Source organism: Silene latifolia, chromosome 6 (genome assembly GCF_048544455.1).
Source record: "Silene latifolia isolate original U9 population chromosome 6, ASM4854445v1, whole genome shotgun sequence".
Lineage (NCBI taxonomy): Eukaryota > Viridiplantae > Streptophyta > Magnoliopsida > Caryophyllales > Caryophyllaceae > Silene > Silene latifolia.
The window spans coordinates 120,207,247-120,279,335 of NC_133531.1; the positions used below are offsets into that span (position 1 = coordinate 120,207,247).

The following is a 72,089-nucleotide window of genomic DNA, read 5'->3' on the forward strand; positions in this document are numbered from 1 at the left end:
CTGACGAGTCGGACTTCTTTCACTCCTCTGAGGCAGGCCTCGTCGGTGCCGCGGCGACGCTGTCCTCCCGTGGGTGCGGGAGGAGCTTAGGTCTACCACTGGCACGTACGCTGGGCTCCTCCGGCGTCTTGACGGGGCCAGCTTCTTCCAGTGCTCCATTCAAGTCTCTTGGAGTCACGTTCTGGGCCCTGGTCTCCTGGACGGGTTCCGCCGCTCTTGTCGGTGTTAATGGTGTGAGCCGATGTACTACTAATGAGGTCCGGGAGTAGCTTCGGTTTCGCTACATCAACCACATGTCCCATGATGGTGACCTGGTTGGCGGGCGGCGCGATCTGGTATTATTGGCATCCCGTACTCTGGCTGAATTACCCGGCCGGTGGAGGGTCGCGCAACCCGAGTTGTGGACGGTATCATCTTGGCAGAACTCGGTTTCGTCAGTTACGAATACCTCTTGTTGTTTTGACATCTTCTTAGCTTTTTGGGTGGGTTTTTGTTGTTTTTTTTTTTGTTTGGGAATGAATGTGACTAGCTTCTAGTATCTTTCCCCACAGACGGCGCCAATTGTTCCGGGTGTAATTCCAGAGCAGTTATTTGTCACCACCCGTGCTTGTAGAATGACGTCTCTTGTTAACTCCTCCTTGCGGTCTCCTGAAACAATGAGCAAACTGAGGGCTCGGCTTTGGGCCGAGCGAACTCACTCCGACGCTCAAGTCAGTAAACTTAGAGAGGTAAGTGGTTGTTACTTGGCAAAGTGCGTATTGTAGAGAGATAAGGAAGATATTACCAGATGAATAGTGATTCTTAGGTTAAATTGTGGATCCTTTCCTCAATGATAGTTGAGGAGTATTTATAGACTTTCACCTTTTGTCACGTAGTGGCCAAGTGGCTAGCAGGTGGAAAGACTGATCTACCCCTCGGCCAAGGGACCCATGGCAGGCCGGCGGGCCCTGTTGACTCACCGCCGAGGGGTCTTGGATATGAGTTCGCGCACGTGTGCCCCGGCTGGCTGGTTGCCCCGGCCGGGACCCATCTGACAGGCCGACAGGCCTCGTCGGTTAGGCTGTCTAAGCCGTTGACTTGCTGTGGATTTCTTTGACCTTGCTCAATGTGTTGACTTGGTCAGCGGGTGCAGAATATGCCCCATCAGTGTCCATGATCCAAATCCACATCAACTTGGGCACGGTAGGGCCGATTCATCCCTTATCAATATGAATTCGGTGGATAAACATTTATCACCCACTTCCCCTACGTAACAAGTTTTGTACCCCGGTAGGGCCGAGTGCACTCCCTCGCGAAATAGGTTTTCATGGTTTCTACTCTTTGGTAAGGCTATGTCTCAATTGTTTATTTTGGCGAGAGGTCATGTCAATTTATTATCTATCACGTTTTAAGTGAACTAAAGCGGTGAACTACGATAATTGTAATTGACACGGTCGATAAACTCGATGAAAGAAGATGATGCATGTTTTAGTTATGGCGATTTAGCGATGCATGCGACATATAAATAAAATGCAAAGCATAAAAATAAATCCTAGTATGGCCTTCCTAAAATAGAAAATCTAATTAACTATTACATATTCGAAAACCAACTCCATTGGTCCCTTGAACTTCGGTTGTGGCACGCATCTCGAGGTAACACCGTCTTTATGTATCGCCATCTTGAAGAAATCCGTCTTTGGGAACTCCGAAATAAATAAAATTACATAACAAATTACATAATTTCCTATTATACATTTGTAACTAAAATAAAATAAATCTATTAAATTACAAAACGGTGATACGAGATCACAATAAATTACAACCGAATCGATATTCCCATACATTTCGGGTAATACCAATTAAAAACTAAGGCCATACTAAGTAAAATTACATAATTCATAAATTACATAAAATAAAATTATGACAATCATAAAGAAAAAGCAGCATTATAATATGTATGAACATGCCCAATTTTATGCTAAATCGCCTTTAAGTAGCCAATATCGTATATTACTCGGTTTTTACGGATTTGCGTGATTCAACATTTTATAATCACAAAAATTACATAAATTCATATTTATGCATAAGTTAATTACCCTAACCTCTTAGGACTCAAAATTTAGTCTTCACTAATTATTTGACCATAATTAACTCATATTTCTAAAATTTGTTCATTAATGGACCTAAAATTATAAAAATAAGCTATAAACTTCAAATAAATCACAAAATTTCAAATAAATTCAAAATTTGAAATTTAAACTCATGAACATTCTGGAAAAATACCATGACACTCATAATGTTCAAAAACTTAGGTTAAAAATTTCGAAATTTATCCGGAAAAACAATGTTGCGGTTTATCGGTTTTAACAAAAATAATCATAAAAACATGAGAAAAATTATATTCATCAACTTTTCAATTTTAGATCTGAAAAAGATAATAAAATTCAACATATGATGTTTTTCCTTAGTCATAGAGTATTTTTTATTAATATTTCACTAATTAAGTCACTATTTATGCTATTTTTCTTCAAAAAATCATAAATCATGCATAAAGACTTCAATATAGCCTATTATTTTACACAAATCTTGTAAAATTGCATGTGACAACATACTAAATTTCTATGACCAGATTCGAAATTTATCTCATATTAACCTATTTTTCATCTAAATCCGATTTTAATAATGAAAAATCCATTTTTCGAGCATAAGAAGTCCAAAAATTATGCAAATTTACAGGTCATCTCAAAATAATATATGTGACAACATATCCAAAAATCACTGAAAAATTCGAAGTTTAGCTAATTTTAGTCCGAAAATGACATTTTATTCATAAAATCATATTTTAATGCCATTATTATATAATATGAACAATAAAAATCCATAAATTAACCAAAATATCCTAAAAATATTTTAGGACCAGAAATTTTAACATGCATAATGATTTTCGTGATATATCATAATAACACAAATTAAACAAGTTTTATATGTTAATCGTATAACTCGGAAAAACTTTTAACCGATTTGCATGCAAACAACCTTGGCTCTTGATACCGATTGAAGGAAAAATAGATCTATATACTCAACATATTCATATATGTTTTTGGTTAATTTATTCATAAAATTAATTGGTGATCTTATGCATGCAAACTATAAACAATATAAAGAAGAAATCTTTATCTTACATTGGATTTTCGGTTTATTAGGGCACAAGAGAGATCTCCTTCTCTCTTGTTCTTGTGCTTTCCTCAATGGATAAACAAAGATCCAAGTATAGGATCTCTCCCAAAGTTTAATACCCAAAGCACACTCTTAATAAAATTAATATTATGAATACTAGTACAATATTAATTTAGCATAAAAATGACCCAAAATAAATTGGTTTTTGGTCTCCTAAAAACCGGTTTAAGAGAGGAGAAAATGAAGTTTTTATCTTTCTAAAAAAATTCTTAATTTTTGATGAATGAATAAATTTTCTAACGCACTAAAATATAATCTAGTGCAAGTGATAAGATATAAGGCAAAACCCTTGGTTTTGCCCCTATGAAAAACCGGGTAAGGGAAGAAGAGTGAGCCAATGCATGCAAGAGGTGTTCTTCACAATGAACACTAGGTTGCATGTAACACCCGCGAATTTCCCATTTTTAGCATTATAGTTTATTTAACCGTTGTTTTGTTTTACTTGTATTTTAAATTATTTAATTTAATTAATTTCATTTTTAAACATGATTTTTATAAAAAAAAAAAAGTACATTTTATAAGCTTGTTATATTATATATATATATATATATATATATATATATATATATATATATATATATATATATATATATATATATATATATAGAGAGAGAGAGAGAGAGAGGAAGGATCAAGTGAGTCCACTCCAAAGCATTGAGTCCCTAAGTCCTCTTAGGAGCCATTGAAAAGATAGGATGGAGGGTTGAGATTGAAGGGGAAAAGGGAGGGATTAGTGCTAAAATTAGGGGATCAATCCTAATTAATCACTTTCCCTCACTACTATCACTAATCAAGCCCTAATTTCACTATAAAACCCTTCTTTTTCCACTCACTTCTCTCTCATCTAACAATTATCCTCCACTTCATCTCTCTAAAAACCAAAAAAATTCAAATCCTCTCAAAAATTCAACAAAATTCAAAAACCAAATAATTCAAAAAATATTTCCCCCTCTTCCTCACCTACCCGACCCCACGACCACCTCCACCGCCACATAACCCCAGCCGCAACAACAACCCACCCCCCAAAAAAACACCCTTCTCTTCCTCACTCACCCACCACCGCCCAAACCCGACTACTGCCGACACCATCAACTCGCAGCCACACCACCACCCGACTACCACGGCCACCACTCAACCACCAGCCACACCCCACGTCTTCTCCAACACCGTCGCCAATAAGAACCACCAGATCCGCCTGCCGCCATCCGCTGCTCACCTGCCACCACCCGAAAACATCACCACCACCCGACAACCCTTCTCACCACCACAAACCACCCAAAAACACCACACGCGACCTACTCCCCAAAAAAAAACTCTCATCTCACGCACCTCCGGCCACCCTCACACACCTCCGACATCCACCACGCAGATCTGAGCCACACACTCCCACCGCCATCCTCACGCACCTCCGACACTACCCCACCAGAACCAACCCGACACCACGCACAACCACCACAACCATCACCTTCCCCTGCTTTTCCAACACACCACCACCGCCTCCTTCAACCACCACCCACAAAGAACAACACCAATGTACCGCACATTCCAGATCGGAATTTAGAAAATTCATGGTGGTGTTGTCAATCTGAATTTAGAAAGAAATACGGGTGTTGTCAATTTTTTTATGCCTATGCTGTTTGTAGATGTATGCTTTTGTGTTTGGTTTTTGTGTTTGGTTAGAACTCCTTAGAAGTAATACGGCTTTTGTGTTTGGCTTTTGTGTATGTTTTATTCTTTTCTATTTCTTTTTTTACACCACACGTCTTCTTGTTGTTGTTCTTACTTTTTTGTTAGAAGTAATACACCACACGTCTTCTTGTTGTTGTTCTTACTTTTTTTTTTTTTTTTTCTTTTTTTCATTTGTTATTGTGGGTGATTTCAGATCTATTTATTTTTTTGAGTTATTTTACAGTTACACTAGTTTTTCTTTAAATTTACACTTATTTCTTTACAATTACACTCATATTTTTTAACATTTACATGCATTTTTCAGATTTATACTTACAATTCTTTACATTTACACTCATATTTCTTCACATTTACACTCATATTTTTTCACATTTACATGCATTATTCAGATTTATACTCGTATTTCTTTACATTTACACTCATATTTTTTACATTTACACTCATATTTCTTTACATTTACACTTGTATATCTGTACATTTACACTTGTTAAAATTATATAGATTCGCACTCATATTTTGTGTGGATATGAGTTGGTGGTGAACGACGACGGTGGTGGTGTTTTTTGGTAGTCGGACTAAAGTTTTACTCGTAAAGGACAAAAGTTACACTTATAAAGGACCAAAGCCACAATTAAAAGACCAAAGTTACACTCTTAAACCTTCAAATTTACACTTAAAATACCAGCATTTAAACTCGTAAAACTTCACATTTACACTTGTAAAATGTTAAAATTATATAAATTCAAAATTTCCGTCACAAAAAAATCAAATTTACACTCTTAAAATGTTACATTTACACTCGTAAAACTTCACATTTACACTTGTAAAATGTTAAAATTATATAAATTCAAAATTTCCGTCACAAAAAATCAAATTTACACTCTTAAAATGTTACATTTACACTCGTAAAACTTCACATTTACACTTGTAAAATGTTAAAATTATACAAATTCAAAATTTCCGTCACAAAAAATCAAATTTACACTCTTAAAATGTTACATTTACACTCGTAAAACTCCACATTTACACTTGTAAAATGTTAAAATTATATAAATTCAAAATTTCCGTCACAAAAAAATCAAATTTACACTCTTAAAATGTTACATTTACACTCGTAAAACTTCACATTTACACTTGTAAAATGTTAAAATTATATAAATTCAAAATTTCCGTCACAAAAAATCAAATTTACACTCTTAAAATGTTACATTTACACTCGTAAAACTTCACATTTACACTTGTAAAATGTTAAAATTATATAAATTCAAAATTTCCGTCAAAAAAATCAAATTTACACTCTTAAAATGTTACATTTACACTCGTAAAACTCCACATTTACACTTGTAAAATGTTAAAATTATATAAATTCAAAATTTCCGTTACAAAAAAATCAAATTTACACTCTTAAAATGTTACATTTACACTCGTAAAACTCCACATTTACACTTGTAAAATGTTAAAATTATATAAATTCAAAATTTCCGTCACAAAAAAATCAAATTTACACTCTTAAAATGTTACATTTACACTCGTAAAACTCCACATTTACACTTGTAAAATGTTAAAATTATATAAATTCAAAATTTCCGTCACAAAAAAATCAAATTTACACTCTTAAAATGTTACATTTACACTCGTAAAACTCCACATTTACACTTGTAAAATGTTAAAATTATATAAATTCAAAATTTCCGTCACAAAAAAAATTAAATTTACACTCTTAAAATGTTACATTTACACTCGTAAAACTCCACATTTACACTTGTAAAATGTTAAAATTATATAAATTCAAAATTTCCGTCACAAAAAATCAAATTTACACTCTTAAAAATGTTACATTTACACTCGTAAAACATCACATTTACACTTGTAAAACTCATACACTCGTAAAACATCACATTTACACTTGTAAAACTCATACAACATTACATTTACACTTCTGAAATCTAAAACTCAAAATTGATTAATTAGGGGCTAGAGAGAGAAAGAAAAATTAATTAGTGTGTAGAAATTTGATTAGTGGTAATTTTTTTTGGTAATTTTTAATCTCAACCATCCATCTCAATCCAACCATCCACATTTTTTTCCTTTTCTTTTTAATGGCCTTTAATCAAATTCATCTCAACCTTCCATTTAGTCCATCCAATGGCCCTTAGAGGGACTTATGGACTCAATGGTCCATGTTGGACTCATTCGATCTTACCTCTATATATATATATATATATATATATATATATATATATATATATATATATATATATATATATATATATTTAATCGGATAGTATTAATAGAGATATTAATAATAATAGTTTTTTTTGTCTTAAGTTAATATAGTCGTAGGGACATTTTCCCGTCTAGCATAAGATCGTCACTTCTCACTTTTGAATCTAAGTTAAATCCGAACAAATCACGAGTCGACAACTCGTAATTACCTTTTTCAACTCATTTATATAACCCTTTTATTATTATTATTATTATTATTATTATTATTATTATTATTATTATTATTATTATTATTATTATTATTATTATTATTATTATTATTATTATTATTATTATTACACACTCATTCTTATCCCGTCACCCTACCTCCAACTTATTCTTCTTCTCCCCTATTTTTCGATCAAACAAGCAGCAGCAACAATACACCCTAAATCTCCATCAATCGTCCTCCTTCAAACCCCGATTTCTCTCACATTTCTCAACCAAATTCGATAAATTTTGCACCAAACTCTTCCTCTCTCCGTCCTCATTCCTTCTATGTAAGAAAGGACCGACTTTCTTCACATTTCAAGTCCGCCGCCCCTTTTTCATTTCGAAATCCCTCATTAATTTTGTGCATTTTGTGTGTAGATCTTAACTTGGACATCTCGGAGTAGCTTTGAGTCGGAAGTGTGAAGAGTAAAGAGGTAACGGTGATAGGTTACTCGACAAATGTCGACATTTCTGTCTTTTGTGTCGTTTTTATGCTCTTGTTTGTCAAAGTTTGAACCTTTATGTTTTTCTCATTTGTATGTAAATTTTCCGTCTCAAAATGAAGCTGAACTGGGGTGTTTGAGTTCTGTTTTTGGCACTGTTACATAGAAGTTATAGGAGTCGAATTGGACTGTCTTAAAGACAGAAATTGGGACGGTTTTGAGTCAGTTTTTGCGGGTACTTCGGGACGTTTTGGGACTGTCTTAAAGTCTGTTTTGGATACCATCTTTGGTCCGGTTTGTGTGATGTTATGGACAGCCGAAATAGGGGTTTTAAACGCTGAAATTGAGACGGATACATGTTGAGTTCTGGGTACTGGTTGTATGCATTTGTAGGACTGTTTTGAGTCGCTTTGTGCAGGTCACTCTTGTACTCATGGACTGTGAAGTGCCGTTTTGGGACAGTGTAAAATGTGATTGAAGGGAGGCTGTGACCAACCTGGAATGAGAACTTAATCCCAAAACCCCGATGCAGGCCTCAATTTGACCCGATTGTCTCTCCTTTAAATCTATATTTTGGCACCCAACAGAACTTACAGAACTCTTTAAATTTATATACTGGGCGTTGGTCAATTCAGGGGGGGTTTCTGGGTTGAAACAATTTGGTAATGAATTTGGTTTTGGATGGTTTAGTAATGGTTCAGGTAACTTTGAACAGTGAGTGTGGATTGGAATGTTTTCCCATGGTGAGGTCAATTTTGTTTCGGTATCGGACTGATCGCCATCTCTGCCTTTCGGGACTGTTCTGGGGTGTAAGAGTGACTGAGGTGGGATTGTTTACTGTGCATTTTTTTGGTGCTGTTTTAACGTATTTGAGCAGACTATTTTTGGGCTGTTAAGGGACTGTTTTAAACTGTGAAAAGGGCTGTGTGACGATCTTATACTCGGTTTTTGGTCTATGTTTGGTTGGTGGTTCGAGCCAACTTTCTTATTTCTGTCCCAAGTGCATATCCAAGTATGATATGGGTCCTTCGTATGGTTAATTTTCGCCTTGTATCATGCTTAAAATTTTGTCTTAAGACGGTCACAAATGAGCTTCTTTACCCGTGAAAAAAAAGGGTTTTGTCGGGCAGTTTTCGCTGGCTGTTTTGTCGGGTTTCTGTATGCTAAATTGAACCAATTTTCTTTCTTATGTCTCATGTATATGTACATGTTTGAATTGGGTCTTTTGTACGAATGAAATCCGTCTTGGTTTGGCCTAAGAAACCGCCCTAAGACGGCTGGACGGAAGGGAATGGCTGCGTTCTTTTTGTGCCTTGCTCTGCTTGCTGTTGTGCAGGGGCTGCCAGTGTTGGCTCTGGCCGTGGCCGTGGCTGGCTAAGACTGGGTGCGGCCAGGCCAGGCCGTGACCGGGTTGGGCTGGTTATGGCTAGGCCGTAGCCCCGGTTGGGTTAATTTTTATCCGTGAGATATTTTGTTCGGGTTTAATTAATTTGAATTTCCGTCACATGTTTTTATGTATCTTAAATTCATTAATTGCCGTTTATTTATATATTTCTCACATGAATCATAAAAGTGGAACTTATTGTTTATTCATGTCATAACTATATGAAATATCTTCATTTATCTATTATATGAGCTTTAATTCATTTATTCTCATTTATTTATCGTATTTCAAATACGAGTAATTTATTCCACATGATTAATTGAAATGAGTCGTATTCTTTTAGAAATGCCATAAGGCCATCTTATATGCTTGACATTCTTTTTGCCCTACTTGTGCTGTTCTGGCAAGTACGGGGTTCGCCTACTTGTGCTGTGCTGGCAAGTACGGTTTGGCCTGCTTGTGCTGTTCTGGCAAGCACGGTTTTTGGCCACTTGTGCTGTTCTGGCAAGTGAGTCTTATCTTAGTCTTTCCGCCACTTTCGTGCTGTTCTGGCGATTGGGGTACTCGATCTCCTTAGTAGTCGAGTCTTGGGTGCGTGCTGTGCTGGCGCACGTCGAATCGGGATGTACACCCGAGAATCTGCAGATTTAGACTAGGACCGTATTATTATCGTAGTCCTACCCGGGGAAATTATAGTCTAAGAGTGATAAATGTCTTGCATTATTTGGATGGTTACTTTGGTCATATCTCCTTGAAATACGTGCTCGTGGCTAAGTGGTCGTGTCTGTTTTCTTGTCTTTCTTCTCCATTTATTTTATTGTTGATTATGCCTTACTTGTTCCATCATTTCTTTTATCCTTGTTGGTTTAAACACGTATGATCCCATGTTTAGTTATAAGTCGATTCACTCATAAATTATCTAATATGATTATTTGTTCATGTTCTTTGTTATGTTCGTTTTGACATTTTGTGGCTGGGAGAACCTTGAGTTACTCCCCACTGACTGTGGCTTTCATGTTTATATGAATGACAGGTTTGTGAAGATGCATTTGTGGGGTTTAGACGTGTGAGCTAGCGAGCACCTTGGACTAGTAGTTGGTTTATTAGGATTGCTTAGACTCACCTTTTATTGTATTGTCATTCGAGGGATATATTTTCCCCTCATCTTTGACTATCACGTTTGTAAAAGCTTAACTTTATTTCCGCATTCTTTAATTATGTTTTAGGTTTTAATGAACCCGCGCTTTAAACTTCAAAAATTTCCTAATTTCCGCTTGAATTTATAACTTATATTTTCCGCGTTATAACGGGGGTTCACAGTTGGTATCAGAGCCTATGTTGCTCCCGACGCACACACGTGTACCCCAAACTTAAATTTGAACTTGACCTTGTATAATGAATGAGAGATGGGTAGAATTAAGGACCTAAGTTGGTAGTTTCTTTGTGTATGCTTCATGGTAGGTTCTAATATGTTTGTTGATTGTCAACTGTTTTTGTACCCTTGGATCAATGACCGTAAGCTTACCTACGTGAAGATAAAGATTTGGTGCCTATTGCCGGGAATTGAAGATTTGATCAACCTTTGAAGAATGCTTCTACTCCCTTGAAGATAATTCTCATTCCTTGTGTATCTTGCCTTATTCTTTATCTCTTGATGCTTATCCTTCTTCTAAACTCTCTTCTGTTTTACTTTGGAAGTTACTCTTGTACCCTCTTAACTTGTCCTTTGTTCCTTGCTTATCCTTCTTTTACGCCTTTTGATTGTACTCTTTCTTTTGAGGAATGTTGACCTTGGTTGGAAATTTCGCTTTGTGGAGTTTGTTTGTGGTTGACCCATAACCCTAGTTTTGAGAGGTTGTGATGTAAGAAAGACCTGGGTAGTGTGATCCTAGTCCCTTGATAAGTGAGCGTGGTTGTTTAGTGGAATTATTTGTGTTGACAAGTGTGAGTTGCGTTTGTCACTAAGGTTAGAGAACTTGGCTTTGTGGTTTATGTTTGGGATTAGAAAGACCTGGGGAAGTGTAGTGAGACGTGTCTTGGGATGCTAGTGCTTAGTACTTCACTTAAAATGGATGAAATTGAATGGTGGATTTGAGGATGTAGGATTGACTAAGTAAGTCGAGTTTGTGGTTGACTTTCGTAGTCGCTTTGGATGTGAGGATTTGATAATGTATATGTTACCACCTTGTATTGAAATGAGAACCTTGTAGAATAACTGAAGAACCTTTTCTTGGAGTTTAGAGCTTGGCATTGGGATTCTTGATGGAGGGTTTACTTTTTTTTAGAAACTCATAGTTGACACTAGTTGGATATAAGTATAGCTTTGTTGAAAACTTTGACTTTGATCTTGTGGAAGTTGTTTGCGGATGTTTGAGGATTTAGAGTGATGAGATTACACTTATAGTGGAGTACCTTGTTTCAGGGAATAGCTTAGGATGAAGTAACATAAGTGATTAAGGAATAGCTTAGGATGAAGTAACATAAGTGATTTGAGAAAATCCTTGGGAGTGTTGTGGTTATAAGTTTTGTTGTTAGGAAGTTGTCGGAACCGTTTAGGATGATGTTGTTGTTTGAGATTTGAGTACCTGGCGTTTCCTGGTTGTCTAATTTCCCTTCTTCTTTGACCATAAGTGTTACCGTTCATACCTCTTTTCCTCGCTTCATCTTGCTCCTCCCTTGAGTTAGATGCTAGTGACCTATAAAATCTCTATCTTTGACCTCCTTGTTGACCTTACTTCAATTCTTACCCCTACGATGTTCATCATAGCTCTTTTCGTTGATTAAGTTTGGACTCTCTTAGCTTACTTAGTATTTATGTTGTCTAAATTGCTTTTCATTTTATACAATGTCTAACCTTTCAAGCTACCATTTTTGATTCGTTGTTAAGAATCTATGTTACTCTTACAAACCTTACCTATTTTAAAATGAAAATTTGATTCAATTCCCGATTTGTTCTTTGAGTATAGACTTCTTTATCATGATTTTAAATGCTAAACCCGAAATTTCTTTAAATTTTATCCAATTTCTGTTAACTTTGATCTATTTGTGATTTCTTTGCCAAGGATTGATGCTATCTTTTCACAAACTTGACTCCTTTTTGAGTTTAAAAGTGAAACTTTTATTTTTATATTGGCTTTTGTGAAAGAAAATTTGAGTAAATTACCTTTCTCTTTTGATTTTAACGTTGATCGGATGTTAGAACTCGTTATTGGAGACGTTTAATAACTTGTTCTACGTTTGTCGGCGGATGATTTTTGTTTTAAATCTGTCTTTGACTTGGAAAGTTAGCGTTCTTGTGTGCACGACAAGAGCAATTTCGTTCCATGAATGAGACTTACACTTTTGAAAACTCTCCGTTAATGTTTTTTTTGAAAGTATTTTGATTTTTGATTTATACAAATGATTTAATTTTCGATCGGGTTCTGTCAAAAAAAAAAAAAATTATTTGAAACTTTTGAAAGGATTTTGATTCTTACGATAAGTAACCTTTAAAATGTTTTGGTTACCGATTCCAATTCCAGTTTTATTTTTATAACCTTTCATTTCTACTTTCAAGTTTCGAGGACGAAACTTTTTAAAAGATGGGGTGAATGTAACACCCGCGAATTTCCCATTTTTAGCATTATAGTTTATTTAACCGTTGTTTTGTTTTACTTGTATTTTAAATTATTTAATTTAATTAATTTCATTTTTAAACATGATTTTTATAAAAAAAAAAAGTACATTTTATAAGCTTGTTATATTAATATATATATATATATATATATATATATATATATATATATATATATTTAATCGGATAGTATTAATAGAGATATTAATAATAATAGTTTTTTTCGTCTTAAGTTAATATAGTCGTAGGGACATTTTCCCGTCTAGCATAAGATCGTCACTTCTCACTTTTGAATCTAAGTTAAATCCGAACAAATCACGAGTCGACAACTCGTAATTACCTTTTTCAACTCATTTATATAACTCTTTTTATTATTATTATTATTATTACACACTCATTCTTATCCCGTCACCCTACCTCCAATTTATTCTTCTTCTCCCCTCTTTTTCGATCAAACAAGCAGCAGCAACAATACACCCTAAATCTCCATCAATCGTCCTCCTTCAAACCCCGATTTCTCTCACATTTCTCAACCAAATTCGATAAATTTTGCACCAAACTCTTCCTCTCTCCGTCCTCATTCCTTCTATGTAAGAAAGGGACTGACTTTCTTCACATTTCAAGTCTGCCGCCCCTTTTTCATTTCGAAATCCCTCATTAATTTTGTGCATTTTGTGTGTAGATCTTAACTTGGACATCTCGGAGTAGCTTTGAGTCGGAAGTGTGAAGAGTAAAGAGGTAACGGTGATAGGTTACTCGACAAATGTCGACATTTCTGTCTTTTGTGTCGTTTTTATGCTCTTGTTTGTCAAAGTTTGAACCTTTATGTTTTTCTCATTTGTATGTAAATTTTCCGTCTCAAAATGAAGTCGAACCGGGGTGTTTGAGTTCATTTTTGCACTTTGTTACATAGAAGTTATAGGAGTCGAATTGGACTGTCTTAAAGACAGAAATTGGGACGGTTTTGAGTCAGTTTTTGCGGGTACTTCGGGACGTTTTGGGACTGTCTTAAAGTCTGTTTTGGATACCATCTTTGGTCCGGTTTGTGTGATGTTATGGACAGCCGAAATAGGGGTTTTAAACGCTGAAATTGAGACGGATACATGTTGAGTTCTGGGTACTGGTTGTATGCATTTGTAGGACTGTTTTGAGTCGCTTTGTGCAGGTCACTCTTGTACTCATGGACTGTGAAGTGCCGTTTTGGGACTGTGTAAAATGTGATTGAAGGGAGGCTGTGACCAACCTGGAATGAGAACTTAATCCCAAAACCCCGATGCAGGCCTCAATTTGACCCGATTGTCTCTCCTTTAAATCTATATTTTGGCACCCAACAGAACTTACAGAACTCTTTAAATTTATATACTGGGCATTGGTCAATTCAGGGGGGGTTTCTGGGTTGAAACAATTTGGTAATGAATTTGGTTTTGGATGGTTTAGTAATGGTTCAGGTAACTTTGAACAGTGAGTGTGGATTGGAATGTTTTCCCATGGTGAGGTCAATTTTGTTTCGGTATCGGACTGATCGCCATCTCTGCCTTTCGGGACTGTTCTGGGGTGTAAGAGTGACTGAGGTGGGACGGTTTACTGTGCATTTTTTTTGGTGCTGTTTTAACGTATTTGAGCAGACTATTTTTGGGCTGTTAAGGGACTGTTTTAAACTGTGAAAAGGGCTGTGTGACGATCTTATACTCGGTTTTTGGTCTATGTTTGGTTGGTGGTTCGAGCCAACTTTCTTATTTCTGTCCCAAGTGCATATCCAAGTATGATATGGGTCCTTCGTATGGTTAATTTTCGCCTTGTATCATGCTTAAAATTGTGTCTTAAGACGGTCACAAATGAGCTTCTTTACCCGTGAAAAAAAAGGGTTTTGTCGGGCAGTTTTCGCTGGCTGTTTTGTCGGGTTTCTGTATGCTAAATTGAACCAATTTTCTTTCTTATGTCTCATGTATATGTACATGTTTGAATTGGGTCTTTTGTACGAATGAAATCCGTCTTGGTTTGGCCTAAGAAACCGCCCTAAGACGGCTGGACGGAAGGGAATGGCTGCGTTCTTTTTGTGCCTTGCTCTGCTTGCTGTTGTGCAGGGGCTGCCAGTGTTGGCTCTGGCCGTGGCCGTGGCTGGCTAAGACTGGGTGCGGCCAGGCCAGGCCGTGACCGGGTTGGGCTGGTTATGGCTAGGCCGTAGCCCCGGTTGGGTTAATTTTTATCCGTGAGATATTTTGTTCGGGTTTAATTAATTTGAATTTCCGTCACATGTTTTTATGTATCTTAAATTCATTAATTGCCGTTTATTTATATATTTCTCACATGAATCATAAAAGTGGAACTTATTGTTTATTCATGTCATAACTATATGAAATATCTTCATTTATCTATTATATGAGCTTTAATTCATTTATTCTCATTTATTTATCGTATTTCAAATACGAGTAATTTATTCCACATGATTAATTGAAATGAGTCGTATTCTTTTAGAAATGCCATAAGGCCATCTTATATGCTTGACATTCTTTTTGCCCTACTTGTGCTGTTCTGGCAAGTACGGGGTTCGCCTACTTGTGCTGTGCTGGCAAGTACGGTTTGGTCTGCTTGTGCTGTTCTGGCAAGCACGGTTTTTGGCCACTTGTGCTGTTCTGGAAAGTGAGTCTTATCTTAGTCTTTCCGCCACTTTCGTCTTTGTTCCGCGATTGGGGTACTCGATCTCCTTAGTAGTCGAGTCTTGGGTGTGTCTTTGTTAGGCGCACGTCGAATCGGGATGTACACCCGAGAATCTGCAGATTTAGACTAGGACCGTATTATTATCGTAGTCCTACCCGGGGAAATTATAGTCTAAGAGTGATAAATGTCTTGCATTATTTGGATGGTTACTTTGGTCATATCTCCTTGAAATACGTGCTCGTGGCTAAGTGGTCGTGTCTGTTTTCTTGTCTTTCTTCTCCATTTATTTTATTGTTGATTATGCCTTACTTGTTCCATCATTTCTTTTATCCTTGTTGGTTTAAACACGTATGATCCCATGTTTAGTTATAAGTCGATTCACTCATAAATTATCTAATATGATTATTTGTTCATGTTCTTTGTTATGTTCGTTTTGACATTTTGTGGCTGGGAGAACCTTGAGTTACTCCCCACATTTGTGGCTTTCATGTTTACATGAATGACAGGTTTGTGAAGATGCATTTGTGGGGTTTAGACGTGTGAGCTAGCGAGCACCTTGGACTAGTAGTTGGTTTATTAGGATTGCTTAGACTCACCTTTTATTGTATTGTCATTCGAGGGATATATTTTCCCCTTATCTTTGACTATCACGTTTGTAAAAGCTTAACTTTATTTCCGCATTCTTTAATTATGTTTTAGGTTTTAATGAACCCGCGCTTTAAACTTCAAAAATTTCCTAATTTCCGCTTGAATTTATAACTTATATTTTCCGCGTTATAGCGGGGGTTCACATTGCATGGCTAGTCTATTAGGAAAAATGATTGTGTTCTCCACTAATATGATCAACACAATATTAGCTTAATCCTCCTCTTAATTTCGGCACTTTTGTAAAATGGAATCCATTTTATTTTTGTCAATTTGTCAATATGTCACATGTCATATGTCACATAAAATTGTTATGTATTTTTAACTTATTAAAAATCAACGTATTAATAAAAATACGTCATATACAAAAATTGACCTAGTAATTCATAATTACTTGTACCAAAATATTTTACCAATTATAAATCACAACAATTTGTATTTATAATAATTCATTCAATTTCAATTGTTTCTTTAAACAATAATTTCATCTGAGTAATGAAACAATTCGATTACTTAGACCGTATCTCATTTAATCAAATTTCAATGAGACACGTAAATATTACTTCCAAAATCGTCCGTCAATTTTAAATAATTTAATTGACTCGTAACATTATACGATCAATTAAATGATCAATTAAGAGTGTTGCCCTTTAGGTATGACCTAGGGGATCAACTGATCACCACCGTCGCACGACAGTAATGTCAAACTCTAGTCAGCCAATCATTACCGATATGTGTGGACCAGTTGACAGTAAAAATTTCTTCCCAATTGTATTCTTTATAATGAGACTTAAACATGTGATCATCATGATCAACAGTTGTGATCGCATTATTGTCAGAGGACACATATTCCAACAATTTCTTCTCTTGATGACAACGAATATTATGGTATAGTTGAAGATATCTTTGAAATTAGTTATAATGGACGTGACCGAGCTTATAAAACTGTCTTATTCAAGGTTGACTGGAAGGATAATTCCGTGGCTGGAATGAGAGTACATGAACAATACAAGCTTGTAGAAGTGAATCGTACTAGAACATACTCTAAGTATGATCTATTTATACTTGCACATCAGGCTCATCAAGTGTATTTTGCTACTTATCCAAGCACAAGAAATGATAGAAATCAAAATGCGTGGTGTGCAATCTTTAAGACAAAGGCACAGTCACAAGTTGATACAACTTTTTTCCAAGAAGAAAACGTTTCAAATGAAACGCTTTTGTCTCCACCCGATGAAATCAACTATGAGCATGAGAATAAAGATGGTGAAGACATGGAAGAGGAAGAATATTATGATGTGGAAGAGAGACTACCGGGGGAGGATGAGGCGGAGGAGGAGGAGAGAAGGGAAGAAGAGGAGGAGAGGAGGGGGAAGAGGAGGTGAGGAGGAGAAGGGAGGAGGAGAAAAGGAGGAAGGACGAGGGGTTTGGAGATGAAGATGATTATGATGATGATGATGATGACGATGATGAGGATGAGGATGAGGATGAGGATGAGGACGAGGAGTTTGGAGATGAAGATGATTAAATTGGTATAATTTTGTATTCCTCAAGAGTAAATTATTAAAATTTAGAAGTCTTTATAATTTTCATTTATCATTATTTGTGTTAATTTTTATTTGTATTACTGCAGATGGCTGGAGCAGGTCGAGGTAGGAAGCGTGGAGGCGGCTCGGGTTTTGGACAGAGTACGCGTGCGGAGGAGGAGGAGGAGTTTGTGCAGGAGGATCTGATGCAGACAGACGGTGACGGTAACAGTGAGGAGACTGACGCTACCGACGAGCCAGTACGGGTGCCTATACGGTACACTTCGGATGATTCTTGAGCCGGCGGGATTATGGTAAGTTTTATTCTTTATTAGTCTACTATCTTTATTTATTTATTTATTTTTTATTTTTTTTGTAAAATAATAATTGTTTCTAATTTTACATGTTCAAAACAAATGCAGGTTTATGGATGATTGCGTTGTACGAGGTGTCACGAAAAGCACGAAGACTAATTTCGTGGGTCCAATTCCTACATCGTGGACACAAGCTTCTAATGCACAAAAAGAGGCGTGGTTCAATAACTTTCGGGTATATATTTTCCGTAATTCTTTGTTTTAGAAACCAAATAATTAATTTTGATAAATTTTTTAAGAACCAAGGTTATACTTTTATTTTATACTAATATGAAATTTTGTCGCTTTTTGTTAATTATATGTAAGTTTTCCCTAACACTTAATTTTTGTTAATTTATTCTCTTTTAAAATGTCGTATATAAGGTGGTTACCATATTAACTTACAACCATTTGTTTAATATTGTAGGAAGCATTTGAACAAGAAAAAGCCGCCAATCCAGAAAAACCGGATAATGACATATGGTATGAGTTGGTGAATGGCTTCAAGAAAGGGCACGTGTATGGTACCGGAAGTTCAACACCGGCTTTCTATGAGAAAACGCGTAGGATATCGACTTCAACAATTCCCAACAACACGTATCAACCGGGAATTATTAGTCAACTTCAAGCTCAAGTAAGAGAGCGTGATGAACGTGAAGCCAAACGTGATGAAGAATTCCGCCAAATGAAGGAAAGAATGGAAATGTTTGAGAATTGGTGGCAAGGTTGTAACCCCGGACCTAGACCCAACTACGATCCAAATGATCCGCATGGTCCACAAGGGGGGACTGGAGCCGGTGTTGGTTTCCAAGTAAGATGATTTTAGCATGTAAGCTTGTAAAACTTGAACTTTAGACTTGAACATTAGAATAGCTTAGCTTGTAAAACTTTCATTTTCAATATATGAAATGAAGTTTGAGAAAATGGGAGGTGTTGGGTTGAAATGTATGGTGTTGTGTGTGTTGAAATTTGGGATGTATGGCGTTGTGGAACATTGGTTTGTATGCAGGTTGTAAATATTTGGCTAGCAATGAAAACGAAAAAAACCACCAAAACATACAGTGGCTTTGGCAACTGAAAAGGGATTTGGCGACTGATTAGGAGTAGTCGCCAAAATGGCGACTGAACTTCAGTCGCCAAAGCCCTCATTCAGTCGCCAAATTTGCTCAGTGATATTGGCTACGTCACCCAAATTTGGCGAGTAATACCACATTTAGCGACTGAAATTCAGTCGCCAATTTGGTGACTACCTCAAATCAGTCGCCATTTTGGCGACTACCATTTCAGTCGCTATTTTTGTCATTTGGCGACTGATTTGTCAGTCGCCAAATTTGGCGACCGTCATTAGTCGTCAAAGTTAGAAAAGGCGACTAAACTCAGGTTCATTGGATAAGTGAGTCAAGTCTAGAAATTGCCCACCCCTCAATGGTGATATATCATGGTCTTGGCTCTTCCTTGTTGATATGGACAAAGAGTTGGTCGTCACACATCCAATCAAACACAATTTATAACTTCACAAACAACTCTACAATTAGTAAAGAGGCAAGTAAAGGTCGGATCCCAAGGGACGGGAATTGAGATGAGATTTCTATTGAAACTAGTGGTGTCTTAGGGGTGTCACAATTTGGGTTGATGTAGAAGGTCACTAACTAAATAACAATGAAAGTAAATAAGCAAGATGAAATGAAAGGGTTGTAAACAACTGATAAAAAGCACTAGGGTATCATGGGGTCATAGGGGAATCATGAGAATTGATCATACAAACATGTTCTCAAATTATAAGCAAGCAATTATTGTTGTGATGGATTGAGTTGGGTTATATCTTACAATCCTAGGAAAGTTTGGGTCCCGGAGCCGAATCGATTAAATTGTACAACACCTACAAGTCGACTTAGTCTTTCCTACTCAACAACATGCATGGTCTAATGAGACTCGAGTTGGTTTATGTCTTACAAGTCTCATTGAAAAGATAGGTGATGGGTAAAAAATGCAAGGATTCATAGGCTCACATTTCATCAAACATAACATGTGCGTGAGTTGAGATCAAAACAAGCAAGCAAATAAACCATGAAAGCATATTAATTTAAGTATGAATCATCCCCCAGGTTGGTTTCCCCTAATTACCCATTAACCCTAGCTAGGTCACTACTCACTCATTATCATGTTGATCATGCTAGCAAGGTTGTCAATCATACCAACAAAAGGAAACATGATGAATAAATGAAAGTAATTAACAATAATTAAAAACGGATTAAGAGAATTATACCTACTAATGATTCCAATAATAAAGCAAAGAATAAAAGAAGTACTTGATGCTTGATTGAGAGGTTGTCAATCTCCCAATAATAACCCAAATAATCTTCAATTACCCAAAATAAAGGATGAACAAAAGAGAGATTAAGGAAATAAAACTTGTATTAAAACTTGATTAATTGTTGATTACAATACTAAAGAGGGATTTGATTGATATTAACTACTCTAATAATTGACAAAAAGAACATGCTCTTCTAATTAGACTAATGAGGTATTTAGCAAGCCCGGGCGTCTTTGAAGGAAGACGCACAGATTGTGCTGTGGAGGACGGGCGTCTTCCAGTCAATCCGCACGGGTTGTTGGACAACTTTGTTCCTTCTTCTTTTCTTCCCTTTTCTTCATAAAATCCTTGGGGATTTCCTTGGGGATGCAAGGATCCTTTCTCGTCATTGCCCAACTACTATAATATGTACAAAGGCCTTCTAATCTTGTCTCTCCTTGATGCTTGGTCATTGAATTCAATCAATTTAGTCTCGTTTTGCCATGAAAATGCAAGATTTGCACTCCTTTCCTACCAAGGGATCAAAATCTCAAAGAATATGCAAAACAAAGAACTAAAGACAATAAATGACCCAAATATACACTAAAAAGCATGGGAACAAGGCTAATTTGGGGGCTAAATATGCGTTAATTATGGTCACATCACTTGTTGACCTTCTTGGAGAAATTCTGGAATTTCGACTTGTTATCACAGTTGTAACATCATTTGTTACCTTCCTCCTAACATCTAATTTCCTCCTCCCACAACCATCACTACTTGGCCACACATACTCCCTTGACTTTTCTAGCCATTTGCAACATACTTGAAGGATTTGTACCACAACCAATCCAAATATCAATTTCCTTCTCTCCCTCAAACCTACTAAACATCTCCATCAGACCTTTATCATCCAATAATTCAACAGATTTCATCTTAAAACTATAACTCAGTGTTGGATGCCTAGGCAGAGGAGCCTTAATCTTCTTTGCCTCATCATAATAATCATTGATAACATCAATGAGTAGGGATCTATCAGTATCGTCAATATCCACATACACACAACGACCTCTGAAATTCATTTTCAACTTACATTCTCCATTTTGTAATAAAAGTACAGTAATTCAAATATAATATGCATAAGAAACAGAAAAACTCATTTTATAAACAAAGTTTTGATCTTTTTATGAAACCCTAAACCCTGTAAACACAAAGCTCTCTGAAATTCATTTGTAACTTAATATTCTCCATTTTACAATAATCAAGTACCATAATTCAAATATAATATAGATAAGAAACTAAAATACCATATTTTAAAAACAAATTTTTGTTCTTTTTGAAAACCCCTAAATCCTAATTAAAAAATTAAAACCTTAATCTATATTAAATATTGATTCATGGCCACCAAATACATCAAAATTCAGATGCAAAAACATCAACAAAACAATACACATTATTTGAGATCATCAAATTTAAACTACAAATACATATAACTCGTTGAAGGGAAGATTACATACCTGGTAATGAAGAACAAATAAAGCCCAACCGTGTAGTGGAGGAATATCGAGGTATGAAGAATCGTTAATGAGGGTGAAGTAGAAAGGAATGGTGTTTGAAATTTTGCAGGGTATGAAGAAGATGACGGGGTTTCAAAAGGGTTTGGAATGAAATAGAAAGAAATGACAGTGGGTGAATGTGATGTATATGGTTTCCAATTTGGCAGCCAAGTCACGCCCTGTTGACATCCTAGTCATGTCATGTTGGCAACTTAAAAGGGCCATGTTGGCACATAACGTCAAACATTGACGATTTTGTAATGTTTAGTCACGTTTAGGAATTACTAATTGAACTTAGGGGCACAATTAATATTCTGTGATACGCAATGGTCCAGCTTAAAAAGAAAAGTTAATTGGCACAAGAGAGAATAACCCTTAATGTAATAAGAGACCGTCTCCTAGAAAATCTAGTGACACTCTGACATGGACTCACATAAGAATTTGTGGTGGTCAAAATAGGATCATCGGGTGCGGCGCCACAACGAAGTCAAGTAAAATTAAGACGCATATTGACTTGAGTACTTGAGTAGCCCTCGACGAACACGATTACTAGTATCTTGCTTACTCTTGCTGATATTAATTTCTACGGCGTAATTATTTCATCGCTATTTGAGGATTACAGAGATCAAGTATGGTTTCTATACTCTTCATTACCTTGATCGATTGATTTTATTTTATTTTTTGTTAATTTCTAATGTGGGGATTGTGTCAGATTTTATTGTGACTAGCGTTTCCAATTGAAATTGTAGTATTAGATTTGGGGCTAAATGTTTGTAAGCAGCATTGTGTGTTGGTTCAATTTTGTAGGTGGAATACACAAATACTTACGGGTAAGGCGGTCTTACACGAGTTTATTGTAAAGGGATTCTTTAAATAAATACTTTTACCCATTAATATGGTTATATACTTATATATGGATTCGTATATCTTTGTGTAAAACCACCTTACACAAGCCTAACTAGATGAAATATGAATGCTCGGACACTTTTTTTTGTTCGTTTTAGTATATGACATTAGAGCTCATCGTTAGAAGGCTGGTAATGGTGGAAGTCCTAATCCGAGGGTATTGGTGGTTGAAGTGAGGATGATACCTAGATGATATGGCTACTTATCTCACTTTTCACCCCCAAAAATGATAGGTGGATGAAATTGTTGAAATTAAATTTGTAAATTTTTGAGTATTGGAGCTATGAAAGTGGTATAAGAGCATCTCCAGTGGACAGCTACAACGCATTGTAGTTTGATTTTGCAACTCGGTTTTTTAAGCTATTTTGCTCTTCAACTATATACCGCTCCAATGGTTTGCTACAACATTTTCTAACTTTATGGGTCCCACAATAAAATTTCCACCAATGAAAAAATTTACTTTTTATTTTATTTTTATTTTTTAAAACCAAGCTACATGCTTGGTAGAGCTACAATGCTCATAAGCTACATCAATTATTTCTCACTCCAATGATAAGCTATTTGCTTGCAATTTTATAAATATTGCAAGCAAGTCCCTCAAGAAAACCATTGGAGATGCTCTAAGAATGTCAAAATGTCTTATTTTGGCTTCTAAATTTACGGATTTTAGAATTTGGATTGTTCTTTGACATGCTCATTTATGTATTTATTTAGAGTTTTTTTTGTCAAAAACTACCTAATATTTACCTCATTTTCATAAATACTACCTAAAGTTTTTAATTTTGCAAAAAACTACCTAATATTTTTTTTTACTTTTGTCGAAAACTACCAAATTGAAATTAATGAGCAAATTCGACAATTGTTTTTCCAAATTAACTAAAATTCCGATAAATAAGTCAAAATGTCAATCAAATTAATCATAATTTTGTCCAAATTAGTCACAATCTCGGCCAAACTAGTCAAAATTGTATTAAAAAAAATTGAAATAAATGTGTTAGTAGCTAATCAAAATAGTTGGCGGTGGTTAAGTATAGTAAATAATATATGTTCAATGCCAAAAGTAATGTTTTCGAGTTAGAATTTTGTCTAATTTGATCGGATTTTTCAATTTGGTAGTGTCCGACAAAACTCAAGAAAATTTAGGTAGTTTCTCGCAAAATTAAAAACTTTAGAGGTAGCATTTATGAAAATGAGGTAAATAGTAGGTAGTTTTTGACAAAAAAAAAAACTCATTTATTTATGAGTCTATTTTTCATTTTCATGTAGTATATTATTTACATTTTATAATTTCGATTTTTAACCCTTTCTCTCATAATTCCCAATTTAGTTTCACACCATAGTTCCACATATAAATGATAGAAAAGGGAAAACACACCATTGACAAACCTTTGAATAGAACTAGTTCATAACTTGGGTGAATTGTCCCAACTTGGTTTTGGTCGGAGGAGTCAAAAAGCTTATTTAGATATTTATACAGGTTTTGGAGGAATTAAAACGGAGAAAGCGGAGGGAGGATGGCGGCAATAAAATTGGGTGCTTTGTCCGCATTAATTGGCCGCAGCAGCCGAAACAACTGCGTGCGCGCGTTCTCTACAGTAATGTCACCGCCGTCTAAGGCGGTGGTGTACGACCAGCACGGTGCCCCTGACAAAGTCACTAGGTAAATCAATCAAATCAATTGTTAATTTTCGTAAAATAAATGACTGAGAAGGTGTTGCATTGCAGACTGGTGGAGATAGCGCCTGTCCAAGTGAAAGAGAATGATGTGTGTGTCAAAATGCTGGCTGCTCCAATCAATCCTTCTGATATCAACCGTATCGAAGGGGTTTATCCGGTGAGACCGCAGCCGCCTGCAGTTGGAGGGTATGAAGGGGTTGGCCAAGTTTACGCCGTCGGAAATGCTGTCAACAGTCTTTCCCCTGGGGATTTGGTCATCCCTTTTCCTCCCTCTTTCGGTACGTATACAATTTATTCCAACACTACTAATCTAGCAAGCAAAATGCAAATGTCACCCTTAATTTTGTTTGACTTGAATTGCAGCAGAGGAGTGGTCTGACTTGAATTTACTTTATCCTTCATTTTTATTCTCGCCTTTTCGGATATTTATTTGATGCTGCCTTAGTATGCTTACTACACAGGAACGTGGCAATCCTATATTGTGAAAGATCAGAGTGTTTGGCACAAGATAAACAAAGACACGCCTAAGGAGTATGCTGCCACTGTCACTGTTAATCCGCTCACTGCTTTTGCAATGCTTCAAGACTTTGTCCGCCTGCATCCAGGTATTTCCATTCTTTAACTTGTTTGCAAAGGCAATGTTGGACAACAAACCTCAATAGCCATGTTGTACTGTGTACATCTATTTTTTAGTGATGTTTAACGAGATTCATAAAAGTATTTGCGATTTATTTGCCTTAGATTTCTCACGTATGAGTTAAGTCACGTTTCTTGATGCGATGGGTCTGGATACTAATAGGTGATGCCATTGTGCAAAATGGGGCAACGAGTATCGTGGGGCAGTGCATCATTCAGCTTGCATTAATTCAAGGTGTCCATAGCATCAATATAATTAGAGACAGGTACTAATTTAATTTGTCAAAATCAAGCTATTTGGTTTGAAGCATGAACGACATACAAATTTTTAAATTAAGCATACTTTTAGTGGTTTGAAATGTTTAGTGCATAAGTGCATAACATTTTCCCTCTGATTCAGACCTGGAGCAGATGAAGCAAAAGAAAATCTTAAGAAGCTTGGAGCTGATCAAGTTTTTACTGAAAGTCAACTAAATTTGAAGAACGTGAAAGATATGCTGGTATTATAGCCCATGTCATTTTAGTCATTAAGGCCTCTACAGCGTTCCATTAGAAGTTCTACTTCTATCCCCTTTTGATTGCGAGATCATCATTTTTTGGGTGCATTGGCTTGATAGGGGGGCTTGCCAGAACCAGCATTGGGATTCAACTGTGTCGGTGGCAATGCTGCTTCTCTGGTTCTTAAATTTTTAAGGTAGATAAACATAGCTTCTTGGATAGTTGGATGTATCATTCCTTCATATTACGCATATCCTTAAAATCATTTGATTTGTATACTTTTGGCAGAAACGGAGGGACTATGGTCACATATGGTGGAATGGCTAAGAAGCCTGTTACCGTGTCTACTTCGTCGTTTATCTTCAAGGTAGTTTATTATACTTCTCAGTTTTCCTGTCTGTGGATGGGTATCCCATCAAGTACGTATTATTAAGTTTCAGTAGAGCATCATGACATTAACCTTTGAAATACTTGTTTGGTAAGAGGTAGTAAATCAGCGCACATCAACGGACTTATATTTTATTTTGGTGGTCCTTGCCTCGATGTAAATGGATCTATATGACTGCCATTGCCGCTCTTTTATTTATCTTCACATTTACACTACTACTTACTATTGGGGTTTCAGGAGGACAAATTCTTTTTACCACTTTCCTCCCTTGTTGATTTAATTCATTGTTGTTCCCTTATCTGGTTGGTTCTATGAATGTTACTTTAGGGCCGGTTATTGTATTGTTAGTCTTAGGCGAGTATTTTCATTCAATGGATACAAGACCTCGCTATTCTTCGACTTTGGGATATGATCGATTAAAGTAATTGCTTTACATAACTCTCAAGTGTCTGAACTTCATATTAGCAACAAATAATGCCTCAGTAGAGGCATTGCCTTAATCACTTATGGTATGCAAGCGCATTGGTATGTGTCATTTGACAATGAAATCCATTTGTTTCATGCATTGTAGGACCTCTCGTTGAAGGGTTTCTGGCTTCAGAAATTGATGAGTACAGATAAAGCAAGTGAATGCAAAAATATGATTGATGAGCTTCTAAATCTAATGCGTGATGGGAAGATAAAATATGAGTAAGTTCTCTTTAAGAAAACAAAATGCTTCTGTGTTATGTGAACCTATAGCTGCATTGCTGGTGTGAATCATGTTAAAATGCTGCTAATATATTCATCTGAAACAGTACTTCTTCTTATTCACTATACTGTTCCTCTATAGCAGTATAAATGCTGAAAATTTTGATTTCTTTTGATTTACTACAAAAATATTTGCATTTGTTATAAAGTTGGGTCAGAGTGTCGTCTTGGAGACTGCGGAAAGTCAAAGGAAACATTATAGTGAAGAGGAGGGAACATATGATATGATACTGGAGCAAAAACGAAAAGTGCAAATTAACTCGCAATTAGGAAATTCGACAAAAATGAGTGTAAATTTGTCAATCAAGAAACCCTTGCATACTTTCCACGACATCCGGGCACAGAAGTGTAGCACGACGATTGAAGGGGATATCCAACGTTTCACTCTCCCTTTTGTCTTTCATTTTACCCTTTTCTATTTTTTTTCCGCATTTGGAGGTGTGCGTTCACCCATAGATGGTTCTAAAGGATGATTCATGTCAGCCGACCCCAAATCATTTTGGGATTAAGGCTCTGATGTTGTTGTTTATAGAATGTGATTTATTTTTATGTTGGCTGTCACAATGGTACAGTAACTCTCCGTTACAGGAGCTTGAGACCTGCATGAATGTCATAAAGACACCCACAAAGTCACTGGCAGAGTTATCCAGTTTTTTCTGCCGTCAATCATATTTTCATTTTCCTAAAATTTCATCTTGAAGAAAAAGAAAAAAACATGTCCAGATCTCTAAATATGGCATTTCAGCAAGTTAGTGGATTTTCCAACTTAAATAGTTGGGTGCTTGATATCGGTAAAGTTGCATCTTATTGGCTTGGCTTACTTAATGCAGGATGGAACTTGTTCCTTTCAATGACTTTCATTCTGCTTTGGATAAGGCTCTTGGAAAACAAGGAAGCCGACCGAAACAAGTCCTCACTTTCTGATAAGGTGAAGGTGTTTTTGAAGTTATTCGCTTGCAAGTGTGTCCCTTTGGCGGTTGGGCGTTTACACCAAGAGTTAACTAAACTTGACGCATAGTTGCGCAAATACTGAGTATCATGTTGTCTCTTCTTGATATGTATTCTCTTTGGGTGCCTAGGTGGTGTATGACATTCGTAATTAGGCATTAGGCATATTATAGTTTCCATGAGCTGCTTGGCTTTGCCTCGTGTTATATCCCTTTGAATTCGATATTACTAGAGTACTCCGTATTACAAAGCTCAATGGTGTTCGAATCAAATAAGGTCGCCTTAAAATTTGGAAGGATCTATTTCAATGTAGTAGACAGTTCTAATTTTATGAAAACATCTCTGTATAGTTATTTGCTAACTACTCCGTAGACACTTAAGGTTGTTTACTTTCGATCCAGTAAACTAACCACTGGGTAGTGTTTGTATTGTGGGATGTTGCATAGAGATTCAAACCCTGCACCTTAGAAACTGATACTTAAGCATTGTTTTTTTGAAAGATTTTAGGTGTGTTTTTTTTTTTAAGATTTAGAAAGGCCATGATTTTAAACAAAATTTGGGACAAGTATCCGAGGTTTTGGAGTTGACTACTAAGCTTCTTATGTGCAAGACGAGATGAGTAGGTTTATCATAGGGATCCCTTGATTTAAAGAGTAGTCGGATCATCACAAGGTCTCCTAGGCGATACTGAACCTTATACTTGTGCTAGAAATACAGTTACACAGTTTTTTTTATGAGTGACCGTAACAGAAATTGTGTTGAGAATAAGGAACAAACAATTTTAAAGTAATGGTATATCCGTATACAACTATATATATCAAGTTCAATGCGAGGGAAGAAACAACTTGACTAATGCAACTAAATGTTTGCCTCTCCATTGGCATGGAGATCATCTTCTCCAAGTTCATCGCCTTCCTCCCATAATTTGCTCTTTCACTAAGGTTAGTAGTTGAACAAAGTTTTCTTCTTGTGCTACCTGAATGATAGATCTGTTTAAACACGGTAACAATCAGATTAAAAACTCAGAAGCTGAATAACTGGGTTCTACTTCCGAAAACAGTAAAACCAGTATCATATGAGTGGTAATAACCAACAACTGCGAAGAGAAAACAACTCCTAAGCTATCAACTTATACAAACGTGGGAATCCATCTCGAAGAGTAAAGATACTCCAACAAAACCCATGGTAATCATGGTAAATACAGTCTAAATTGGATTTGAACCAAACATCTTTGATACAATCTCTCGGAATTTTGTTGTTATAATTCCATGATGACTGTGGTGTTGTAAATTTGTTGGTGGTAAACCTAACTTCTCCAAGTATCTAGAACAATTATAATTTTTATACAAAATCCTAGCATGTCAAGGCGGAATGTCTCTGGTCCTATCTATCATTGGTGTGAAAGGGAGGTGTTAAGCAAATATCTGAAATCCAGTGAACCGATTACTGAGATGAAAGCTACGAGGTATTCACATCTTTTTGAGGGCCAAGCAGCCATGATAGAATACGTTGAATCTGGTAAAGTAAAGGTAGCAGCTAAGATTTGTACAGGTTTTCCAGCCTTTGAATTCCACTTTGGATCTCCCGCACATGAGGCTTTCCCAAAAGATCTAGTGATTGCTGCAGCACCCTCTAGTAAGAAAGAGGCTAACTCGATAGCTCAACACCTTTCATTCTTGGTACGGGCATAAAAATACAAGATTAACAGCCTAACCTAATATGTGTATTAGTATACTTAAAACTGTACAATGATTTCATCGTCAAAGCTCCTTGGCTCTATTCTTACCAATCAGTGTCCTTATCTCTTAACACTATCATCATCGACGACAAAGTATTTGTCCCTTGCTGATTTAGATTTTCAGTTCACCTAACACTCTAAGGGTGTGTTTGGATTGAGGGATTTGGAGGGAAAAGAAAGGGAGGGAGGGTAGGGGATATAAAATCCCTTGTTTGGATAGCAAATGAGGGTGGAGGGAAATGGAGGGATCCAATTTCCCTCCTCCAAGCCTAATCAAAATCTCTCCACAATAGGCAAGATTTGGAGGGAAATTATAACCACAGTAAACCTATCTGGTCACTAAACTTGCAAGAAACTAGTGAATCTAGTTACGAAACCTGCTGGACACTCGGATATGGACACTGGCATATGACACTTAACACTTCAAATTAAGCCAAAACCTCAAAGAGTTCTCGTAATACAGCCAAGTCCGGTATGTGAACACACACACGCGCATATTAGAGAAGTCTAATCTTTAGTACCCTAGTTTGTAGATCAATGGTGTAAAACATTACTGCTCTAAGCACTCAAGAAGACATTCAACCGAAAAAAGCAAGGCACAAACCCAAAAAAAGAACATGAAATCAAGCCAAGAAACAAGAGTACCTTCAAGGAATTATCCCATGATATCAAACTACTAACTCTCATTACCCTTAGAGCTCCTAAACTCCTTCTTAAGCTCAGTAACCCTCTTCATACAAGCGGCCTTCGATTTCCCGGGTATAGCGGCCGCAATCTTCTCCCACCGCATTGCCACCTCCTTAGGAAATGTCTTCAGTGCATTAAGCAAAGCAATATCCTCACCAGAACTCCAAACAACCACCTCTTCATTCCCTTCCTCCAACCTCTTATCCACCGGCTTTCGATCCTTCAAGAACTTGGAATACGAGTCGGAATCATCGGGTTTTTCCTTCCCTAATGACTTAGCCTTGTTAATCACACTCTCCACACTATGCCTACCCTTAAAAACCTCACTAATTACCTCCCATCTCCTACTTTTTCCAATTGGGTTTTTCACTAATTGCTTTCTCAATAACCCTAAATCCTCTTCACTCCATTCTTTCTCCTCCATTACAACACCACCATTTCTCTTATTTTCAACAATTAAACCTGAATTCTCACTGTTCTTGACAAAATCAAACGACCCATTTGAATTAACTTCAGAAAGATCAGATCGTTTACCTCTATTTCTCTTATTAATCGGCTTTTTCTTGGATTCATCTTCATCAATTGATTCAATTTGAGTGGGGAACTCCATTGTTGTACCTTGCCCAACTCTTATATCTCCAGCAGTGAGAGAAAGAGGAGCAAAGGGGCCAATAAGGAAGGAGAGAAACAGCCATAGGAAGAGAGGATTGAGGATCTGAGAATGGAGGAAGATGAAGGAACAACCCAAAAAAAGGAGAGATATTGTGAGGGAGATTATGAGTAATGGCTTGTTGTTTAGATAGGGTTTTGAAGCTGAATCAATGGAGGTTGATGAAGGTTTTGAGCGTGATTGGAACACGATTCTTGGTCTCGATTCATCGTACTCGTCTAAGAACTCCATTTTCGAAGATCACTCAGATTTCTGTGTTGATTTGTTGTTGCAAAACTTATAGGTTACGAGTTCTGGCAAAACGGGTTAATGGATTGGGTTGGGTTCGGGTCGGGCCAATTTGGGTCGGGTCAATTCGGGTCTCTCGTTGAATTCGGGTTAATTCGGGTTAGGATAGGTCTTTTCACGTTTCAGTTCTGTTTCGGGTTTGTTGTCGGGCCGTTTCGGGTCAAGCGGGCCGGGTTGTTTCGGGTCGGGTCATTTTCGGGTCAATGAATAATAGAGAAATAGTCATTTCAAGTATTTTCGGTTCAATTAGAGTTATATTTTGTTGGGTCATTTTCGGGTTTGGTGGTTCGGATCGCCAATACGTGTCAAGACACCTCAGGTCATGTTCGGGTTGGGTCGGGTCGGGTCAATTCGGGTTTTCGGGTCACATTCGGGTGATGTAGTTCGGGTTATTTCGGGTCTCGTGTTAGCTTTTTCAGGTCGGGTCAATCGGGTCGGGTTGCTTTTGCCAGGTCTAAGTGATGCATAATATGGGTTACGTTTGGTAAACCCAGGTGCATAGTTTTTCGTCAGTTCCACCTAGACCTGGCAACAGTAACCCGATCCGATTGACCAGACCTGAAAAGACTGACCCGAAACCTGAAGTGACTCGAACTACATCACCTAAATATGATATGACCCAAAAACCTGAATAGACCCGAACTGACCCGAGTTTTCTTGACCCGTAACTGACGCGACCCGAAAATGACCCAATCCGAAACCACCAAACCCGAAAATGACACGACAAAATATAACTCTAATTGAACCGAAAAGACTTAAAATGGCTATTTCTCTATTATTCATTGACCCGAAAATGACCCGACCCGAAACAAAATGATCCGCTTGACCCAAAATAGACCCGACCAACAAACCCGAAACCTGAAATGACCCGTCCCGACCCGAATTAACCCGAAATCAATGAGAGATCCTGTAGATACCCAGTATCTGTTGAATCCCCAACAAACACCCGATGATTATCAAACTACAACATGCTTAGGAATCGCTACATTTGATCGACAATTTCGTATAACTGCGTCGGAAAAATCAAAACGATTTCGAAAACAAAACATTTTCAAAACATTTCAAAAGTACCTAAAGTGTTTTATGCATGATGACGAGGTCGCAATGACACTAACTAGAGTCAAAACCGACTCCAAAATTCAAATCCCGACTCCAACAACGAGTTAAACAGAGTCAAACATAAAATAACAAACATCACAAGCCTTCCATGCTAAGTATACACGATATATTTGATGGTCAAGTATAACAATCATGACATACAAAACCTAGGATAAAACAAACTACAAATCCAAATGCGTGATAGTGACAAGACAACTTGAAGACTCGCGGACATGCTTGCACGGTTGCGCGTCTTCAAGCAGTCCATGTGGCCACATCGCGCAAAACGCACACAACCATACAATCCTCTATATATACCCCTCAAATCCCACCATTTGAAGGCATGCGAGCAACCACCTCCTCTTTTCTCCCTTAAAATTCTAGACCTCGACTTCCCGAGTCAACAAACGACACGTATTTTCGACCTACCGATTGAAAATACGAGCCATACACATTGTTTGGTACTGTCATCGTGCATTAAATCACTTGATTTACCACTTCAACCAACTTCAACATCACTAAACAAATCAACATTCATTACTTTACAAAAACGGTTTTAAATCGAATTTTCCGACTAAACAAGTTTTTACACTGTCAATTTCTCGTCAAGCAACCTAGCATGTAAGTATGAGGGTGCAATTAATCCTCTTCTTTCATGTTCTTTTATCTGTTTTTACTAATTTAATATGCTAAAACATGCATAACATGATCCAAAATACGGATTGTTTGAGCGAAAACTGAGTTTGGACCTGAAGCAGAAGCCCATAGTCACAACTAGGTGGCTCGCGCCTCTTCTGGCTCCCCAGGTCAGAGCTCAAATGTGTTTGAGTTCATATTTCCCTACCACTTGACCCTTAATGGCTACTTCGTCCCCCAGGGAGAGACTGCCTTTACAATGGCTTCCCCGAGCCAATATACGACCCCATAGCAAAGGTCAAGCATCCGGGCGTTGAAGTCTTTCAAGACTGCTATTTCATCCCCAATAACACCAATGCTCCACCCCTTGCCTAAACGGGCAAGCTGTGAGCCTCCTTTTCGGAGAAGACAACATCAAGCACCTCAACTACGAGGACATCATAAACATTTCTCTCAAAGACAACCTGTTCGACCCCACTGCCTTAATCTCTGATGCAAACCGAGAAAAAGCTATCCAAGGCTGAAGGAAGACTGTCAAGTGGACCGACCGTCAAGGCCGCATTCTCAATATCACAACTGGAGAAGACCCCATGTTCAAGGAGGGAAGCAAAGACGAGTCTGAGTCTGTCTTAGGTCTTAATGCTCCTGATGCCCCGGAAAGTCGCTCCTACTCCCGCAGAAGGTAGTAACCTGGAACTTGTTCCAGGGGCCACCTCCTCTACTGCGTCGCCTCTGACTGTCCATGGGATGTCTGTCCTATCCGAGCTTTTCACTCAGGTCGACTTAATGAATGTTAAGTTTGCTTACGACTCGTCTCAATTTAACTGCAATGCAATTCTGAACGAATATGAGGAATTTGACTTGAGTGACTACCCACCTCACCTAGCCAAAGAACTCGACAAATGTGAACATAGAACAACCATCATTGAGGAGACCGAACCCATCAACGTAGGGACCGACAATACACCTAAAGAGCTTAGGATAGGGACCACCCTTGATCCCTCGGAAAGACAACAATTAATCGACCTTTTTCTCGAATACAAGGACGTGTTCGTATGGTCCTACAAAGACATGCCTGGAATCAACAGAGAGATTGCAGAGTACAGGATACCCATTAAGCCCGAAGCTAAACTCATGAAACAAAAGTTGCGCCGCATGCGCCCTGAAAATCAAGGAAGAGGTAGACAAACAATTCAAAGCCGGATTCATCAAAGTTTCCGAATATTCTGATTAGGTGGCTAACATAGTCCCCGTGCCCAAGAAAGCCGGGAAAATTCGGGTTTGCGTCGACTTCAAAGACCTAAACAAAGAAAGACCAAAAGGCGACTTCCCTCTGCCACATGTTGACATCTCGGTAGACAACACCGCCGAGCATGCCCTATTATCATTCATGGACGGGTATGCTGGATACAACCAAATCAAAATGGCCGATGAAGACATGCACAAAACTACATTCACTACACAATGGGGTACATATTGCTACACTGTCATGCCCTTCGGCCTAATCAACGCTGGAGCAACCTATCAAAGAACCGCCACCACTCTCCTACACGGCATGATGCATAAGGAAGTGGAGGTATACATCATGATCGTCAAATCAAAAGAGCGAAATGGCCACATCAGCGCCCTTCGAAAATTTTCGTTCGCCTTCGGAAATACAACATGAGACTAAATCTTCAGAAGTGTGCATTCGGGGTCATCTCTGGAAAACTCTTGGGACACGTCGTCAGCAAAAGGGGGATCAAAATCGATCCCACCAAAATCAAGGCACTCTAACAAATGTCTCGGCCTAAGAACGAGAAGGAGATTTGGGGATTTCTCGGTCAAGTCCAATACATCATCCGCTTCATATCAAAACTCAATATGATCTGTGAACCTATATTCAAGAAGCTCTGCGCCACCGATCACACCCATTGGGACGATGATTGTCAAAAAGCTTTCGACAGGATAAAGGAAATTCATCCAAACCTCTTGTCTTTATGCCACCCCAGCAAGAAATTCCGTTATCCCTATACCTGACTGTCACCGACACAGCCATGGGAGCAATGCTGGCACAAACAATCGCCGGCGAAGAACGAGACATCTACTACATCATCAAAAAGTTCATCGAATACGAATTAAGATACACCCAACTGGAAAAAAACATGCCTTGCCCTGGTTTGGTCAACAAAGAAGCCACAACATTATATGCTTAGCTACACGGTTCACATCTACTCCAAGATGGACCCCATCAAATACATCTTCGAAAAGCCCGTGTTAAACAGAAGGCTGTCCAGGTGGACACTCATGCTATCCGAATTTGATCTCAAATTCGTACCTCTCAAGGTTATCAAGAGAAGGGCAGTCACTGATTTCCTATCAGAAAATCCCGTCAATGACGATCCAACGACCGACACACAGTCACTCCCTGACGAGGACATCCTTTGTGTTGACACTGAAGCATGGGACCTATACTTCGACCCTGCATCAAACCTGAGAGGTTTCGGGGTAGGAATCCTTCTGATATCGCCAGAAGGGGGACACGTTCCGATCTCAGTCAAACTAGATTTCGTCGTCACTAACAATGGCGCCGAATACGAAGCATGCCTCATCGGCTTATAAGCTGCATTAACACTTGGCATTAAAAGGTTGGGAGTCCATGACGATTCCTCACTCATCATCAATCAAGTGTCCGGATCCTGGAAAATCCGAAGCGACAACATAGCACCATACCAAGAAAAAATTAACCATGAGGCCGAATTCTTCGACCAAATCTACTATTTCCACTTGCCACGGGAAGAAAACTAATTTGCCGATGCCCTGGCAAAACTTGCTGCGCTCGTCAACATACCTGACGACATGACATCCATGCCCTTGTGTGTCGAGAGAAGGAGTGAGCCAACCCACATCTGCGCTATCAACAACGATGAGGAAAATCATGTCGAACCTTGGTACCAAGCTATCCTTAACTACAAAACAAAAAACGAATTCCCTCCCAACTCTGAGATAAGAGGACAAAGAGCCATCCGTTTACTTGCATCACAATTCGTGATAAATCAAGAGGCAACTATACAAAAGAACACCCAAAGGGATCCATCTCCTTTGCATGGAATAGGTCCACGACGGAGAATGTGGCTCTCATATGAACGCAATAATACTAGCCCGAAAAATCATGCGTCTAGGCTACTACTGGACCACCATGGAAGCCGATTGCAGAAACTACCTCAAACATTGCCACAATTGTTAAATCTTCGCCAACATACAACACATACCACCATCCCTTTTATACACCCTGGCCTTTCTCGACATGGGGCATCGACATCATCGGCAAAGTCAACATGATAGGCACCAAAGGACATTGCTTTGTCCTCGTCGCAATTGACTACTTCACCAAATGGGTAGAAGCATAATCCTATGCAGTCTTGACCGCCAAACAAGTGGCCAAGTCCATCCAACACAACATCATCTGCAGATATGGGGTACCCCATGCAAGAAATCATCAACGACCAAGGCTCTCACTTCCGAGCGGAAGTGCGAGCATTGTTGGAAAAATACAAAATCAAACGACACCGATCATCCCCAAACCAAGGAGCGGCAGAGGCAGCAAACAAAACACTCGACACCATCATTAAAATGATGTAGGACAATTACCGCGATTGGGTGAGCAAACTCCCATTCGCACTCTGGGGATACCGAACCTCCATTCGAACACCAACAAGAGCAACACCCTTCTACGTAGCATACGTTATGGAAGCAGTACAACCAGTGGAGTTGGAAGTCCTATCTCTATGCATCCTACTAGAAAGTCAAGTCCCTGAGGCAGAATGAACCCACCGAAGGTTCGAGCAACTCACACTCCTAGACGAACGGCGACCCAATGCCTTGCACAACGTCCAGCTATACCAATGACGTATACAACGAGCATTCAACAAAAAAGTCAAACCCTAGAAACATCAAAGAAGGCGACTTGGTCCTCAAGTCGGTTCAAGCACCGTTACCCGTCGATCCGAGAGGAAAATTCAAACCCAATTGGGTCGGGCCATACCTGGTATAGAAAATTCTTTCCGGGGGAGGAGGGGGGGGGGGGGGTGGGGTGGGGGGGAGGGCGTAGTGAGATTGAGTGACCTACACGGGGAGGACTTCACAAACCCCACCAAGCTAGACCAGCTCAAGAAATAGTACCCTTGAACCTTAGCACCAGCAACCAACGACCGTTCCCCAGTTTCACAACTGGTGAATGTTCTGATTTGAAATTGCATGTTTAATCGTGTCTAAGTTACGACACCTTACCATGTTTCCAGCAGCCTTTGATCTGTCAAAGGCACCATCCATTTGCACAACCAAACAAAACATCTGAACTACGAGAATGGTTTGATTTCACCTCTTCAGGTGAATATGTAGGCAGTTCTTTCTTACGCAAGAAGGATACAACCACAACACCCAAACAAAAATTCACACCCCACCAAACGAAACACCTGAACTACGAGCATGGTTTGATTTCACCTCTTCAAGTGAATATGTAGGCAATCTTTTCTTACACAAGACGGATACAACCACAACCCCAAACAAAAATTCACACCCAACCAAACAAAACACCTGAACTACAAACATGGTTTGATTTCACCTCTTTAGGTGAATACGTAGGCAGTTCTTTCTTACACAAGAAGGATATAACCACAACACCCAAACAAAAATTCACATCCCACCAAACAAAATATCTTAACTACGAGCGTGGTTTGATTTCACCTCTTCAAGTGGATACGTAGGTAATCCTTTCTTACACAAGAAGGATACAACCATCCCCATCCCAACACACGCAAAAAAACAATAACCCGTATCAACTTAAAACAAACCTCTCCTTTTAACAAAAAACGAAAAAAAAACGAAATAGGCCTTTTTCCCTTCCTACAAAAATCCCCTTTACATGTGTAATGTTTAGGATAATTCAAACCGAATTACCTCTACATGATGGATGGAGAAACAACGAGTGTTCGCAACTTTTCTTTAGCACAAACAATCCTCTTATTTAATTAATAATGGGAATGATTACAAACTTGACAACAAATAAAGCTAGGCGAGTCCACAAATTGCCGAGCAAGAGTGTCGATCAAGACATCACACAAAGTAATACTAACACATAAAAACACACAAAACATAGCTAATACAACATAATAAAACACACACAAACGCTAATAAAACATAATAACAAACGGGTAATGGAGGTCTTCACTCTTCCATTCTACCCTTGCCATTTCCCTCGGGGTACATCTTCCCTTGTTCTTCTTGATAGCCAGCCTAGCATGGCCTTCCTCTTCAGAACGGATCCTCAATGGATCCGCAACGACAACGACACTCGGGTTCTTACACGACTCAATAATTGGCCCAAGCCGAGCCCACACGCGACTCACCATCTCTTTGCGACCCAAGCTCCTCTTCTTCGGTGGCCTCACCAACTCCGGGTTTGTATCATCACCAAAGTCATCAAAGTAGGCGCGATTTTCCTGCTCTCCTCCCTATACTTGAGGTCGACGACTTCACTTTGCGACACTTCGACCTTTCCTCCAAGGTTCAGGCTCTTGACCATTTGACATAAGCGGGAGTCACCCATGTCGTTGAAGCAGGGTTTGGTACCTCCCAAGTCGGCCGAGTGGCACACCACCTCTCGAAAGCCTCCACAAGCTCAGAGTTTCGAAAAATACTCTCTTGGAGGAGTCTCTTGAGCGGGCACCTTTTGTTGATGGCCCATTTGCCTCATAACCCTTTCCGGATAAATGAAGGAAGTAACCTTCAAGCCCACAACCATCAAAGAACAAGGAGAAAAGGCCGGAGTGGGGAACCCCGTAAAGAAACTTAAGTGCCACCACGGCATCACCCAACGGATATGAGGACCGCCCTTCTCCACCATTGTTGAGTTCTAATAAGCCTCGGTGGACGCAAAGCTATCCGCATACAACTTCTTCCTCACAGTAAGATGGCAGACGGTGTAAGAAGAAGCATCAACCGGAGGCTCAACATACCTTAGCCTCTCCATGAGCCATACTTGGAAGATCCTTGGAGATCTAAATGAAGGAGCTTCTCCACAAGAACTAACCACGATGGATCCCACCCGTGCTCCATTTTCTCAACAACATGCACAAGGGTCATGCTACCATACCATCTTGGCCCCTCCTTCATCAAATAATCAACAAGGAGGTAAGCATGCACTAGGCAAAAGGCAAGATCCCTCCTCCTAGCCACCTCCGAGATATTGACATCCAAGCGGTTTGAGAAGATGTTGATAAGAGCCAACATATCCACACCATGGGGAGCTAGGACGAAGTTCAATTGGCTCGTCGACAAGCCCAACAGAGAATGAAACTTCTGCTTATAACACAACCGAGTTGGAGGAAGCATCAGAGCACAACTCGGCCACCCTTCTATAGCACCCATTTCTTCGAAGAGGGCAAATTTCACCTTTCGGGAAAACGAAAATTAAACATGATGTTTCGAATCCCAAAAACGAGAGCATGCTTCAAGGAACGAGGATTGCACCTTAACTTGACGGAGCACCAACAATTGACCAACTCCCATTGCAATGAGTTGATACTTCCCGGGAGGCGATAAATCCCGACACCAATGTCGTAACCTATTTTCGAAAGTATCCATGAATTATTTTGTGGAAGAAGAAGAGAAGGTTTTCGTAGAGATGTTTTTCGTGTTTCGGATGATGAAATAATGAAGCACAAACATCCCTATTTATACAAAACAATCAGCACCTTTTTTCGAAAAAAGGGGGAGGTCCCTTGCATCGCCCAGGGGCTCGCGCCTCTTTGGGTTGTTTCTAAGGATCCACGCCTTGACTTGTCCTTATCAAATTGTGCTTCTTTCTGACGCATCGTTTTTCTCGCCTTAAGGCTCGCCCTTCTTCAGGCTTGCCCGAAAATTTTTGTGTTTTCTCACACTCACATTTCCTTGGATTCACGTCTTACGAAATTCGACACGGTTTTCATGACGCAGCTTTAAACATATGGGGTTTCTCTTCTTTTTTTAGGGGGGAAGGGCTAGTCGCCTCGATCCGCGACGGATCGTTTCTATGTCAGTTGAAAATTTTGAAATTTTTTTCGCATTTCCGCAAAATTGATACATAACATCAATTTTTCTCAAGTCATTTTTGCAAATCCGAGTCTTGATCTCGCTAAATCAAAATCAGCACACCCACAAAAATCAAAATTAATACATAACATCAGTTTTTCTCTAGTCACTTTTGCAACTCCGAGTCTGGATCTTGCAAAAATCAAAATTAACACACTCACAAAAATCAAAATTGATACATAACATTAACTTTTCGCAAAACACATTTGCAAATCAAATCTTGATCTCGCAAAAATTAAAATCAACACACTCACAAAATCTCTTTTGAAATTCATCCATGGCGGTTTGAGTTTTAATTTTCGAGTTGCAAATCAATTCTGGCAAAATTCGATGCGATTTAATTCAAGCACGAATTAATTTCCCGAAATTTCGAAACTTTTCAATTTCAAAAGAATTCCAAACGTGACGTCTTGTCACTGAATTTTCAAAAATTATTTTTTTAACAAGCAATTTCAAATTTTAACTTCGAGTCATCGCAATTAATACAAAAATTATCTTGAAATGGCACCATTTCTACACTAACGATGCAGGAACAAATGCCGAAGCAAATGGGGAATCAACCGTTCACCTGCTTCTCCGAAACACAACACAAAAAAAGCCAAGCACAAACAAACTACAAACCAAAAACACATATATACAAACTGCCTTACGCAAAATACATAAACACATATTTGATACAAACGACTGGCCATACAAACAGGGTCCGACACAAATACTTATCATACAGACACTGGCCTAAAAATTGAACTGGGGCTATCCGCCACCTACCAAACTAAACACTCCCCATCCTTCTGACTGGAAAATAAAGGGAGCAACATGAAAGAAAAAGGTGTAACAGCGGAAGCAGAGGTGGTTACCAAGACGATAACCCCTCTTTCCTACTCCGTAACAAAAAAAGAAAAAGTGTCTGGTAGATTTCGGATGACATAACGATCAGGAATCGTGACACAGTGCATTGACCCGATGTTGAACCCCAATCATTATAATTCAATAATGATTGAAAAGCCACAACATAGCGCAACACGCTCGTGTTGAACCCCAATCATCAGACGTCCAACTCTCTAAAGACAACGACCTATGATCAACACGTGATTTAAGGCCACCAGGAAGAAACACAACTGGACGAAGATAGGACGACAACTGTCTCTCCTCCCCATCGAGACCTCCTCCTCCAAGGCCTCAGCCTCGGAACCAGCGGACCTAGCAGCCCCCGAACACTGAACTCGAACAAAAAAAAAATAAAATAAAAACAACAAAAACAACGTTAGCCTAAATTTTGGCATTACGACGGCACAAAACAGACAAAGCCCCAAAAGCAAAAAACACCTGTAAATACAAAACAAAAGCAAACAACGGCGAGGGCAAACCCGCCCAACCCCATCCAGCACAAAAAAACTCACAAAAAAAATGACTCGCACTTCTTTTCAAGCAAAAGACGAGTCAAAGCAACAACAAAAAAAAAACAGCAAAAACAACCCACAACCCTCGGGCCCACACAAGGCCTACAAAAAAAACATAAGCAACAAAAATTCCCGACACAACTGGGCGTTTTACACAGCTTAAAATGGGCAATTTTACGCCAAGAGTGAGCGCAAACAAGCCAAAATTCAAACTACGACCACAACAATGAAACATGACTCGGTCACGCCCCAAGACGAACTAAACTACCGTTAAGGTCTATTCTAAGCAAGGCGGCCCAGTTTGAGTCCTCGCCAGCATAAGACTGTCTGATAAAGGCAAAATGCGGAATTTCGCCCCTAGAACCCAGTGAAGGCTTAACATAGCAAAGACGGCCTTCCCCGAATACAATGCAACCTAGTGGAGCACACAATTCAAGCAAACAAGCACGACATTGCGAAATTAGACGGTTTCTTGTCTCATTCACGTTTTTCGCACCTAGGGAGCGGGAACGAGGACCAAAATGCAAACTAAAAGCACCCCTATACTCCTAAACAAGTTTCTAACCTAATGCAAGCATCAATTCCACTCGAAAATAGGCAAAACAAAAACGCCCAAATCGATTCCTGTTTCGCCCTAGTTCAATAAAAAAAACATAAACAAAAGTGATGTGACTATTAATTGCGCACATTTAGTCCCTTAACTGAACTTATTTTGCATACTATTATAACATTTCATGGTCATTTTATCCGTCAAATCCTTTCTATTTTGCTTTCCTAGTGCATTTTATATGTCTTATAGAAAAGGAGATAATGAGGCGGAATGCCTGTATCTCGCGCATATTCGAAAGCTTGTTGACGATCTTGGATGAACTAGCATGAAGAAGAGGCAAGAATGATGACCAAGGATGTAGGAATAAAGAGTATATAGAAGCATCATAGGTTAAAAAGCAAGAAAAAAGGAAACATCAACTTAACCCGCGCGGGTCAAGCTCAAGTAGACCGAGATACACCTCAACCCGCTCGGGACAATATCAACCCGCTCGGGTTGAGGCTCAGGTTGCACGTTTTTCACTCGGGACGAGCGGATGGTTTGGCAGAATGCTTTTCCTTGCTACATGATCCGCGCATGTCCCTCGAGAGTTGCAATTCTCTACTCAACACTTAGCATTGTTATTTACTAATCTACCCTTGTTTAACCTAATGATGTACCACTATATATACTCCATTTGTAATAATCAAAGGATTAAGTTCTCTTAGATTAGATTAAGCTTCTTTAGATTAGATTAAACCTTCATTAGGAGTAGATTAGAATAGATTAATCTCAATCATTCCACAAAATTACATATTAATCTTTCCTTAATCATTGTTGAAGTTTATTATTATTGGGTAATTGAAGATTATTGGGTTATTATTGGAAAATTGACAACTCTTCATCAATCAATCAAGTTTTCTTCTATTATTCTTTTCTTTATTATTTGGATCATCTCATATAGGTATAATCCCTTTTACTCTTGTTTAATTATTGTTAATCACATCATTTATTCATAGGGGTGTAAACGAGCCGAGCCGAGCTCGAGCTTACCTATGATCGAGCTCGGCTCATATTGTAAAAGTCGAGTTCGAGCCCGAACCCGAGCTCTTGAAATCAAGGCTCGGGATCGGCTCATATAATATTTTACGAGCCCGAACCCGAGCCCGAGCTTTGTTTGCGTACTATTTTTTCGAACATTATTTTAATTATAAAGTAATTTTTTATTTAAAAATTCAAATTCAAACGAGAATATCATTTTTTGGTTAGCTTATAATAACAGTTATTATGTAATTTTATCTTATAAACTAATATTTTAATTTATTTATTTTAAAATTGGTACAATTTAAGTAAATATATTGAAAAATATTAAGTAATTTTAAAAATAACGAGCTCAAACGAGCTCCCGAGCCGAGCCTTAGTGTGCTCAAGCTCGGCTCGGTTTGGGCTCAGCTTAGTTCGAGCCCGAGCTCGAGCTCAGTTTGACCGATCTCGAGCCGAGCTTTGACCGAGCCGATCCCGAGGGCTTGTCGAGCAGGCTCAGTTCATTTACAGCCCTATTTATTCATCATGTTTTGCTTTGTTAGTATGATTGACAACCTTATTAACATGTTAAACTTGATCATGAGTGAGTAGTCCTTTTGCTAAGATTAATGAGGAATTAGGGGAAACAAACATGGGGATTGATCTATGCTTAATCTATTATGTTTTCATAATTAATTTGCTTGCTTGTTGTGATTTCAACTTATGCACGTGTTATGTTTGATAAAATGCGAGCCTATGAATCCTTGCATTTTTTGATCCATCCCTTATCTCTTCAATGAGGCTTGTAAGATATAAACCAACTCGAGCCTCATTAGACCATGCATAGAGTTGAATTGGAAGGATTAAGTCGACTTGTAGGTGTTGTACAGTCTAGACGACTCGGCTCCGGGACCCAAACCTTCTTAAGGATTGTAAGATATATACTAACTCGATCCCATCACAACAATAAGTGCTTGCATCTAATTGAGAACATGTTTGTATGATCTACTCCCATGAATTCCCTATGAACCATGATATCCTAGCACTTTTAATCATTTGTTTACATCCTTCCTTTTGTTGCTTGTTTACTTTCCATTGCTTTTATTAGATTAGAATCATCAACCCAAATTAATTTTGACAACCCTAAGTGCAACTACAATTAGATTGAACAATTTGAATACCCCGTCCCGTGGATCGACCCCGACTTGCTTGCTATGCTAGTAGTTGGGTATAAATTTGTTTGATGACGGACAACGACCCGCTCCATCAAAATGGCGCCATTGTCGGGGACGGTGCTGTGTATTTGGATCGTTCTTTTGTCTAGTTTTAGTTGTGCTTCTTCTTAAGGGATCTTGGTTCCTTGAGGATTTTATTACCTGTACTTGCATTATTTTATATGTTTAACATGTCTACATTCACTTTTTGGCAATATGAAAATGAGTCATTTGATAAGTATATTGCAAGATTTGAAGATTATATGACTCATGCTTGGCATCATGGTTTTACTCTTTCAAATTATGAAACATGTTGTGTTGTTTATAATGGCATGAACCTTGAAACCCGCAACTTGGCATTTCACTTGAGTGGTGGTAGGATATGTGAGATGAGTTGTGAGGAGTTTTGGGAATTTATTGAGTTCATGGCCACCCAATGTCTCAAGCAAACTATACATGACATATTTGAGAGTGCCAAGAAAGGTATGGAAGCGATAAAGACCACATTTCAAAAATTCATTAAGGATGACTATGATGAAAATGAGATTTGTGAGAATGAGACACCATCCTATAACCTTGAGCCTACCCACTATGTTCAAAAATTTGCCCCTCCTTGGGAAGATGGAGTGCTAGATGAAGAGAGTGATAATGAGGAGGAGTACGTTCTTGATTGTGAAACCAATGCTTGGATGCCATCATCCTACTCTTCTTGTGTAACAATGAACCCAACTTCCATGGAATTTGATGTTAATGGGCAAAGTGAGAGTGCGATGGATGTGAGCTTGAGTGAAAACTCACCCTTTGAGGATGAAATATTCGAGGGAGACAATTGTGTTGAACTTGGTGAACCTTGTTATGACAACTCCTTTGATAATGGACCTTGTTGGGATGAGGAATATGAGGAAATTTGGGAACCCCAAATAGACACCCTTAGAATTACCTTAGATGATAATGAGAGTACTTGCATTGAATGTGGTGATTTTGACTATTTGGAGGATGAGTTGAGTGAATTACCAACCAACTACCCATTTCATGTCCCCTCTATCCATCACATCTCTTATGATTTTTGTCATTGTATTCTTGATATGCTTGTTCGGTCTTTTACTTAGGCATTTTTCAATTGCATAATCTTGTGTTGCTATGCATGCCTATTCATGTCCCACTCCCAAGAATTTGACCGACTTCTACGTGCTTTGAGTGCTAGTGATATTTTGGCATGAATCTATTAATTGGCAATCTTTGGTTTGATGGAGTTCCTCAATAACCATTAACTTGTATATATGCATTTATTGTAAATTTGCATTCATTCATTCATTTAATAAATTGCATGAGAGATGAAATGGAGGGATCTCATATTTTGATTAAGCTTTTTGAAGGAAATTGATGAAATCGGGAAGGTAGCAAATGTAAAGAAATGAAAAAAATGGAGAATTTGGGCTTGTGCATATCCTACTTATCATTATAAAGGTGTTGGGTCGAAAATTGCTTGAAATCTGTGCATCCCGACAACAACCCGTGCGAATTGAAGGACAAGAAAAGTGAAAAAGTTCCTTGCTCAAGAATCTGGGTGTTTTTCTGAGAAAACGCACGTCCCAGAGCTTCAACCCGAGCAAGTCGATATCAACTCGATCGGGTTGAGGCTGAACTCGAGCGGGTTATTTTCAACTCGAGCGGGTTGACCCTAAAATTTATCTTTTTCTCTCTTTTGGCTCTTGTCATTACTATGTATGCCTCATATCTACCATCTTCGTCCCCTACAATGATTGTAAGAACCCTTTCTTTCCCAATCTCTCATGTATAGTTGCATTTATGTAGTTGCCTCATGATTAACCCCCTTTCTTCCTACATTAAAAATAGTGTTTAAAATCGGTTTGGGGAGGTTAAACCATGAAGTAACATACATTATAGTTAATCATATAGAATAGACTTGCATTTGTGAAATATTTCATATTGCTTTTAAATTAGTTAGTTCATTTGCATTGTAATATATCTCACATGATTCATATAGTTAGTTGCATATAGACTAGAATTCATGCATATTCACTAATGAACAAACCTATTCATTTCTACACTAGAAATAGTGTTTAAATCGGGTTGGGGAGGTTTGATCATAGGTAACCATAGGTTACTAGAAATCATGCATCATATAGTGTAATTTAGATTGCATTCATTTGTTATATATGTTATATAGAATTGCATTTAGTTATAGCATGCATTCATTCATATCATTGCATTTACTTCCATAAAATCAAAAATCCAAAAACATGTATTTCTTTCCTACTCCTACATGTACATTGAGGACAATGTCCAAAATAAAGCGGGGGATGGGAATTTATATTCCAAAATACATAAAAATTGAAATTTTTTGAAAAATCCCAAAAATATGTTCTTTAATTTCATAAAAGCAAAATCCATAAAAATTTGAAAATTTCAAAAACCAAAAACATGTTCTTTAACTTAGTAGTATAAAATTGTATATACTTGTGTTTTTGTTCTCTTCTCACATAGATGCAACACTACATTTGAGGCATTAGCAAGGGAAAATGAAGACCGCTTGGTATGATCGCTCTAATCTCTATTTTCCTTCCATTTTTTTCATTATTCATATGAGGAGGATGGGCTTACATGTCAAGGAGGATGTGGTGTATTTTGTTGTTGCGGTTTGTGTATCTATGTGTTGTTAGGAGTTTGCATTTACTTTATGTGGCATAATAGTTGATAGAAGCATATGCATTAGAGTTGTATATATGTTAGTTGCATCATGGCATGTAGGTGCATGGTTAGAAACGTTTGTGAAAATGCCTATTTGGGAAGTTTGACAAGTGTATATAAGGCCCTTGTAGATAATTTTTCTCTTGAGACTTTGTTTGCTAGAATACCCTTAAGACACACTAGGATGTGTCATACTAGTATATTTTGACCCATGGACTAAGGCCTAGTCAAGAGTACCTTGTGGTGTGATAACTCCTTGGCTACCGTTTATTTCAAGGTGACCTTTGAAGCCATGCAACCGTTCTTTCACTTCTATCATCATATTTTGTCAACAAGGCGTCACTCTGTCATTTTTGACCCCCTACCCCAATTCAATTAGGAGCTAAAAATTTCCACACCTAGTCCCACACACTCGAGGCTAACACATCGAGTCATTCCCATGTCCGTTTCTTGAATTCTCCTAGTACACGTTTGGGACACACATACCCGAACCTTGAGTCAAGTCTGTCTTAAACACACAAATTAGATTTAACACGTGTCGCCAATCCCGTCAATAAAGTCAACCACGTAAATGTCACTCTGTCAAAGTCAACACTCGAGTCTAAAGGCCAAGGTCAAACACCGTGAATTCAAACACGAAAGTCACTCACGACGGTTCCTGGATTCATAAGTCAAGAGTCTAGTCATCTCGTCTCGTCATGTATCCTTTGTTTGTTGCCTTAGTATGCGTGATCCCATGTCAAATCAAGTTGTAATGCGCCTCATTTTGTTCTCGGTAGGAATTCTTCAATTTCTAATGAAAGTGTTCAAGAACGTTTATCTGTCGAAGTTGAGGGACTAATTGCTGCAGTCATTAAGCTTCAGGCCACCGTCGAAGACTTGAGAACTCGTGTCATCAATATGGAAGACAAGATAGACATGATGAAACCTTTACCATCCTCTCATACCCCAAGGCCAAGTTATAGCTTCAACACGACTCACCCATCTAAAAAGGCCAATGAAGACAATGGAGTTAACCTCTTGCAAACTCCACTCAGAAGGCCGGGACGAGCTCATAGGGAATTCGTTGACCTTGGAACCACATATAAAGTAGCTCTACAAAGACTAGTTTCCCAAGGAAAACTTCATCCAATTGGCCCAACCCCAGATCCCGAAAAGATATTCCCTAGATGGAAGGGCAATTCATATTGTCAGTACCATCGAGGTAGAGGACACGATACAGAGGAATTTTATAAGCTAAAGCGTATTATTCAAGATATGATCGAGGATGGCAAGTTTCCAATGCCACCATTTGTGGAGCAATTCGATGGGACCGACCCTATTGGGTCTAACAGCACTAAATACGATGAAGGATCGTTCCTAGACTATTCTCATCTTCTCGATCCTCGTGTTGACAAAGAAATCAAAGCGCTGAAGGAGGACGATGTCCAAAGTGGAATGCTCATGCTTTCCAAGATAGAGGGAGCCATTGATAATCTAAACTCTCGGCTTTCCAACATGGGGAATCAATTTGCTGAAATGGATAAGAAGCTCGAGACCCAATCTTTCAAGATGAAAAGTTCCAAGACAAACCCTCAACCTAATAGTCCTAAAGCAACGAGTGGGCAATCCATTCCTACTTCTTCTCGTACAAGAATCAAAATCAACAAAGGCAACTTCATGGAGCCTTCGTCAAAGGAACCTAACAATTCTCCAAAGGCCTCCGAAAAGAAGGGCACACCTCCTAGGAAATTTACCAACATTGGTATTAGATACGCTGATGCCCTTCATAGACCCATGGAACAACGAACGTTGAAGCCCATAGGACCTACGCCTAACCCAGAGAAGAAATCTAAGTTCTAGGACGAGAATGCCTACTGCAAATACCATAGAGGCGAAGGGCATGATACAGAGAAATGTTACAAATTAAAACATATCATTCAGGATATGATCGAAGACGGGAAGTTGTCCCTCTCAAACTTTAGCCCACAAGGCAACTTAGGCAATCCTCATTGATATACCACTTATCAAGAAACTTTTCTTAGCTATTACCTTTTCATTGTTCCCAATGACGAAGATGAGGTGCTCAAATGGGTGAATGCTCAAAGCCAGATGCCGAAGCCAGTTGTCAGGAAAGAAAATGTTCAAGCGTGGGCCGATGATTACGAGTCTGGATCTAAGATCGCGTCAAAGTCCAAGTCCGAGTCCAAGTCTTAGGCTTTCTATCCCATAATTTTTCTAGTGTCTTTCTTTGTGTCCATTTCTATTTCTAGTGATAACCTGGGGGCTGTCTCATGAGTCACGTGTCTTCTCATATCTATGTTAAATACATTTATTATCCATTTCAATAAAAGCACACTTTTCAATCCACATATTATATCATATCTTATCCTTTATCCTTTTTCCTGTGACAGCAAGAATAGATTTGAGACATTTTAAAAACAAACAACAACAACACATGACAGCCAATGTGAGTACACTTAGATGATATTCCGTTCTATGTTGTAGAGGACCTGAAACTCCGTATTTATTTTTCTTTACCTATTCCATGTCTGGCAATAGAAACCTTGCTATAACCCTAGTTTAGGACGAGCATATCTCAAGAGCTTCTAGGACGAATCTAAACCATCTCCTTTGTTAACAATCCATGATGGAAGGCGAACCCATTCCCCACAATAAACGACCCGTGTTACTAAGACCAACCCATTTCACATCAAGAGGTGCTAGTCTGACCTAAATCTATGGTAGCAAGAAAATCCAAGACGATACGAGCCATGATCAGAGACAAAGGCTCAATCAAGAGAAATGACCGAAATCAATATCCGAGGCCGCGGTTATGCCCGTAATCCAAGACCAAAGAGTCAAAAGTAGAAGGCTCAATCACACATGTCAATATCCGAAGTCAAAGTTATCTTCAAAAAACCCGAATCGAAAGTCTGAGCAAAAAGCAAAGATATACTCTAGACCAAGAATCCAAATCTGAATCAAGAACGAGTATGAAATCAAATATAGAACACTATTTAAGTCTATATAGAATCAAGACATCAATGAAGATGGTCATTTAGTACCCTCACTTAGCCTTTCATACGTCACACACCCTAAGGCCTTCTCGAGACCATTACAGGGAGATGGTTAGGAATTTTGAGAATCCGCTCAAGCTCGTCAAATATACCCATCCTTTAGGGCCAAGACATGGAAGCTTGATCCCACGTCATTTTAACCTACCTTTATGTGCTCAGGCTACATCAAGCCAAGAGACTCCATTTCCAAGCCATATTACAAGCCATAATCCCATCAAGCCTTAAACTCCACAAAATCAAGCTCCAGAGATTTGTTCATCAAAGCCTCTTATTTCCAAGCTCCACATTCCAAATATCCAATCCAGTTTCACCTTGACCCAGACACGGAGTCTTCAAATACTTTGCTAGCTAGAATGGGACATACCCATATCATCCTTAGGGTCCACTTAATGTGCTCACATGACAAGGAAATTTTTACAAACTTAGTTATACCTCTTTGGTCTATAATCAGAGGGAGTTATCTCAAATCGATTCTTCGAGTCACCAAAGGAATATTACCCTTGTGACCCCTGCACTTTAAGGTCCTGACAACATAGCTTAGGCACACACTTGAACTACGAGCATGGTTTGATTTCACCTATTCAGGTGGATACGTAGGCAGTCTTTTCTTACACAAGAAGGATACAACCACAACACCCAAACAAAATTAACCAAACCTCAGAACTACGATCTGGTTTGATTTCACTTTACGTGAATACGTAGGCAGTACTCAAGGACACAACCATCCCACAACCATCCCTATTATCCACTTTCCACCTTAATTATCAACCATCCCAATTAACAACTTTCAACCACCCCAATTACCATCCCAATTAATATCCCTTCCACAACCAACACCTCTATACCGGGGGCTCCTTATTGTCGCCCAGTTTCTTTTTACAAAAATCTAGAGTCATCTTCTCATTCCGGGGGCTTTTCTTTCGAGACGCCACCCTTCCTTTATTCCTCTCTTATTTTAAGCCAAGCTAGTACTCGTTCTGGACAATGACAAAGGTCTTAGATCGATTCTCCAAGTTATCGTGCCTCAAGAGGGCTCTCTTTTACAGCAAACGGTGGTGAAAGAAGTCCTAGTAGACAGATGATCCATGGCTCATGCCTTGCCTTTATATGCCTTCATCATTCTTGCAATTCTTATACCTTTGGAACTGATACGCATTATCACCCACACTTGGCTAGGGGTTGCGCATACTTAAACAAAGTCTGTCAGAGTCATCCCTGTGTCGCGTCAGTCAAAGCTAAGTCTATATTTCACGTCCACATAAGGTCTACGTCGCGTCAGTCAAGTGTCTAAAGCCCGTTTGAATATGCATAACGCATTACAAATGACAAATTTCCTTTAAGCAAGTTTTAAACGACTTTTATAAAGAAACAACTTTTGAAAACCTATGTGTTTCTTCATTCGAGGTACATGTGATAATTGCTTACGTGTATATATTAGATTGCATTCTTGTGTGGCTACTAACCATGCAGGTAAGTATTAGAAGCAGTACTTTACCAAGACCTTGCTTGTCACAACGAGCGAGTATTCTCTGACAGGTGTTTCGACACACCTTTATTATGTTCCCCCAGCGAGAGTACACGGACAGACAATCTCTTTCGAGACATGGAGATAAGTTCCCCCAGCGAGAGTACACGGACAGACAATCCCTCTCGAGATATGGAGATAAGTTCCCGATTATGTTCCCCCAGCGAGAGTACACGGACAGAAAATCCCTCTCGAGACATGGAGATAAGTTCCCGATTATGTTCCCCCAGCGAGAGTTCACGACAGACAATCGTCCCTCTCGAGACATGAAGATCAACATCGACCCCAAGCACTTCCGAAGTTTGTTTGAAGACGACCCAAGCAGATTTCCCCCAGGAGTTCCCGCCTACGTCATGCTACCTTTGACATTTTTGTTTCCTCACGGAGTTCGCTAAAGGTGTCATTCTCCAGAAGTTCCCAAACCACCACCTTCTTCCTTAGAGTTCCTACACTCACACCTTGGTTACCCCTTAAGTTGAACCTATATTTGACCTCCTTCCCGTTGATGTTTTCCTTTAGGGTCCCACGCCCTAGCACAATCCTTATATGTCTTTTAGGTCTTACCCTTAGCTCCTACGCTTACCCTTAGCTCCTACGCTTACCCTTAGCTCCCACGCAACTCCGGAAACATCTCGAGAAAGAAGTATCAGGTATGATCTCTTCTTATGGCTGGCGAGCCTCCTTATGTAGTCTAATGGACTTTAAACGACCCTCCCCGATAGTCGACAGACTCTAAAATGTTCCCGACGACAGGTCCTTGGCTCAGACCCCTTTAGCCGCCTCGCGTTGCCATAGTCGTCAGGTTGTAATCTTCGATTGACCTGATGGCTATACTTTGACTTTCGCCTTGTCCAAGCCTCAGTCAAAGTGGGGGCTCTGTAGACACCTCGTTTCTGCACCTCCCGCAAACCACCCGGTGGTGATTGGGCCGCATGTTTGGTACACGGAACGATTTATGACAGTTCGTAAGTTCATCGTCAAGTGATAGCTCAAATACTTGTGTCTACCTCATGGTCGTCATCTAGGTGTCATTACAGACGTTTTGACAGTAATTAGAGTACATTTAGAGTCAGGGTCAAAAAACCGTCTTCATTTCCTAAAACCGTCAAATCCCGAGTCAAAAGCAATGTGCTTGTCTACCTAAGGTTAGGATGTCATAAAATGTTGAGATTATATCTCATTTTGAGTCTCATGTCACTTCATTAGGCTAAACTAAAAGTTTACAATACAAAATGTGCATTTCATTTAGTTAAAATGGCAACCCGACCTTTAGGCCCATTTTACGAGGTGATAACAACTTTGTTGGGTCAGGCCTATTTCACAGAAAGTTCTATATCTCTTTCTTAGCTTTCCAACGCCACCAAAATCACCTTATTCCGAGTCTTGTAGAGAAAGTTATGCCTAAAATCCGACAAGCTGTCAAACACGCTTTCTTGCGCAGGAGGAACCCGCTGAGGAAAGGACGCAGCAAGTGCTGCGCCTCTTCCAAGGGATGCAGCACCTGCTGCGCCTTTTCCTCAAGGTTTTCTTTTTGTCCAAGTTTCCGTGTTTAACCTAAGTCGGTTATTTTCGGATCTTTCCTTCCGTATCCTAGTCTAACCCTATTTCCTCCGTGTGATTAGTATAAATAGAGACCTTCAGTCTCTCATATTTCTCACGTGAGTGTCCGCCCTTCTCTTCTCCCTTTGCATTCTAGACCACGTTCTTACTTTTTGGCGTCTACGTGCTTGAATATTCGACCACGTAAGCTCGGATCTTTCTGAGTACCAGCCTCGTTTTGCATGACCTACCAATTTGACCAACTCCACAATAATCAACTTAATCAATCTGTTTAACTTCCTCTTACGAGGGCACTTTCGTCGTACATTCGAGTCGAGCATCACTAAACGTATACTTAGTTCATCTCGTTTCGTCAAACATGTAAGTCTGAGGGTGTAGATCCTTCTTTTTATTATTGTTCTTTATTTATTGTAATCATAATGTAAGATTTATGTCGAAAGTATTCTTAAAACCGATTTGTAAAACATTGTTTTAAAACCCTTTTTACGGATTATCAGAAGACAACCATCGAGAAAGGACGCAGCAACTGTTGCGCCTCTTCGTGAGGCTGCCGCAGTTCCTGTTTCCTTTCTTCTTCCTTCTTCTTTTGTTAATTTGTTTGTTTTTCTTTTCTTTTGTTTTCAATTGTTCTTTGTTTCTTCAATATGATAACTTAAGTATAATAATTTGACATATCAATTATTAATCATTAGTAATTAATTCATCTTTTAAATCCCGACTTAAATCCAAAGTAATTCATATTTGAGGGTTTTCGTCATTAAAATCAATCCGGGTTTTAGAGATTCGATTCATTAATATTGAGTCTCTGGAATTTGATCTTTGATATAGTTGCATCTGTTATTCATCATATCCATCATTAATTCGTCATTAGTAATTTGTTTAACCTAATTAATTTGTTTAGTTTGATAATTTGTTAATTAACCCTTCTAATCATGTATATAATTCGTTTTAATTAGTTTCGTTCATATTTTATCACCTTAATCACATGTAAATAATCTGCTAATCACTTCCATCCGAGTCAAATAATATAATCAAGCATTAAAATCACCAACGAACATTAACAACTTGCAATTCCGCTTACGGGATCGAGCCAAGGAAAGACGTAGTAATCGCGCCTCTTCCAAGGGACGCTCTGCATTGCTACTGTTCCTGGTTGATTTCTGTCTCTGAACTCCCGTTTTGCTTTGACCTAGTTTGTTAGTTTACGTATTAATTAACTATTATTCGTATTATCACCCTAATTTCTATTCGTTAATTTATTCATTTATTCTTTCTTTTTTTCCAAACCATCTGTCTCAAATGTATTTTCGACATAAATCAATTAATCCAATTTAATTATTGTAATTTTCTTTATTGTAATTTTTTATTATTGTATTTCTTCATCGTATTATTGCTTGTATGCTCTCACATGTAATCGATCTTAAATTCCTACTTCGACATTATTGCATGTTAAACTACGTGTTCACCGACTTAGTATTAATTCACATGCTAGGATTAAAACTTTGGATGTTGCATTCCATGCATATAAATCGACAACATATCGATTATAGATAACTTCCCTAATCATTAGTAGAGACCGCTATCGAGGCGGGCGGGATTAGGTGTTCGATCAAAAGAGCTTCCTAATACGTACTCTCACCCCTTACTCCAGATCTCGGTGAACATCCGTGTTCATTGGCATCCACGAGAGTAATTCTTGACATAGAATGCTAAGGGTAACGAGTTCTTGGTGTCTATGTCACTACTTTGTGTCTTGACATGGCACGAGGTATTCGAACGGTTTCCAATTTTCCACAATAAATTGGCGGCGACTCCACAAATGCAACCGCTTGTTTTCCCAAGCGCCCCCGTGGGCCCGCGTCCACAATGACACAAATCAATTTTTTTCAAACTCTTTTTTTCTTCCTTTTTTTCCTTTGACTCACGTGAATTCCACCTCTTTTTTCAATTTTTTTTCATTTGTTTTTCTTTTTCTCATTCACGCTTTTCTCATTCACGCTTTTCTCTTTTTTTTTTTTTTTTCTTTTTCCATGTCTTTTTTTTTTTTTTTTCCCAATCATTCTCCCTTCCTTATTTTCCACCAACTCCAACAATAAAAACGAACCAAACTCGTAACATGAACCAAAATACCACAAAAGATACACTAGACTAGCTTGACTGGGCAGGCTTAGTTTGGATGTAGCTAATGGGTCAAAATGGCTAAATTTGGCTTAAGTGGAGCTAAATGGGTGAAAAATGTAAGAAAAGGGAAAATCTGCAAGCACCTCCATGCATGTGACACCGACCACAAACCCGAATGTATGCATTTGATAAGAAATGGAATGTCATAAATGTGCAAAAATGATGAACATGCTATGCAAGGAGTACTACTCTCAATTCCTATGTAAACCGGTCATGAATGTCACCAGTTATGAGGCTCTAAAACTCAGAATTTATAGAGTAGGTTGCCAATTTATAAGGTCAAGTCTAAACAGTCAGCTAAATTTGAACAAAAACTCGTAGATTATGCGTAAGACTCAGCCGATAACCGTCAATGAAAGTGGAAGGCTCAAGTAAAATGACACGTTAAAGTGCAATATCATCACGGAAATCAACCGTTCCGACTCAACCTATATGCAAAAATAAACGTGATTTTTTTTTAAATTTTCTAATTTTTTTGAATTAAATAAATACGATGCAAGCTGAAAATAGAAACGTGAATGCAAAAAAAATGCAAATGCAGACTCAAAAGATGCATTACCCTCCCCAAACCAAAACGGACAACGCCCTCGTTGTCCTCCAGCATACACCAGCAGATATATACAGGGGAACGGGAATATACAACCAATAAAATAAAATAAAAAGGAGACAAAAGAAAATAAAAGAGCGAGAATGAACATACAAAACACGAACTTTCCCAAACCAGCCTGAAAACTGGGGAAGTGAGTAGACCAGTAGCTACTCATCAGCCTCCTCTATCACGTCCTCCACCGTCACTCTGAAGTCTGGGTCCTCCTCCTCCTCTCCTCAGCCCGAGCTCTCACTGCCTTCGCTGCTAGGTCCTCCTCCTCCTCCTCCTCACTACTAGCTGACTCAAGGTACCCCTCAGCTGGGTATCGGTAGAAGGACGGGTGTGGCCAACCCTCTGGAATAGGACAGTGTCGCCTCATGTGATACTCGTACAGAGGGTACATGGCAAGAGCCATGTCCCTCTCCATACGAGCCTGCCTCTCTGCAATCTCAAGCAACAAACTGTCACGGCGCCCTTGGTCTATGACCGCGGACGCCTCAAAGGGTAGAGGAGGTAGAAAAGTGTCCGGAAAGACCGGCTGTGCCTGTGTCTGGTCGGGCGCGGGAGTAGTGATGGGAGTAGGGATCGGTGTAGGAATGGCCGTGGAAGTCTGGCCACCCGTAGAAGGTGTGGATCCCTCTCCGGTCTCAGGTCTACGCCGCTTCCTAGAAGCGGCTAAGGTAGGAGGTGGTCAGAGCGGTAGGTAGTACGTGGGTAACGGTGGTGGTAACGTGCCCCGTACAACAGTGGGCAAAGGGGCGAGGCGAGGAAGGGTGGTGCAAAGAAGGTCCTCGGACAAGGAACCACTAATCTTCCATGTCCGGTAGTCTGAAGTCAGCCAAGTCATGGACAACATAGAAGCTAGGTCCAGGAACCTATCCCCAACTATGTACGGTAAGTCACGAGGGAAGGCAGGGAGGAGTGTACGAGCAAGGAAGGTGGCTATGCCACCACAGACAATGGTGCCCGTAGCCTTCTCCCCCTGAGACTGGAAGTACTGGGCGGTCAGGTAAGTAATGTTGAGGGCAAAGGGGCCCTCGCTGTTAATGTTCAGGTACTCGCCCAGAATAGAAAGCTCGGTGTTAGTAATGTTGTTTGGCTCCTTTCGGCCAAAAATAGTACTTCTCATCAAACGTAGGAAGTAACGAGCAGGGGGAAGGTGGACCTGAGCGAGCTTTCGCTCCTCGTAAGTAGTCTGTGCCAAAGTCCGCCAAAGCTGACGGATGACCTTCCTAGGGGCGGCAGTGGCGCCCGTAGAGGAAAGGCCAAGTCTAGTAACAAACTCCTCTAAAGTCAAAGAAAACGTCCGGTTAAACAACCGGAAAGACACAAAAGCACAAGCAGGGGCAGCGTCGTGTGCCCCAGAGGAGAAGGTAAAGGAGCTGAAAAATACAAGGATCAGCTCCCTAAAGGTACGGGTACTCATGGTCATAAGTCCAGCTATCCCCGTACCCATCAAAATCTCACAAACCGGCTCGTAAATGCCAAGCCTCTCAAGTGACGTACGGCACAAAAAACGAGTGGGGAGAAAGTCACAGTCAAGCAAAGAATAGAATCTAGTGCGATGAATACTATTAACAAAAATTACCTGGGGGTAGTCGGGGTGCGAGGCGAGGGAGTCGTCCCCTCGGATGGTAACACGGCCAACAGAACGGCCAGCGGCAGGTGTAGCTCGTGCACGACCCCGGCCTCTAGAACCTGAAATAGAAGCCCGTTCTCCGACGGGGCGAGGTACTAGGGCCGCCCGGTAAGCAGCTATGACTGCAGGTGACCACGCAGCAGGGGTAGTCGTCGTACCTGAGGTACTAGCTGTAGCTGCAACAGAAGAAGCAACATAAACCGACACAGAAGAAAAAGAGCTGGCAGCAGTGCTAGCAGTAGTGGCTGTGACGGAAGTAGAAGCTGAAACGGGGCTAGCAGCAGTAGCAACAGTACCAGTAGCGGTAACAAGGAAAACAGTAGCAGCAGCTGTGGTACTAACGGGTGTGGAGATGTTGGTGGCAACAGGGACCACCGTCTCAGTCTAGGACGGACTAACAGTCGAACTGGAAGAGGGCATTGAGCTACTGTCCATCCTAATCAAGTAAGGAGGAGGAAACGATAATCAATTAACAATTAAACAGCAAAATTTCCCAAATCAGTCGAAATTTCGACTTAACAAACCCTAATTCCCAATTTTTCCCTAAAAAATTCGAAACAACATTTAATCAGTGACGAGGGAAAGGGGAATAATCATCAATTGAAGCAATAACAACAGAAAAGCCCAATTTCAGTCGAAAATTTCGACTATGATAATCCCTAAATCACAATTTGCCTCAAAAAATTCGAAATAAAAAGCAATTAAACAATAATGAGGCAAAGGGAATACTTACTTGATCAAAGAAACCTAAAAAGAAGCAATTAATCGACAAAGGACGATGCAAATTGGGCGATTTTTCGAACAAAAACCGCAAACCCTAAAATCCTCCATTGACCGCAAAGACGAACGAAAATCAAAGGGGAAATAAGGGGGAAATGACGATTAATTAGCTAAGAACAGATTGTAGGTGTTAGATTTGGTAATGGGCAAGAAATTAGAGAGGATTTGGGGGATTTGATATGAAAATGACGAGAAATGAAAGAATAAGGAATAAAGGATGAAAATAGGGAGTTTAAGAGTTACTTCCTGAGCGGGATTTTCAATTTCACTCGATCGAGTGATTTCAAATCACTCGATCGAGGAGTTTCAGATCAGTTCACTCGATCGAGTAAAAAGCTCCTCGATCAGGAACTCCCTCTTTTTGCCTTTTCGATCGAGCACTTTGACATCTCTCGATCAAGTCCTTTCTTGTAAAATCCTCTCGATCAAGTATAAAAAGTACTCGATCGAGTCCTTTTCTTCGTCTGAGTTATCCAAAATGCGTATAATCTCCCCAAACCAGCATAAAAACACTCACAAACATATCCCGATATATCAAATCACAAAAATAACAGTCTATAGTCTTTCTAACTACGCTAAAAATATCTAAATTCTAATAGTCCTAATAAACGCAATAAAAGAAATTCAACGGAAATTTAAAATAGTTTTTACAAATTGTTACACGGGGAATTCCCCGCTCAATTCTCAAGACAACTCAGTAGCCCAACGGAGGGCTTCTGACTGGAGGAGGTCCCTTCAGCATCCATGACCGTCCTCTTCATTCTCCACGAGCTTGAATTTGAACCAGTAGGGGGAGAATAGTGGACGTCCACATATGCACGAACTTTTCTCGTCCCTTTTTCTTTCTCACTAGCTTTGACGTTGGGATCCCTAATTTGATTGATTTTAATTGCACAACGACCTTTGACAACTCCTGCATCTTTTTCATCTGTACCTGCAGCAAGGAAAACAGACGAATTCTCCTCCTTTTTGCTCTCAATATGAGGCAGAGAGGTCACAATAGCAGCACAAAATTCCAAATTTTCATCTGGAGTGTCAATATGAGGGTCAGTAGAGGAAAGGGCATTGCAAGGTTAAGCTTGCATGGGAGCCCTTCGAGACTTAGACTGATGGAAAATTAATTCCTCGTCTCCTACCTGAAACGTTAGTGTCTTACCCCCGACATCAATCACTGCACGAGCACTGAATAAAAATGGTCATGTTTGTGCAGTTAAATTTAGTCAAACCAAGTCTCTTAGCAAGAGACAAAGGTAAGATGCTCACGCTAGCACCAAGATCGCATAGCGCGTTATCAATCAAATGGGTACCTATGTGACATGGAATTGAGAAGCTACCCGGGTCTGACTGTTTAGGAGGTAACTTATTTTGAACTAGGGCAGTCCCTACCTCGGTCAAAGCTACCGTCTCATGATCATTAATATGCCTCTTACGTGATAAAATTTCTTTCATAAATTTTAAATAAGAGGGTACCTGTGTCAGCAACTCGGCGAATGGGACAGTGACTTGTAAGCTTTTCAGGAGTTCGGCAAATTTACCGAACTGTTGATTGGCCTTCATGCTCTGTAATTGCCTCGGGAAGGGCACGATAATAGGTATTTCTAGCCCTTTGTTTCTTTCTTCCAACGTATCAGCTGGATCAAGCTCTTTATCACTCGATCGAGACTTTTTGCCTCTCGATCGAGTCCTTCCAGGTGAAATTTCACTCGATCGAGCACTAGCAGGCTCTTGATCGAGGTCTTCATTATCAGCATTGATCGATCGAGCAAAATTATCTCTCGATCGAACAGATTCCTCGGCAGTTTTACTCGATCGAGCTGTTTGGACTTCTCGATCGAGCTCTTCATTATCCAGTTCACTCGATCGAGTAATATTTCCACTCGATCGAACACTTTCAATATCAGTTTTACTCGATCGACCCCCTGAAACTAGTCGATCGAGTATTTTCTTCATGGTTACCTCCTTTTCAGCAACTAATGACTGTTCATCGTCATTAACATCCTTCGTCGGGTCTGATATGCCATCTGAAATCGACAAATTTGGTCCTTCATATGAACGACCACTTCTCAAATTAATCAAATTCACCGTCTCATGTGGATTCTTCTCAGATTGAGACGGCAAATGACCCGGTTTCCTCGTGGACTGGTTCGCGACTAACTGAGCAACTTGAGTTTCAAGTGACTTGATGGATGCTTCTTTCTGTTGGTCACTTAGTTGCCATTGCTTTGTCAACGACTGCAGCATTGACTTTAGCTCACCTAGCTCACTTACCCCAGTTGAAGATAATGCTCATTGATTCGGTGGAGGAAAAGAAGGAGGCTTTTGGAAGCCTTGTTGAGCCTTATGAGGCGGAACATATGGATGTTGCTGCTGCGGTGGAGGAGTGGGATTAAGAACATTTTGACTTGTCCACCTCAAATTGGGATGGACTGCCCCTTGGTTGTTGTAATAAGAACCTCCTCCTTGCCTGTATTGTTGAAAAGCAAGGACTTGTTCTTTCTCAGTAAGACAGTCAATAGCAGTATGACCATCATCGCTTCCACACCTCTCACAAGTTACAGTTTCCTGTCTAATCAACAGATGAACCGTCTGTTGATCTCCAGCAGATTGCAGTTCCAATCTATCAAACCGGGCATTCATGGCTTCTAGCTGAGCCACAACTGCCTTATCATCCGAATGGACTGTTCGAATAACATCCCATGGGTTCCCATATTCAACACAATGGGTCGCTATTTCCTCAATAATGCCCCATCCCTTATCATCATCAATATTTTTCCGAAATCTTCCGTTGGATGAGGCGTCAAGTATAGCTCTGTGGTCATCGTACAACCCATTATAAAATTGGGTGCACAAAAACGACTGATCGAAATCATGGTGAGGAAGAGACCTCACTAACTTCTTGAACCAACACCAAGCTTCATAGAATGTCTCATCAGGTGCCTGCTTGAAACTAGTAATCGTACCCCTCAACTGATTAGTGTGTTGTGGAGGGAAATATCTTTTGTAGAAGGCAAGTGCGAGAGTCTCCCAGTTGGTGATACCAGCAACAGTGCGGTCAAGATCAGTCAAACACTCATGGGCTGAGTCAGTCAAAGAGAAAGGAAACAACAGTTCCTTTATCTTGTCTTGAGTTACTCCCTTTGTAGCGGGAATAGTAGAGCAATAATCAGTAAACACCTCCATATGCTTCCTTGGGTCTTCACCCGCCACACCCCTATACAAATTCCTCTCCACCAGATTTATGTAGGACGGTCTGATATCAAAGGTGTTGTCGTCCTCAGTATGGAGGTTGAAACCTTTAGGAATCGAAGATGCTTTAGGCTCCGAGTGACTTGCAATATTCGGCATCTTTACTAGTTGGTTGGCAGAAATAAGATTATCTTCTTCTAAAGACTGGTCTTCTGCGAAAAGAAAATGTTGTGGCTCGGGCTCGAAAGTACTCAAGTCTTCCTTTCGAAGTTCTTTTTGCAGATGGAGTCTATGCCGAAATAGTCTCTGGAGCTCCGTAATCACTGAAACTAACTCCGACTGTTTAACATGGGCATACACAACACTGAAAGAGATAAATGAGAACTGTCTCAAGGAATAAAAATTCTCTGAGATGGATAAAAATAAACGAAAGAAAAAACAGATAGGGCTATTGCCTCCCCGGCAACGGCGCCAAAATTTGACAGGCTTGTCGTATACCGACAAAAAATAACCAACTCGCACTAGCTAGGGAAGTCGGGTCGATCTCCACAGGGAGGCAAGATATCTGTTAGAGGTCCGTCTATTTGGTCACAAAATGGGGGGTTTAAAATTGGTTTTCTAAACTAAAAGTTTTAAGTAAAGAGTAATAAAGAAAAAGCAATTAAAGGCAGAAAATGTGATAAAGAGTGATCAATAAAGAGAGAACATGTCGGGGTTTCGGTTCACTACAGTAGTCTAATGACTCAACTGCAAATAATCTAGATAATTTACTGCGAGACGGATACTGGAAAGTGTGGACGCGGGCCCACGTGGGCACTTGGGAAAACAAGCGTTTGCATTTGTGGAGTCGCCACCAATTTCTTGTGGAAAATTGGAAACCGTTCGAATACCTCGTGTCATGTCAAGACACAAAGTAGTGACATAGACACCAAGAATTCGTTACCCTTAGCATTCTATGTCTAGATTGACTCTCGTGGATGCCAATGAACACGGATGTTCACAGAGATCTGGAGTAAGGGGTGAGGGTACGTATTAGGAAGCTCTTTTGATCGAACACCTAATCTCGCCCGCCTCGATAGCGGCCTCTACTAATGATTAAGGAAGTTGTCTATACTCGATGTATTGTCAATTTATATGCATGTAATGCAACATCCAATGTTTTATCCTAGCATGTGAGAATTAGACTAAATCGGTTAACACGTAGTTTAACATGCAATAATGTCGAAGTAGGAATTTAAGATCGATTACATGTGAGAGCATACAAGCAATACGATAAAAGAAATACAATGAAAATACAATAAAGAAAATTACAATAATTACATTGGGTTAATTGATTTATGTCGAAAATACTTTTAAAACGGATAATTTTAGAAAAGAAGAAATAAGGAAATAAACGAACAGAAATTAGGGTGATAATACGAATAATAGTTAATTAATACGTAAACTAACAAACTAGGTCAAAGCAAAACGGGAGTTCAGAGATAGAAATCAACCAGAACAAAGCAGCAGAGTCGCGTCCTTGGAAGAGGCGCAAAGCTTGTGATTCTTGCGTCTTTCCTTGGCTCGCCCCGATCGTGAAGCCTGAATTGCAAGTTGTTAATGTTCGTTGGTGATTTTAATGCTTGATTATATTATTTGACTCGGATGGAAGTGATTAGCAGATTATTTACATGTGATTGAGGTGATAAAATATGAACGAAACTAATTAAAACGAATTATATACATGATTAGAAGGGTTAATTAACAAATTAACAAACTAAATAAAATTAATTAGGTTAAACAAATTACTAAAAATGGTGACGAATTAATGATGAATATGATGAATAACAGATGCAACTATATCAAAGATCGAATTCCAGAGACTCAATATTAATGAATCGAATCTCTAAAACCCGGATTGATTTTAATGACGAAAACTCACAAAGAACAATTGAAAACAAAAGAAAAACAAACAAATCAATAAAAAACGAAGGAAGAAGAAAGGAAGCAAGAACTGCGGCAGCCTCACGAAGAGGCGCAGCAGGTGCCGCGTCCCTTCGAAGAGGCGCAGCAGTTCCTGCGTCCTTTCTCGACGGTTGTTTTCTGATAATCCGTAAAAAAAGGGTTTTAAAACAATGTTTTACAAATCGGTTTTAAGAATACTTTCGACATAAATCTTACATTATGATTACAATAAATAAAGAACAATAATAAAAAGAAGGATTTACACCCTCAGACTTACATGTTTGGCGAAACGAGATGAACTAAGTATACGTTTAGTGATGCTCGACTCGAATGTACGACGAAAGTGCCCTCGTAAGAGGAAGTTAAACAGATTGATTAAGTTGATTATTGTGGAGTTGGTCAAATTGGTAGGTCATGCAAAACGAGGCTGGTACTCAGAAAGATCCGAGCTTACGTGGTCGAATGTTCAGGCACGTAGACGCCAAAAAATTAAGAACGTGGTCAAGAATGCAAAGGGAGAAGAGAAGGGCGGACAATCGCGTGAGAAATATGAGAGACCAAAGGTCTCTATTTATACTAATCACACGACGAAATTATGGTAAGACTAGGATACGGAAGGAAAGATCCGAAAATAACCGACTTAGGTTAAACACGGAAACTTGGACAAAAAGAAAACCTTGAGGAAAAGGCGCAGCAGGTGATGCGTCCCTTGGAAGAGGCGCAGCACTTGCTGCGTCCTTTCCTCAGCGGATTCCTCCTGCACAAGAAAGCGCGTTTGACAGCCTGTCGTATTTTAGGCATAACTTTCTCTACAAGACTCGGAATAAGGTGACTTCGGTGGCGTTGGAAGGCTAAGAAAGAGATACAGAACTTTATGTGAAATAGGCCTGACCCAACAAAGTCGTTATCACCTCGTAAAACGGGCCTAAAAGTCGGGTTGCCATTTTAACTAAATGAAATGCACATTTTGTAATGTAAACTTTTAGTTTAGCCTATTGAAGTGACATGAGACTCAAAATGAGATATAATCTCAACATTTTATGACATCCTAACCTTAGGTAGATAAGCACATTGCTTTTGACTCGGGATTTGGCGGTTTTAGGAAATGAAGACGGTTTTTTGACCCAGACTCCAAATGTACTCTAATTACTGTCAAAACGACCGTAATGACACCTAGATGACGACCATGAGGTAGACACAAGTATTTGAGCTATCACTTGACGATGAACTTACGAACTTCAGAAATATTTCCGTGTACCAAATATGCGGCTCAATCATCACCGGGTGGTTTGCAGGAGGTGCAGAAACGAGGTGTCTACAGAGCCCCCACTTTGACTGAGGCTTGGACAAGGCAAAAGTCAAAGTATAGCCATCAGGTCAATCGAAGATTACAAACTGACGACTATGGCGACGCGAGGCGGCTCAAGGGGTCTGAGCCAAGGACCTGTCGTCGGGAACATTTTAGAGCCTGTCGACTATCGGGGAGGGTCATTTAAAGTCCATTAGACTACGTAAGGAGGCTCGCCAGCCATAAGAAGAGATCATACCTGAGACTTCTTTCTCGAGATGTTTCCGGAGTTGCGTGGGAGCTAAGGGTAAGCGTAGGAGCTAAGGGTAAGCGTAGGAGCTAAGGGTAAGACCTAAAAGACATATAAGGATTGTGCTAGGGCGTGGGACCCTAAAGGAAAACATCAACGGGAAGGAGGTCAAATATAAGTTCAACTTAAGGGGTAACCAAGGTGTGAGTGTAGGAACTCTAAGGAAGGAGGCGCTGGTTTGGGAACTTCTGGAGAATGACACCTTTACCGAACTCTGTGAGGAAACAAAAATGTCAAGGGTAGCAGGACGTAGGCGGGAACTGCTGGGGGAAATCTGCTTGGGTCGTCTTCAAACAAACTTCGGAAGTGCTTGGGGTCGATGTTGATCTCCATGTCTCGAGAGGGACGATTGTCTGTCGTGAACTCTCGCTGGGGGAACATAATCGGGAACTTATCTCTATGTCTCGAGAGGGATTGTCTGTCCGTGTACTCTCGCTGGGGGAACATAATCGGGAACTTATCTCCATGTCTCGAGAGGGATTGTCTGTCTGTGTACTCTCGCTGGGGGAACTTATCTCCATGTCTCGAGAGGGATTGTCTGTCCGTGTACTCTCGCTGGGGGAATATAATAAAGGTGTGTCGAAACACCTGTCAGAGAATACTCGCTCGTTGTGACAAGCAAGGTCTTGGTAAAGTACTGCTTCTGATACTTACCTGCATGGTTAGTAACCACACAAGAATGCAATCTAATATATACACGTAAGCAATTATCACATGGACCTCGAATGAGGAAACACCTAGGTTTTCAAAAGTTGTTTCTTTATAAAAGTCGTTTAAAACTTGCTTAAAGGAAATTTGTCGTTTGTAATACGTTATGATTATTCAAATAGGCTTTAGACACGTGACTGATGCGACGTAGACCTTATGTGGACGTGAAATATAGACTTAGCTTTGACTGACGCGACACAGGGATGACTCTGACAGACTTTGTTTAAGTATGCGCAACCCCTAGCCAAGTGTGGGTGATAATGCGTATCAGTTCTAAAGGTATAAGAATTGTAAGAATGATGAAGGCATATAAAGGCAACGCATGAGCCATGGATCATCTGTCTACTAGGACTTCTTTCACCACCGTTTGCTGTAAAAGAGAGCCCTCTTGAGGCACGATAACTTGGAGAATCGATCTAAGACCTTTGTCATTGTCCAGACCGAGTACTAGCTTGGCTTAAAATAAGAGAGGAATAAAGGAAGGACGGCGTCTCGAAAGAGAAGCCCCCGGGATGAGAAGATGACTCTAGATTTTTGTAAAAAGAAACTGGGCGACAATAAGGAGCCCCCAGTATAGAGGTGTTGGTTGTGGAGGAGATATTAATTGGGATGGTAATTGGGGTGGTTGAAAGTTGTTAATTGGGATGGTTGATAATTAAGGTGAAAAATGGATGGTTGTGGGATGGTTGTGTCCTTGAGGACTGCCTATGTATTCACGTAAAGTGAAATCAAACCAGATCGTAGTTCTGAGGTTTGGTTAATTTTGTTTGGGTGTTGTGGTTGTATCCTTCTTGTGTAAGAAAAGACTGCCTACGTATCCACCTGAATAGGTGAAATCAAACCATGCTCGTAGTTCAAGTGTGTACCTAAGCTATGTTGTCAGGACCTTAAAGTGTAGGGGTCACAAGGGTAATATTCCTTTGGTGACTCGAAGAATCGATTTGAGATAACTCCCTCTGATCATAGACCAAAGAGGTATAACTAAGTTTGTAAAAAATTCCTTGTCGTGTGAGCACATTTAGTGGACCCTAAGGATGATATGGGTATATCCCATTCTAGCTAGCAAAGTATTTGAAGACTCCGTTTCTGGGTCAAGGTGAAATTGGATTGGATATTTGGAATGTGGAGCTCGGAAATAAGAGGCTTTGATGAACAAATCTCTGGAGCTTGATTTTGTGGAGTTTAAGGCTTGATGGGATTATGGCTTGTAATATGGCTTGGAAATGGAGTCTCTTGGCTTGATGTAGTCTGAGCACATAAAGGTAGGTTAAAATGACGTGGGATCAAGCTTCCATGTTTTGGCCCTAAAGGATGGGTATATTTGACGAGCTTGAGCGGATTCTCAAAATTCCTAACCATCTCCCTGTAATGGTCTCGAGAAGGACTTAGGGTGTGTGACGTATGAAAGGCTAAGTGAGGGTGCTAAATGACCATCTTCATTGATGTCTTGATTCTATATAGACTTCAATAATGTTCTATATTTGATTTCATACTCGTTCTTGATTCAGATTTGGATTCTTGGTCTAGAGTATATCTTTGCTTTTTGCTCAGACTTTTGATTCGGGTTTTTTAAAGATAACTTTGACTTCGGATATTGACATGTGTGATTGAGCCTTCTTCTTTTGACTCTTTGGTCTTGGATTACGGGCATAACCGCGGCCTCGGATATTGATTTCGGTCATTTCTCTTGATTGAGCCTTTGTCTCCGATCATGGCTCGTATCGTCTTGGATTTTCTTGCTACCATGGATTTGGGTCAGACTAGCACCTCTTGATGTGAAATGGGTTGGTCTTAGTAACACGGGTCATTTATTTTGGGGAATGGGTTCGCCTTCCGTCATGGATTGTTAACAAGGGAGATGGTCTGGATTCGTCCTCGAATCTCTTGAGATATGCTCGTCCTAAACTAGGGTTATTGCAAGGTTTCTATTGCCAGACATGAAATATGTAAAGAAAAATAAACACGGAGTTTCAGGTCCTCTACAACATAGAACCGAATATCATCTAGGTGTACTCACATTGGCTGTCATGTGTTGTTGTTGTTGTTTGTTTTTAAAATGTCTCAAATCGATTCTTGTTGTCACAGGAAAAAGGATAAAGGATAAGATATGATAGAATATGTGGATTGAAAAGTGTGCTTTTATTGAAATGGATAAAAAATTTATTTAACATAGATGTGAGAAGACACGTGACTCATGGGATAGCCCCCATGTTGTCACTAGAAATAGAAATGGACACAAAGAAAGACACTAGAAAAATTATGGGATATAAAGCGTAAGACTCGGACTCGGACTCGGACTTTGACGTGATCTTAGATCCAGACTCGTAATCATCGGCCCACGATTGAACATTTTCTTTTCTGACAACTGGCTTCGGCATCTGGCTTTGAGCATTCACCCATTTGAGCACTTATCTTCGTCATTGGGAACACTGAAAGGGTAATAGTCAAGAAAAGTTTCTTGATAAGTGGTATATCCATAAGGATTGCCTAAGTTGCCTTGTGGGCTAAAGTTTGAGAGGGACAACTTCCCGTATTCGATCATATCCTGAATGACATATTTTAATTTGTAACATTTCTCTGTATCATGCCCTTCGCCTCTATGGTATTTGCAGTAGGCATTCTCGTCCCAGAACTTGGATTTCTTCTCTGGGTTAGGCGTAGGTCCTATGGGCTTCAACATTCGTTGTTCCATGAGTCTATGAAGGGCATCAGCGTATCTAATACCAATGTTGGTAAATTCCTAGGAGGTGTGCCCTTCTTTTCTGAGGCCTTTGGAGAGTTGTTAGGTTCCTTTGACGAAGGCTCCATGAAGTTGCCTTTGTTGATTTTGATTCTTGTACGAGAAGAAGTAGGAATGGATTGCCCACTCGTTGCTTTAGGACTATTATATTGAGGGTTTGTCTTGGAACTTTTCATCTTGAAAGATTGGGTCTCGAGCTTCTTATCCATTTCAGCAAATTGATTCCCCATGTTGGAAAGCCGAGAGTTTAGATTATCAATGGCTCCCTCTATCTTGGAAAGCATGAGCATTCCACTTTGGACATCGTCCTCCTTCAGCGCTTTGATTTCTTTGTCATCACGAGGATCGAGAAGATGAGAAAAGTCTAGGAACTATCCTTCATCGTATTTAGTGTTGTTAGACCCAAGAGGGTCGGTCCCATCGAATTGCTCCACAAATGGTGGCATTGGAAGCTTGTCATCCTCGATCATATCTTGAATAATATGCTTTAGCTTATAGCATTCCTCCGTATCGTGTCCCCTACCTTGATGGTACTGACAATACGAATTGCCCTTCCATCTAGGGAATATCTTTTCGGGATCTGGGGTTGGGCCAATTGGATGAAGTTTTCCTTGGGAAACTATTCTTTGTATAGCTACTTTATATGTGGTTCTGAGGTCAACGAATTCCCTATGAGCTCGTCCTGGCCTTCTGAGTGGAGTTTGCAAGAGGTTAACTCCCTTGTCTTCATTGGCCTTTTTAGATGGGTGAGTCTTGCTGAAGCTATAACTTGGCCTTGGGGTATGAGAGGATGGTAAAGGTTTCATCACGTCTATCTTGTCTTCCATATTGATGACACGAGTTCTCAAGTCTTCGACGGTGGCCTGAAGCTTAATGATCGCAAAGACTTAGTCCCTCGACCCGACGGATAAACGTTCTTGAACACTTTCATTGAAAATTGAAGAATTCCTACCGAGAAGAAAATGAGGCGCATTACAACTTGATTTGACATGGGATCACGCATACTAAGGCAACAAACAAAGGATACATGACGAGACGAGATGACTAGACTCTTGACTTGTGAATCCAGGAAACGTCGTGAGTGACTTTCGTGTTTGAATTCACGGTGTTTGACCTTGGCCTTTAAACTCGAGTGTTGACTTTGACAAAGTGACATTTATGTGGTTGACTTTATTGACGGGATTGGCGACACGTGTTAAATCTAATTTGTGTGTTTAAGACAGACTTGACTCGAGGTTCGGGTATGTGTGTCCCAAACGTGTACTAGGAGAATTCAAGAAATGGACATGGGAATGACTCGATGTGTTAGCCTCGAGTGTGTGGGACTAGGTGTGGAATTGTTTAGCTCCTAATTGAATTGGAGTAGGGGGTCCAAAATGACGGCGTGACGCCTTAGGACTTGACTTGAAATTTGAAAAGACCCAAAATGTAAAGAGAGACGGGTTTATGACTTGACAGAGTTCCGACTAGGACATAGTCGCTTTGAACTTTGACTCTAACTTAGCCCAATTGAATTTACATATTTACATTTACACGATTCGAAAATATTTTGATTAAAACATCTTTGTTTTTTTTTTGACTCTTTTTGTTTTTTACATTTTTTTTTTGTTTTTTTTTGTTTTTTTGAAATGCGTTTTTAGGCCCGACGTTTGACTCGACATTTGGACAGAGTTTCGGCTTATTTTGTGCTATTTTGAAAATGTTTACATTTTGAAAAGGATTTTATTTTACAAAATTTCGTCATGGTTTTGTTTATAAAATGGTGATCACATATTGATACAAGCATTTATACAGGCATTATAACGGGATGCTGAGTGCATTTAAAAGGGTTTTGGTTTAAAGGGTGGGTTGCCATACCGAACAATCAAACCCGAAGTCTGTGGACAGGCTCGTACCAAACAAGAGTAAGGCCGATTCCTAGTCTATTTCCTCAAGTAGTGAAAGTCCTTGATACAAACAAGAGTAAGTACCATGGTATGGATGACGTCAATCGCTATCCATCCTCAGGCCCAAATAAGAATTAGGACCGTTTAAACGGGACAATTGGTCGAATGGGTTGGGTTGGGCCTAGGAAGGCCGAATGAAATGATCTAGGAAGACCGAGTTATAAAAACCGGCAATTGTCTCGTACAAACTATTCCCTAACCTTGTTCAAGTTTTACCCTTTTGGCTACACGTAAGTGTATTATCCCCAGCGGAGTCGCCAAACTATGGACGCGGGCCCACAGGGGCGCTTGGGAAAACAAGCGTTTGTATTTGTGGAGTCGCCACCAATTTATTGTGGAAAATTGGAAACCGTTCGAATACCTCGTGTCATGTCAAGCCACAAAGTAGTGACATAGACACCAAGAATTCGTTACCCTTAGCATTCTATGTCTAGAATGACTCTCGTGGATGCCAATGAACACGGATGTTCACAGAGATCTGGAGTAAGGGGTGAGGGTACGTATTAGGAAGCTCTTTTGATCGAACACCTAATCCCGTCCCCCTCGATAGCGGCCTCTACTAATGATTAGGGAAGTTGTCTATACTCGATGTATTGTCAATTTATATGCATGCAATGCAACATCCAATGTTTTATCCTAGCATGTGAGAATTAGACTAAGTCGGTTAACACGTAGTTTAACATGCAATAATGTCGAAGTAGGAATTTAAGATCGATTACATGTGAGAGCTTACAAGCAATACAATAAAAGAAATACAATGAAAATACAATAAAGAAAATTACAATAATTACATTGGGTTAATTGATTTATGTCGAAAATACTTTTAAAACGGATAATTTTAGAAAAGAAGAAATAAAGAAATAAACGAACAGAAATTAGGGTGATAATACGAATAATAGTTAATTAATACGTAAACTAACAAACTAGGTCAAAGCAAAACGGGAGTTCAGAGACAGAATTCAACCAGGAACAGGCGCAGCAGAGCTGCGTCCCTTGGAAGAGGCGCAACAGTTGCTGCGTCTGTTCCTTGGCTCCGTTTTGGCTATGAAGCCGGAATTGCAAGTTGTTAATGTTCGTTGGTGATTTTAATGCTTGATTATATTATTTGACTCGGATGGAAGTGATTAGCAGATTATTTACACGTGATTGAGGTGATAAAAAATGAACGAAACTAATTAAAACGAATTATATACATGATTAGAAGGGTTAATTAACAAATTAACAAACTAAACAAAATTAATTAGGTTAAACAAATTACTAACAATGGTGACGAATTAATGATGGATATGATGAATAACAGATGCAACTATATCAAAGATCGAATTCCAGAGACTCAATATTAATGAATCGAATCTCTAAAACCCGGATTGATTTTAATGACGAAAACCCGCAAATATGAATTACTTGGGATTTAAGTCGGGATTTAAAAGATGAATTAGTTACTAATGATTAATAATTGATATGTCAAATTATTATACTTAAGTTATCATATTGAAGAAACAAAGAACAATTGAAAACAAAAGAAAAACAAACAAATCAATAAAAGACGAAGGAAGAAGAAAGGAAGCAGGAACTGCGGCAGCCTCACGAAGAGGCGCAGCAGGTGCTGCGTCCCTTCGAAGAGGCGCAGCAGTTGCTGCGTCCTTTCTCGACGGTTTTTTTCTGATAATCCGTAAAAAGGGGTTTTAAAACAATGTTTTACAAATCGGTTTTAAGAATACTTTCGACATAAATCTTACATTATGATTACAATAAATAAAGAACAATAATAAAAAGAAGGATTTACACCCCCAGACTTACATGTTTGACGAAACGAGATGAACTAAGTATACGTTTAGTGATGCTCGACTCGAATGTACGATGAAAGTGCCCTCG

At 39.3% G+C, this 72,089-nt stretch overlaps 2 protein-coding genes and 1 non-coding gene across 4 annotated transcripts; 2 read left to right on the forward strand and 1 right to left on the reverse strand.

Moving 5' to 3' along the window:
• Window positions 1-22,262: 22,262 nt before the first annotated feature.
• Window positions 22,263-28,048, forward strand: LOC141587170 (enoyl-[acyl-carrier-protein] reductase, mitochondrial-like). 2 transcript variants are annotated; one of them, XM_074408611.1, is made up of 10 exons: window positions 22,263-22,480; window positions 24,235-24,417; window positions 24,483-24,712; window positions 24,896-25,039; window positions 25,234-25,336; window positions 25,471-25,570; window positions 25,688-25,764; window positions 25,857-25,935; window positions 26,528-26,646; window positions 27,537-28,048. In XM_074408611.1, exons 2-10 carry the CDS (start codon window positions 24,272-24,274, stop codon window positions 27,628-27,630), a joined length of 1,092 nt encoding a protein of 363 aa, XP_074264712.1. In that variant the 5' UTR covers window positions 22,263-22,480; window positions 24,235-24,271; the 3' UTR covers window positions 27,631-28,048. The 2 variants fall into 2 exon arrangements, with proteins under 2 accessions (XP_074264712.1, XP_074264711.1); XM_074408610.1 differs by lacking the exon at window positions 22,263-22,480 and having other exon boundaries at window positions 24,140-24,417.
• A 331-nt stretch (window positions 28,049-28,379) lies between these two features.
• LOC141587171 (transcription factor MAMYB-like) lies at window positions 28,380-31,012 on the reverse strand. Its single transcript, XM_074408612.1, has 2 exons — window positions 30,038-31,012; window positions 28,380-28,643 (listed from the first exon to the last, which is right to left on the reverse strand). The coding sequence occupies exon 1, from the start codon at window positions 30,978-30,980 to the stop codon at window positions 30,069-30,071; it is 912 nt and encodes a 303-aa protein (XP_074264713.1). The 5' UTR covers window positions 30,981-31,012; the 3' UTR covers window positions 28,380-28,643; window positions 30,038-30,068.
• A 29,943-nt stretch (window positions 31,013-60,955) lies between these two features.
• On the forward strand, window positions 60,956-61,061 carry LOC141588898 (small nucleolar RNA R71). The gene has a single exon (XR_012519864.1). It is a non-coding gene; the product is annotated as a small nucleolar RNA R71 (small nucleolar RNA).
• Window positions 61,062-72,089: the final 11,028 nt, after the last annotated feature.

What these genes read in the sequence shown, in the direction of transcription:
- LOC141587170 (XM_074408611.1), top strand. Translation starts at nt 24,272, where the DNA reads ATGGCGGCAATAAAATTGGGTGCTTTGTCCGCATTAATTGGCCGCAGC. An exon ending in CTTTGTCCGCCTGCATCCAG is followed by an intron (nt 25,040 to 25,233) that starts GTATTTCCATTC and finishes GGATACTAATAG; the next exon opens with GTGATGCCATTGTGCAAAAT. An exon ending in CTGGTTCTTAAATTTTTAAG is followed by an intron (nt 25,765 to 25,856) that starts GTAGATAAACAT and finishes TACTTTTGGCAG; the next exon opens with AAACGGAGGGACTATGGTCA.
- LOC141587171 (XM_074408612.1), bottom strand. Translation starts at nt 30,980, where the DNA reads ATGGAGTTCTTAGACGAGTACGATGAATCGAGACCAAGAATCGTGTTC.